Here is a 72,089-nt window from a genome sequence, read left to right on the forward strand (position 1 = left end):
ACAAAGTCTCTATGTAGAGTCTTGGCTGTCCTTGATCCTTCTATATAGACAAGGCCAGGCTGAAACTCACAGATATCTTTCTACCTTAGCCTTCTGAGTATTGAGATTAAAGGTTATCTACAACACATGGAGACGATTTTACATTATAAAAGTGTTTCTCAGTCATTTGTGTTTTATCTTTTGAGAAATTTCAATTTAGTTTTATACCCCATTTTTAAATTTGGTACCTTGTTTTCTTTCTTTTTTTATTATTAAGTTTTTTGAGAACATGTCTCTCTTTGTAGCCCTAGCTGTCCTAGAAATGTTCAGAAAGAGCAGACTGTCCTGGAACTCATAGAGATCAACCTGCCTTTTCTTCCCTAATGGTGGCATTAACGATGTATGTCCCCACAATTTGCTAGGCCAGATGTAGAGACAGATGTTAAGACAGAACACACACACCTATGTCTATTCACTCCTGATAGGGAACCCATGACAGAACAAAGTATGGTTATCACCAAAGTCCAATTGGGGCTTAGCATGGTGCTACATACCTTTAATCACAACTCTTGAAAAGAAGAGGCAGGAGGATCTCTGTGAGTTCAAACCCAAACTGGGCTACTGATCAAGTCCCAGTAAAGCCAGGAATACACAGAGAAACCCTATGTCCAGAAACAAAAGAAGAAAAAGAAGAAGAAGGAGGAGTAAGAGGAGGAGAATGAGGAGGAGGAGGAGGAGGAGGAGGAGGAGGAGGAGGAGGAGGAGAAGAAGAAGAAGAAGAAGAAGAAGAAGAAGAAGAAGAAGAAGAAGAAGAAGAAGAAGAAGAAGAGAAGAAGCAGAAGAAAGTAGTACAATTTGGTGAACTGTGAGATTTCTTGGATTCCTTATTGGTTGTTAGATAGATACTGGGTATGACAAACATACTCTAATGCAGGCCACATTTTCAGGTCAGGAGTTAATGGTTTAAATGGACTCCATTAGGTGTCTGTGTGTCTTACTCATTTTCCTTTTTATTTACTTATGTATTCATTTTTATCAAAGATAATAATCTTGATATTTGGTGAGTTTGATGTGGGTAATAGCTGTGGGAGGGGAAGGAATATGATTTCATATATCTTCACATCTATACATTGGTTGTTTGAGAAGGTCTTTCTGTGGAGCTCCAGCTCTCCTGGAAAGTGTAAATAGATTAGGCTAGCCAACTCACAAGAATCTGCCTGCCTCTGCCTCCCCATTCATGGGATGAAAGGTAGCTCCTATGCCAAGGTAATGGCACTTAATAAACTTTTATTTTCTAAAAAGTCAGTAATTATTTGTTTGATTCCATCAAGATGGCTCACCAGGTTAAGGCATTTGCTAAAAAGAGATTCCTGAAACTTGTCCACTGACCTCCCCATGTGATTCCAAAATCTTCGCACTACATAAAATGTAGTTTTTAAAAGTAATTTAAAGACTTAAAAAGAAATCTTCCTTGCCTGGGTATATTATTGAGTCTTAGGGTGCTGGCATAGGGGCAAGGATGGGGTTGGAAGGTCCATCTCAAGCCACCCCATACACTCTAACTCATCTGTCTCTTCTCATGACTTCCTCACAAAATTGAATCATATCCTGTTTTCTCTCCTCCTGCCTTTCTTTGTCTTCAAAAGAAGTGAGATTGAATCAAGGTCCTGTTCATAGTAAAAATGGAAAAAGGCTCACTCAGATAAATTTCTAATGTTCAGCCCATTTATTCAGATGAAAAGTTTTGGTCACATATCCCAGGTGTACTTCAAAGTCACTCTGTAGCCCATGCTGTCCTTGAACTGGCACTTCTGATACAACTTCACAAGTAGCTAGCATTATAGGTCTAGGACCCCAGATTTGCTCTTAGCCTTTGATAACATTAAGGGTGTGTATATTTTTTTCTGATTTGAAAATCTTGAGACTCATTTTGTCTGTTTTTTAAAGATTTATTTAGTTATGTTTGCAGTGTTCTGTCTGCATGTATGCCTGCAGGCCTGAAGAGGGCACTGAAGAGGGCACTAGATCTCATTACCGATGGTTGTGAGACACCATGTAATTGCTGGAAATTTAATTTTGGACCTTTGGAAGAGCAGCCAGTTTTCTTGACCTCTGAGCCATCTCTCCAGCCCAAATCTTAGTTTTTAATTATGTGTGTGTGTGTGTGTGTGTGTGTGTGTGTGTGTGTGTATAAAATACATAGTATATACATAATTATATTTATGTATAATTGTATATCTTTTTGTGTGTAGTTTTGCACATTTGATTTTAACACGTGAAATTTACCAATGTAATGTACATTATATTTGACACTAAAGGTGTTCATGTGTTGATATAGAGTTTTTTTATCATTATTGAATTAATGTACAAAATATAAAGTGTATTGATTTAACATATTTGGGCCAAAGGACACCATGAATGAGTTAACTGAAAAGCCTTGTTTTTAGAACCTTGTCATTTTTTTTTTTGGTTAGTATGGCTATCTTATACTCAACTGCAACTTTTATTTATATATTTATTTTTTCCTTATTGAATTAATTTAATATTTTATTATTAAACTTGTACATTTCTTTCTATCATAGCATTTCTCCATCAAGGATTTTGGATTCTGCTATTTGGGACATGATATGACTTACACTGTTGGCTGATTTGGAGCTGGATAAAGATATTATTTCTGTATACTCAAGCTTTGCCCAGCATGGGGACAGATCAATTCCTGTTGCTTGCAGATCAAGATGAAAAATTCTCAGCTCCTTCTCCAGCACCATGTCTACCTGCGTGCCCCCATGATTGCCCACCATAATGATAATGGGTTAAAGCCTGAAACTCTAAATGCATTCCTTTATAAGAGTTGCTATGGCAATGGTGTCTTTTCCTAGCAATAGAAGCCATAACAAAGACAGAGGGTCTAAAGAAGTAATTTCAAGTGTGTAAATGCAAGTTCTAAAGGTCTGAGGATGTGAATGCTTAAGTTGTGAAGATTTAAGAAAATGATTTAAAGTGTGTTTAGGGTATTGAAAAATGAGAATTGTTGCATATTTTTTCTCTTTCTATGCTATTGTTAAACTAAGATTTTAAGAATAAGATTTTTTAACATTAATAGATGGAGTTCTGATAAACTGTTAATCTATGCCTGGTAAAGTACTGACTACTATCATCATAGTCACAAGCTCAAAATTTAAAATTCCCTTTGTTGTTTTCTAGGTATAGACTTAAAAGTGCTTCTCGTTGTGCTGAACACATCTCATTCTAAACTATATATATATCCATCCTTCTGTGCAGAGGAAAAAGTGTTCGTGCTTTTAACTCAAAACAATAGCTTTTGCTGACTCTAAGACATAAGACTACTCTACGTGTTTTACAGACAACTATTAACTGCTTTCTTTACAGTGAGAATTTCAGTACAGATTTTTTTTTTTTGGTTTTTTGAGACAGGGTTTCTCTGTGTAGCTTTGCGCCTCTCCTGGAACTCACTTGGTAGCCCAGGCTGGCCTCGAACTCACAGAGATCCGCCTGGCTCTGCCTCCCGAGTGCTGGGATTAAAGGCATGTGCCACCACAGCTTCAGTACAGATTTTAATCAGTAGCAATGCTAATACACCAAAAAACTTTTATTTCTTTTTGTAAACTTTGAAAAGTTGAGGAAGCTTCAATGAGTCATGACTTGACTCCACCTGTCACAGGTCAAACAGACTCCAGGTATGGACTCCTCTCAATCAACAGCTTAAGCTTCCCCACTTACCTACTGTCTATACTTAAATGTAGTCTCTCTCTCTCCCTCCTTCTCCCTCTCCCTCTCCCCCTCCTCTCTCTCTCTCTCTCTCTCTCTCTCTCTCTCTCTCTCTCTCTCTCTCTCTCTCTCTCTCCTTCTCCCTCTCTCTCTGCTACCCCTAGTCTTTAGACTACTTCCACATCCTAACTACCAGGAGCACAGGTCTGGAATTTTCAAGGGTATGCCCAATAAAAACATTTTCTACTAAGCTCCTTAACTTTACCTTATTTCTCTGGTCTATATCTGTCCAATTAGATTTCTAATCACTTAAAGACTGCAAACTGCTAGAAATCAGAATGAGCTAGTTCTAGACTGCTGAAAACCAATGTAAGCTAGATGCTTCTGTTGGAATTTACAGCTGGGCTTGAACCACAATTTTGAGACTGCTCCAAAGCTGCCTGCACTTTGCTAGTCCCAGATGGTCACACAGAACCTGGGAAACCTACACTCCTCACCTTCCTCCCAACCTTTGGTCAGCAGTTCAACCTGTCCAGGTCCTAATAATATCCTGATTTCAGCTAAGAAGCAGTTACAGAATAGATTACATTATCATCAACAAAAAGACTGATAAATCAGGCCCAAAAGAAACTCAGGACAAATGTCTAACTATGGTGCTTATTAGAATAATAAAGTGCATGCTAGCCTCTAAGAACTCTGGGCAAGTATTTGTTACAGAGTCCACTCAGGTATTTGGAATCCTGGCTCCTCTAAGCTCTTCTCATTCCAGGCTCCATGCTAAACTTCTTCCGATCATGGGCTTCCCCTCACCATCTTCTGATTCCTATATAACCCTGACATTTTGACTATGCACCTCTTGGCTCTCTTGGTCTTCTTGCTACTCTCTCTCTTGGCTCCTCTCTGTTGCTCCTCCTTTCTTTCTCCCTATCTCATGATCTGGCCTATTCTGCTGGCCGTGTTCAGTCTACTACTTTCTGTCCCTGCTCTGGACTCTTCCAGTTGCCCTTGGCTGTGTCATGTCTATCAGAAAACCTTCTCCTTTACCATAAAAGGAGAGAAAAATGCATTATTTTCCCATCGGCACATCCAGAATTAAATATAAATGTGTCTCTATGACACACAAGCAGAGGGGACCATGTGGGAACATAAAGCACTAACAGGAGCAAAAGGACAGGAATTGACAGTAGAGGAGAAATTCTGAGTAAATTACAATGATGTGCATTTTTGTATCAAAGTTTCCCAATGTAACCCATTACTTTATACACACACTAAAAAATTAACAAAACAAAGAATAAAAATTGAAATACTGAGCAGAAATGTAAGTTTATAAAAGTCTTATATCACAGGCTATCGGAATGAGGTTTAAAGGTCTTTATAAATACAGTTTATTTCCTTTGCCCCAGTGTCACAGAGCAAACATTTCTTAAAGTTTCTTGTAGCGTTTCTTTATGTTTAAAATATTAGAATGTGTATTTTTTCCTTTTTTCTTTTTTCAAGACAGGGTTTCTCTGTGTAGTTTTGCGCCTTTCCTGGAACTCACTTTGTAGACCAGGCTGGCCTCGAACTCACAGAGATCCGCCTGTCTGCCTCCCGAGTGCTGGGATTAAAGGCGTGCGCCACCACCGCCCGGCCTAGAATGGGTGTTTTAAGCTAGAATTCCATGAAGCATATTGGAGTTAGTGATAACCTATAACAAATTAGTCATAAAAGAAGCAAATATTTGATGACTCAAGACTCTAAATTTCAGGGCTAGAGACATGATTCAGAGGTAAAGAGCACTTTACTGCCCTTGTAGAGGACCTGAGTGCAGTTCCAAGACACAAAGCAGGAGGCGTATTGCACATGTAACTGCAACTCCTTGGGAACCAATGCATTCTTTTGTCCTCTGAAGGCACTGTACACAGAAATACAGAAACACACACACACACACACATACATACATACATACATACACACACACACACACAATATAATGAACACTACCACCACTACCACTGCTGCTACTAATAATATCTTATAAAATTAACTCCACATTTCAATAACAGGATTTATTCCGTGACTGAATCCAGGCATTCACATGTATAAGGACAGGAAAATAAACCCCTGTGTCCATATATGATTTAAAAGTGTTAAGAACTTATTCCCACGGAAAAAGCCCTGTAGGAAAACCGGCCATTTTCTCCTTGAATACTTTATCAAAGGCTTCAGCTTGGGCTACTGTAAAGTGATTCTTCCAGTCCCCAGTCGTGCCTGGAAAATGTTAAACAGACATATAGATGGGTTAATATTGATCTCAACACTGCTTTCAGTTCTTTCTTTCTTTTTTTTTTTGGTTTTTTCGAGACAGAGTTTCTCTGTGTAGCTTTGCGCCTTTTCCTGGAACTCACTTGGTAGCCCAGGCTGGCCTCGAACTCACAGAGATCCACCTGGCTCTGCCTCCCGAGTGCTGGGATTAAAGGCGTGCGCCACCACTACCCAGCTTTCAGTTCTTTCTTAACACACTCTTACCATCTACTTGTCAAGGACCACACAGTTATAAAGTGGAAGTACCAGTGACTTCCTGGAGAACACATCTTATGCCTTGAAGTAATATACATCAGACTTCTTCCTCTGTGGCAATAATGTCCCCCTCTTCTCCTCTCTGTCCATATCAACAGCTTTAACACTAGCTCTACCTTTTAGATGTTGAGATTATTCCTGCTTCTCACTACACCTGCTTCCATCACACTGTCCAACTCAACAGAGTTTCTTATCTCAGTTATCCAAACAGACTTCAATTCTTCTTTGTACCTTTTAGGCTTAACTTTTATAAAAGTTCTGCAAAGTATGCAAGCAACTTTTAAAACATCTTTTAATGTTAATTTTAATTATATGCGCGTATAGGTGCATATGAATGCAGGTACAAGTAGGAATTTGAGGCTTCAGATCCCCTTGAGCTGGAGATACACACTGTTGTGAGCTACATGCCAATCTTCTTGATGCTTTCATCAGATGCAGGAGACCCAGCAACTGCCAGCTGGAATATCCCAAGATTTTTGTTTCCAGTCAGTGTGGTGCTTGCTGATGTATGAAAATCAACATGATCTTCTTACCATAAATTTTTACCATATCTTGGTTCCTATCACTCCATTCTAGTATGTCTTTAGTTTTGACATTAGAGATGTCAAATTGTCCAACTATTCACATTGCATTGTGTTTTCCTTCACACTAGATTTCTTATGTCTTCCATGGAGTCACTTCTTGTTCTTTAGTTTCCTAATTCATGCCACTATGGACACATCTTCATATCTTCCCTCCATGTAGAACTCTGAAGGACACATTCATGTTGTTTTTTGTTTCATAGATGTGACACTTGGTTGAATTTCCTTTTTGTAAAGATGCCTGAAATATGTGTCTAATATATTTGAAAAGTTACCAAAGGCTTTTTTTTATCAAAGCATATCAGACATATAGAACTTACTTAGTATGGAATTGTTGAAAGCATTCATGAATGAGTAAGGATGGTATTAGCCTTGTTCCCACTTTGAAAATGAAGAAAAATTAGTCCTTGAGATGTTACCTAGCTTAATAGTGATGGGATGTGGATTTGAAGCAAAAAAGACTGAAAATATAAGTCATTTTCTTTATCATATTATATTCCTTATGTATCACACAAGTTAATATAAATTCCTAGCTGTATTATTAACAAAATATACAAAGTATTCATAATTAAATGGTGATTATTGATACACAATATTCAAAAATTATACTATTAATTGATATGACTATATGAGTATCATCTCTTAAGATGGGAACCTATAAGTATCCATTGCTACTGTCAGCTTCATTTCTGTATTCATTATTAGAAAATGTTTTGTTGTTTTTTCACACAATACTACTGGCTGCTGTAAAGACAGAATGGATGTCATGCTACCAGAATCTCAGCAAATTCAGTATGGCTGCTCACTGGAGTGAACCAGTCCAGAAGAGAGAAACATGTCTTTGCAGGTACACACATAAAGTTTAAGTCAAATTATGTCAAAATCTGGGGCACCATACAAGCATATATTTTTCTTCATTTGTTCTTTCTAAAAATCTACTCAAACTCTGTTGTGTCAGGGGACAGGATAACTCTAATTCTTGGTGGCTTAAGTCTTGTTGGAAAGAAACTTCCTCATAGTTATGAATGCTGCAGGTCTCACAAAATGTTGATGTCAAGTCTTCCATGCTTTTTTATTGGACTGCAGACAGTGGGCTTCTCTCTAGGTCTTCTTCCCTCTGTGTCTCATATTAATGTCTTCTCAGGACACCAGTGAAAATGATTAATGGCAGAGACACTCTGTTTAGGAAATAACCACTGTGAAGGAATAGGTCCAAATCCTTTAATGTTTATCAGAAGACATTTTCTCCCATAGGTCTTGATTGTGACAACGTCTTTTTAAAAGTTTTGTCAACTATACTGTGGGTGAATGGGAATGACCATGTCTCTGGTCTGCATTTCCTGCAGTATCTTAATAGGCAATCAAATGACAAAATGTTTTGTAGAAAATAATTGTTTGAAGCTCATAACGAGGTTATTCCCACCTAGAAAGATGATTGAGTCTCCCAGGTAAAGAGTAGCTCTTTAGAGTAGCTCTCTAGAGGCAGGAAAATGTATTTTTCTTATATCCCGAGAAGTGCAACTAAAGGACAGTGAAATTAGGTCTAGAAAATTCCTCCCATTTAAAGCCAGTATCACTTAACACAGCTTTTCATGCATTATGATTTAGGGAGTTAGTTATGTAGTAATAAGTAATGAAATTAATTTTAGAGTTAATCTTTGATCTGATCATAACCTCAAGATTAAAAAAATGGAACCAATCTGATGTATGAATTGAAAAGACCAATATTATCCTCTTGTTTCTTAATTCAAAATTGATTCCTATCATATCCAACTCAGAGTACTCTATAAAGAAGTAATGAATCAGGGTGGGATGAGTAATGAAGTTGATCTCTCCCTTTGACGTCCTGATTTCCAGTGGAACTCATGGCTTATAATGATTGTGAGTACAAGGAAATAATTCCCCAGAGTAAAAGTTATCTTTAAAAGCAAAAGAACCAGATATACAATCACTAGGATAATTAAATTATAAGTCACTTACAGAGTCAGAACAAGTTTTTTACAGAACTAATATATATGTATTCCTCCTAAGGTATATAATACATGAAAAATATTATGTTTTTATGAGACTTAAATCCTATTGTGGTCTCATCCTGGAAGAATCTACATGGAAAAGTGGAAATGACAGTTGGCCTCATAAAATCGTGTACTTAATTCCATTGCATCTGCTCCAGTGTGTTTCTGACAAAACTTTTGCATGTTAGTTTCCATAGCCTTTGCCTATTAAACAAGCCACTTCATTTCCTTTGGCATTTCATTAAACCTTTCATGTATGCATACTGTTTTACCTCTGCCAAATTCTGATTTATTATAAGAAATCCAAGAACGGGCAACTTCTCTTTTTACATGAAACCTTCAGTTGTAGTTCAGAGAATTCTGTCTCCACAGAATCTGGAGCACAGGAGTCTGAGGTTATCTGTCAATAGCTGTGGATTATCCGAGTGGCCTCAATCTTTAGTGTATAGATGATTATATTCTTGAGGAGACATGTATGTGTGCTCAAATCTGATTCCCAACTTCCTCTTGTGAGGATATCAACAGTATTGGATTAAATCCAATCTGCTAAGGACTTTAACTTATCTCTATGTATACTCGTGATGTCCTTATATTCTAGGACCTGATCCTTACACACTAGGTTGAAGGAAGACTGAAAGTTAAGGCTGAAGAATGTAAATATTGGGAAATAAATTTAAACTCATAACCCTTTGCTTCCTGTGTCTATACTCGTGTTCTTTTCTCATCCCCTAAGGCCTGACTTCTAACTCATTTCTTCTTCAACCCCAAGTCCTATCTCACCAATTCTTTGATAATTAAGTAAAGGTGACACATCAGGTGTGATTCATTCTGGCAAAGTTGCTCCTCAACTTTACATCTTTAAAACCATACCTGAAGTCTGCTTCCAGCATAGAGAATGGCACAGACATAGAGAAGTTGGATATTTCCATCCCAGGAGAGACAATTCACAACAAACTGAGTAGCTCTGAACCAGAGGCAATCCAAAATTAGGTTGGCGAGTACCATCAGGTTGCAACAGAGGAGAATAATTTGCTTAGCCTTTATGTGGGTCTACTCTCAGACTGCTAAGGTTCAGAAATCTTGACACGTTCAACATCTTTTCCAGTTATCAATGGAAGTGTTTCCTTTGACTATCAACCCAGATACATCTTTGGTCCCATGCACTGAATGTTTTCTTTAGAGTTGAGGTCTAAGATACAGGGAGTCTTACACAGCCTCATTACAACATGTCAACCTTTTTGATTTCTATTGAGGGTATTGGATTGATCATATGCAATCCCAAGATGATTTCCCAGAACAAATCAATGTTTTCAGAACTACTGAAACATTGGAATCATCACCATGGAATGATTCTTCTGTAAGGTCTGTGAAAAAATATAATGTGATAAGCAATGACTTCTGAAACATTGCCGACACTTTCTAAGAGGCTCGTTGGAAAGACAAGCGTTACACATGTTCTGACATATTTTAAAGCTCTAAAATTTCTTCACCTTTTCTCAAGAGAACCAAACCATTAGTAATCAAATCTTCTGTGATAAGACTAAAATTGGACATGTTGTTTTCTTTCATGGCTTCGAAGGAGCTGTACTTGAGGACCATATCCAGCTCATCTGGCTCTAATTTCTTTCCTAGGAAGTCACAGATCTTCATTATGGTGCTCTTTGTGTCCTAAAAGAAGATGAGACAAAAATAAGAGTGATAAACTGGAATCTTTCAGAGAACACATGCAGAGATGGGAACTATGGATGGCGGATGAAAAAAAGGGACATGAAGAAAGAAATTGCAACAAGAAATGAGAAAATACTGAAGAGGATTTAGAAAGAAACAGGCCATGTAGAGATGTTAGGAGTCCCACACAGCCTTTGAATATTGAGTGGGCTTTCAATGTGGCTGATCTATCATCTGAAAAGATAGAGGCTGGGATTTATTTTAGGGAGGAGAAGATATTAGAGACAGGGTCTCATATAACTGATGCTGTTCTCAAACTTATTTCATAGTGGATGAAGTCATTGAACATTTGATTCTCCTGCTTCCATCTCTGTAGTGTTTTGTTCAAAAGTGTGTGCCAACCCACCTACTAAATGCACTGCAATGCTTTTTCCTGAGAGAGGGTCTCACAATGGAGCCCTGACTTGTAGGATGGAAGTTGCTCTGGAGACCAGACTGACCTCAAGCTCAAAGAGGTCAGAGATCCACTTACCTGGCTTTAACTTCTAATTTTTGCCATTAAAGGTGTGCAAACCACCATACCCAACCTTCCCTGAGATGTTTAAAGAGACTTATAGAATTAATTCTAGACAGTGATAAATGGGAATGAAAGCAATGTGCATAAATAATTTGAGAACGGTTAATGTTTACACCATGTAATATTGTTTCCTGTGGGTAACTGAGAATAATATGGTTTTAAAACACTTTCATAAGAATGATCTCAGTAATTATTACTTGGGGTAGTTCTGGGAGATTTTATTTTGTTTTGATTTTTGAGCTCATACTGTAACTAAGATGGACATCATATTCACAGTCTTCCTGTTCAGATGCCTGTATTCTGGAATTACAACTGTGGACTGCCACAACTGGCTTAATCCAATGAGATAGTCATAAGAAGGCAGAATTTTGGAACACTGAAGACTTTTCTTTGAATTCTTGTCCTTGTCCTGAGCCTTAAAGATATTATTGGCTCAATAGTTTTATTATATATTTCACTACAAGTTGATATTTCATGGGAAGGTAAACAACCATGGCAATAAGTGAAAAGAATGTATTGAAAGGTTGGACAAGAGACTTTTGAGAAACTGCACTACCATGCAACAGAGACAGCTGTGTAAGGAAGCTTCCTGGGGAATATTGAATTTTATAATGAGAAAGTAAAATATTTTACAAAAGACAAAATAGTCTTTGGTGTTGCTACTTTCATGGCAACTTTCTGTTCCTGGATGATAAGGTTAAGAGATCAAATTTTTTTGAATGATCCAATTTTCTTGTTTTTGATGCTCCTTAATATTTTTTTATTAAAAATTAATTTTTTGTTACTCCTACCTATGGTGTTATAGTGTGTACACTAACAAAGCTTACCTGACGATCAGAGGACAGAGCCAGCCACTAGATCAGACATAGAGCTCAGGAAGTGGTGGCATACACCTTTAATACTAGCAGAGACCTGTCTGCATCTCCATGAGTTCAAGGCCACCCTGAACTACATGAGATTGACTCAGTCTAGGGGAGAAACAGAGCCAGATATTGGTGACACACACCTTAAATTCCAGCACTTGAAATCTCATGACTTTGCTTGGGAAACACACACACACATTTAATCCCAGTAAGTAATATGTCAGGACAAAGAAAGGTATATGGGGCTTGAGGAGACAATAACTAAAATCTTTTGGCTGAGGAAAGCTTTTCAGGCTGTGGAGTCCTAGCTATATGAGGTGGTTTGTTCCTTTGTCTCTCTGATCTTTCAGTATTTACCTGAATTTCTGGCTCCAGGTTTTATTAAAGACTTTTGAGAATTTGAGTAACATCTGGTATCCAACTTTTGGGGCATGAATTCAGGAAAAAGCCTCTGGCCTGTGGCTTTGCAGTTCCCTGCTCAGGCCTCAGCTGCACGTGGCCAGAGCCTCTACCCTGTGTGGGCTGGATTCCCTAATCCACTGGCTACATTTTTGTTGCAGCCTCTGCAGCAAACTCCACAGGTTTTGGGGCTCCAAAAGACACAGGAGCTAGCCACTTTGGAAGACTTCCCCCATGGAAACAGTTGGATCTTTTGTCCTTTCCTTGCTGGGTGGGTTATAGCGTTCTCTGGGCCCCCGCCCCAGGGGCCACACTGTCATCTGAATGTCCTTGTCAGCAGATTTGGTGAGTCAATTGGGATTTTTAAAGACGAATTACTTAATTGAAGTTTTTCTCACATGAAAAAATTAGAAGCATTTTACAATGGAGAGATTTTGGTCTCTGTTTGATAATACAACTGATAGTCTGAAAATGGACCAATTAAATGAAAGGGTAATTAATGCTGATGGGATTTACATAACATCAATTATAAATATTATTTTTGATCATTTCTGTTTTATCACTAATAAAGTTGGTTAATATGAGTGTCAAGATACGTTTTAGAAAAACTTATTAAAACAGATCACAGAAATATTCAGACCCAGACAAAAGAATTTAATGTAGAACCAAACTTAACATTGCATTATAAGGTTACAGAGAAACAGCCTAGGACTTTCATATAGCCAACCTTATTCTATGTAATAACCTTACAGGAACTACCCAGTGATAGATATACTCAAGGGTGTGTAAGAGCTGACTTGACTCCTCTGCAAATGTTAGGTTTGAGGAAATTCTTAGAAGCAACAGTCTCTTAGGCATCAATTCATCTTTCATGAAGCAGATGTTAAACTTGTGATCAACTTGTAATAAAATTATCCCCCAAGACTGGAGAGATTTGGTACAGCAGTTTAGAGGCTAGACTACAATTATAGTGGAGGGTGTGGTGGAAAGATGAGACTAAGACCATTAAACATTGAAGTAATTCTAGAGGTATGGAAATTTCCCAAGATCAACTTCTTGGAGAAGGAGATAATGCTGACATACAAAGACAAACTTTTTATGATGACCACACCCTGGCTTTATGCTGAATGGCAGTCTTGAATACTTGGGACAGAACGGAAGAAATAGGAAAGAAAATTGAGTCATTTACTAAGGTTATACAGGGCCCAAAAGAAACCTTCACTGATTTCTTAAAAAGACTGATTTCAGCAGGAAAAAGAATGATACCAAATTCAGAAGCTAGAGAGATAATAATTGAATCTCTGGCTTTTGAAAATGCTAATGCACAATACAAAATGGCAATTAGGCTGTTAAAGGCAAGATCAGCAAGCACTGTTGGAAGAATGGATCTGATATACAATATATATTAAATCTCATGATCATGATGATGCTTAGTAGGAGAGGTGATTTCCAGAGGTTTGAAGAAAAATAGTAATGTCAAATGTTTTAATTGTGGTAAACAAGGTCCCTTAAAATGAGACTGTAAACAGGGCATTCCTAGAAATAATGTTTTTTCAAGGAATAACCCCAACAGAACACCCCTCCCTTCTGGATTATGCAGAAAGTGTGGCAAAGACAGACATTGAACTAATGAATGTAGATCAACAAGGGACAGGCAAGGTAATCCCTTGCCTTTGCCATTATGAAACTCCCTGAGAGGTCTCTTGCAGGCCCCCATGTCAAATTCCATTGAATCCTTTCCTGTAATCCTGTAGTAAATTCCTTTCTAGAGCAATTAAAGAATCTAATGCTTATTGTAAAAATCCACACTGATTGGAGTGATAGAATAGCCATAGAAAAGAGAATAAAAATTACAGCTTTAGAAAACAAAACAAGCAGGGCGGTGGTGGCGCACGCCTTTAATCCCAGCACTCGGGAGGCAGAGGCAGGTGGATCTTTGTGAGTTCGAGGCCAGCCTGGGCTACCAAGTGAGTTCCAGGAAAGGCACAAAGCTACACAGAGAAACCCTGTCTCGAAAAACCAAAAAAAAAAAAAAAAAAGAAAACAAAACAAAAATTTAAGGAGAAACCATAAATCAAATTTGATAAACATTAGAAAACAGAAACTCCCCAAAGTTAGGATTAGGGCAGGGTTTTGTTTTTGTCTTTCAGAAGAATGAAGGCTAAGGAATCTGAAGAACACTGAACAAATGAGACATCTGAAGAAAAAGGATAAATCATCCAAAAAAAATTCTCAAGAAAAAGAGTAAATTGGCTTATTGGTATATCACATATCTAATAGGATAGAATTCCATTAGTCTTCCTAAATGTTTGTTGCTGCTGTTCTCTATAGATACATAACACTAGTGGTCTTCATGTAGTCACAGTTCAATTAAAAATCAAAGCTGGTTTTGGAATTGGTATGTACTTTTCTCCTTCTCTAAAGTCAAGCATGTTTGTTAAACAAAAATGTAAAATCTCTCTGTCATGTCAGAAGAGCCACCTGATATGGGACAGAAGAAAAACCAAAATTAAGGGACTGTTCTATTGCTATTAATCTCATGATCCTTTGGTTTTGTTTTGACTCTTTAAAATTTTTCTTAAAATATGAATTTTATATTAAAATTTATAAGATTAGTATATATATATATTAAATTTTTGTCATGATATTAATGGTCATATAAGTTAATAACTAATTCTATAAAAATGGCTTCATCTAGCTTCTTGTACATGATTTTGGGTTTTAGTCTCTATCAGTTTCCTGCAGTGGACCATGGCCATGACCAACAGCAACTTTGAAGTCTCTAAAAACATAATAGGGACCCACAATGATGTATCCATCAGGACATGGTAATGCCACCAAGCTGACAAACACCACCTAAAGATTGGCTTTGGACTGAAAACTGCTCCAGACAACATCAAGATGGCTAATTAAGATGATGCAGTCTCACAGACTACTCCAATCAGGATTTGACCATAATCCTAAATCTTCTTTATGTTCCCATAAGACTACCAGTGCTCTCAATCAGTAGGAAGAAGCCTAGAAAACAATGGCACTTTCCAAAAATATGGATTATGGATGTTTTTCTGTTTAGGGGTTGGTTAAAAATTGTGGTTGGTTATAGTCAATCTCTTTCTAAAAGAAGTAAACTGGATATGATATAGAAACATATTATATAGAAATTATAAGATATTGAATCTAGCAAGACAATTAGGGTGTTTGGCCATCCTATCACCAGAGTAGGTCAGTTTGGGCTGTCTCTTGACCATTGCCAGTAGTCTATTGTGGGGGTATCTTTGTGGATTTCTGTGGGCCTCTCTAGCACTTTGCTTCTTCCTTTTCTCATGTGGTCTTCATTTATCATGGTCTCTTATTCTTTGTTCTCCCTCTCTGTTCTTGATCCAGCTGGGATCTTCCGCTCCTCTAATTGTCATGCTAGAAACCCCATCCAATGACTGAGGGAACCGGATACAGAGATCCACCGCCAGGCCCCATGTGGAGCTCCAGGAGTCCAATTGGTGAGAAAGAGGAGGGTTTGTATGAGCGAGAACTGTTGAGACCAAGGTTGGATAAAGCACAGGGACAAATAGCCAAACGAGTGGAAACACATGAACTATAAACCAATAGCTGAGGAGCCCTCTGGATAAGTGAGACAGTTGATTAGCTTGAACTGTTTGGGAGGCATCCAGGCAGTGGGACCGGGTCCTGTACTCAGTGCATGAGTTAGCTGTTTGAAACCTGGGGCTTATACAGGGACACTTGGCTCAGCCTGGGAGGAGGGGACTGGAACTGCCTGGACTGAATCTACCAGGTTGAACTCAATCCTTAGGGCAGTCTTTACCCTGGAGGAGATGTGAATGGGAAGTGGGCTGGGGGGAAGGGGGGAGGGGAGAGAACAAGGGAATCTGTGGCTGATATGTAAAGTTAAATTAAATTACAAAATGTAAAAAAAGATATTGAATCTACTCTAAAAATTTTAAAAATGATAAGATAAAAGTGTAGATTATTGAATTTACTCTTAAAAAGAAAAAAAGAAGATATAGATTAGAGGTAGTTTACTGAATCCTCTCTAAAAAAGGGAGATATAGAAATAATAGGATAAATGGGTAGATAATTGAATCTACTTTTAAAAAGCAACTACTAGTTTTAAATATTTTACATTGGATTTGAATTTTGTATATTGTATACAAATTTTGTATATTAATACAAATTTGAGATTAATTTTGTTGGAACATACTGTATATACAATTCTAATCTTGTTCAAGATTTTGCATCTATACAATTCATTTAACAATGTAATTAACAATGTAATGCAAATTGCCAGTCCTTGAAATTTTTTATTACCAACCAATTATGATATACAATTTGCAAGTTAGTAGCTAGTCATCTATTACAATGGAACTTGTAGGTATGTTTTCACATCAAACAGAAATATATTTTAGATAGACAGGTCATCTTCTAACACTTCAGAGATCTCTAGAATATGACATTTGAAAAGTTTTAATAACATAGATGCTTTTGATGACTATGAGACATGTCTGCTCCTGACAGCACCAATGTACTTTAGAGAAGATGAGGGACATGGGAGAAACTCTTAAGGGGTTTACTTTCTTTGTAGCAAAAAGTTAGCCACTGGGCAAGAAAGTGCCCTTGCTTCAACTGCTGACATTATAATGTCCAAATGAAGAAGCATGGCACAAAAGAAAGTACAGTTGAACCTTGCCAGGACAAGGTAGGAAGGCCCTTTTGAAAATCCTGAGTTACAGATGAGTCTCTCAAATATGCTAGGCCTGTGTGCTGAAGATGGATGCCCCAATGTGGTGGGGAAACCTTGGGTGACTGTCCAGACAATCAGCTGTTTCTATCATTTCTTACATTTTTCAGATGTTTCATGCTTGTACTTCCTGCTAACTTTAGGTAATATTATTTCCTTCTTGGTTCTCTGAGGCAGTTTAAGACTAGATAGTTATAGTTTTTTGTTAACTAATTCAGAAATGAAACTCACTAAAGAGTTGTAAAGTATGTAAGTTTGAAAGACATCAAAAGATAGTATCTGCTTGGTAATACAAGTTAGGATAGGATGTGGCTTAGGTACAACATTTTGGACACACCAAAATAGGATAAATAATGAATATTTTCTCTGAATCTGTCAAATGTTAATGGACTGGACATTTTTAATGTAATTCTTGACTATATATATTGTATATACTTATTGTACATATTGTATTTACTTTTTCTTATATGAGTTATAATCATCTTCTATTATTTTAGACAAAAGTGGGAAATGTGATAGAATGTGCACCCTAATTAAACTCACCTGAGGATCAGAGGACAGAGCCAGCCTCTAGATCAGACATAGAGGTCAGGAAGTGGTAGCATAAACCTTTAATACTAGCACTCTGGAGGCAGAGATCTGTCAGCATCTCTGTGAGTTCAAGAGCACCCTGGACTACATGATATTGACTCAGTGTAGGGGAGAAAAAGAGCCAGATACTGGTGACACTGGTGGCACACACCTTTAATCCCAGCACCTAAGATCTCATGCCTTTGCTTGGGAAGCACACATTTCTTTAATCCCAATAAGTAATATGGCAACATGAAGAAAGTTATATAAGGCACACGGAGACAGGAACTAAAGGCTCTTTTTGGCTGAGGCTTTTTGGGTGAGGACTCAGAGGATTCCAGGATTGGCTGAGATGTTTGCTAGGTAAGATTGGCTGTGGCTTACTCTGCTTCTCTGATATCAGTTTTTACCCCAATATCTGGCTCAGAGTTTACTATTAATAAGACTGTTTAAGATTCCAACAATACCTGGCAGGGAAGAAGGTAGGCTGACTTCAGATTTTTACCTTTTCAGGTGCTCCTTCAGATCCAATTGCCCTGTTGCATCCCCAGTTATGCCACAGATAATCTACGGCATCTCTCATCATCTAGGTTTTCTAACCTCACTCCTCCAATTCATAATACTATCTGAACGTTCAACTCCAACATGCCCTCCTTGCAAATCCACAGACCACTGTGGCCAGGGAAGAGGTAAGCTAACTACAGCTCTTCACCCTCCTCATTCCTTTGAGTCCAATCTCCCTGTGTTGCCCCCAGCTCTGCAGCAAAACACCTGCCTTAGCCACCCAAATTTCTAATGGGTCTCCCAGATCCCTCCTAACATCCATACCACAATGAGTTGATTTGTCCCACACGTGAACTCCTTTAAGCATTCCCTAGGAACCAACAGACCAAGCTGAACATGGAAGCAGTTAGGCTAAATGCAAATCTTCACTTCTCCATTTGTTCCTCCAAGTCCAGTCTCCTAGTCTCATTTCAAACTCTGTGTAGAACACCTGCTGCAGTCCCCTCCCCTATATCCCCTGTCTCATATGGATAACACAGATTTTAACAAACAAAATTCCTTCTCCCTTCTCATTTCTTTGTCCTAACTCTTGAAATCCAGAAGACACTACCTAAGAACCAACTTGCCACTCTAACCAGGAGAGCAAGTAGGTTAGCTGCAGATCTTCGTCTCTCCTTCCATTCTTCCAAGTCCAATCTTCAGTCTCATTCAGACAAACCTTCTCCTGTGATGAACTGCACGCAGTTGTCCCATTCCCAGGTGACTAAGCAGCTCCTGTGGAATACTCTGTACTCTTCTCTTCTGTGGATCTGCTTATACTCCTCTCCTAGATGATCTCCATTCCTAAATGTCAGCTTTCTATATCTGGAAACATATTACCTGAAACCCCTAGTGGATACACTTATCAGGATCCCAGAAGAATTTCTTACTAGATAACACACAGCCACCACATTCTCCTAAGTACCAGACAGAGCAATAGAAAATAAGGAAAAAAGAATCAACCCAGCAAAGACAAGACCAGATATCAGCATGTGGAATTACAATTTTCCCAATCCCAGATGCATAGATGCCAGCCTAAAAGCACAGTCAATAGTAGGCAGGACAGTATGTCTTCACTAGAGCCCAGCACCATACTACAATAGGCCCTGAATATTCCAACATAATTGCAGAAGAAAAGGGCCCTAAAATAGCCTGTGTGGAGATGATAGAGGTCCTTAAAGAAAAAAAAGGGAATAAATCTCATGAAGAAATCTGTGAAAACACAAGCAGTGGAAGGAAATGAATATCATTCAAGACCTGAAAGTGGAAATCATGAAATCCCAAATTGAAGGAAATACAAAAGAAAAACTTAGGAACTCAGACAGGAACCTCATGAATAGAATACAAGGAAAGGATGAAAGAATCTCATGTATTGAAGACAACATAAAAGAGTTATATAAATTTGTCAGAGAAAATGTTAAATCTAAAAAAATCCTGTCACAAAACATTCAGGATATCTGGGACACTATGGAAATAATAAGATCAATAATAAGAATAGCGGAAGACGAAGAAAAGCCAGGTCAAAGGCACAGAAAATACCTTCAACACAATCATAGAAGAAAATTTCCCTAACCTAAAGAAGGACATGCTGTAGCTAGAGTTTTCCTGCCTGGCCCACAGTCAGGACAAATCTCTCTCACCTGCCAGTCCCACAACTGCTCAGACCCAACCAAGTAAAGACAGAGACTTATATTGGTTACAAACTGTATGGCCATGGCAAGCTTCTTGCTAAGTGTTCTTACAGCTTAAATTAATCCATTTCTATAAATCTATACCTTGCCACATGGATCGTGGCTTACCAGCATCTTCACATGCTGTTTGTCATCATGGCGGCTGGCAGTGTCTCTTACTCAGCCTTCCACTTCCCAGCGTTATTCTCCTCCTTGTCCCACCTATACTTCCTTCCGCCTGACTACTGGCCAATCAGTGTTTTATTTACCAACCAATCAGAGCAACACATTTGCCATACAGAACATCCCACAGCAAGATGCCTATCAAAGTAAAAGTTGCATACAGAACACCAAATAGCCTGAATCAGGAAAGAATGTCCCCTCAGCATGTAATAATTATAAAATTAAAAATTAAGATAAAAAATCTAAACTTAATAGGCAAATAATGGATGAATAGGTAAGTACTAGAATGTTAGGACCTACTGTGGATGGGGAAAGAAGAGAGACTTGAGGAGGGAATATGGGGAGACACAGCTAAAATTAATGGACATTTGATGGAACTAATATATATATTCATACATACATATGAAGACCATCTAAATAGTATAACCTAATAATGAGATAGATGGTGTCCCAAATGGACATCTCTTGACACCAAAAAAAAAAACCAAGACCTTTTACATCAGCATAAGAAATGCTACTATGAGCCCCCAGACTAGAGCAGCATGCATAGTGCCACACCACTCTGCACTAATCCTCTTCTTATAAGTTATGGCTTCCACTTTGGTGATTTTTGTCAGCTTTGAAAATATTAAGTCTCTGCTTGTGCCTTCTCTTGTGCTGTTTTCCTTCTAGTAGTTTTTCTTGTCCAACTTTGGGGTGATAATATTGTTTCATCATATTGCATTTTATTTTGTTATATTTTTTTAAAAATGAATGAATGAATGAATGAATGAATGAATGAAAACAGTCCATTAAGCTAAAGGTTAACAGTCCAACTTTCATTCCTTCTCCTGCTGGGAGAGGGAAAATCAGTTTTCTTCAAAGTAGTGACACTGGATATATCAACATAGTCTTCTTGTTCAGGAGGAGCTGAACAACATATAATAGACTCCACTGTATTTTTCATTTTGGTGGGGGGGGCTTTTATTTGGTTATAGTTCAGTGTTTTATTTTTTCTTTTTGTGTATTGTTTTATTTTGTCTTTCATGGATAATTTTGTTTGATTTGGATTTGGTTTATTTTTTTGGAAAGTATTTAAGGCTGGGTTCATAAGGAGGAGTAGAAAGTTTGAAAGAAATTGTGAGAGGGAAGAATATGATCAAAATATATTTAAATTGAAAAATTATTTTAAACATTAAAAAATTTAGTAAGAGAAATAAAAATGAAAACAAATAGTTACAACTATCAGTAACCTTCATCAACACAGACTCTACTTCTAAAAGGTAAACAGTGGTTGTAACACAGCTTCTTTTCCTCCTTAACTAATATTTTGGATTGTTTCAAGGATGGGCAAGTGTTTTCTCTGACAGACTGCATGCTCACTATAATTTTTTCTTGTTCAGTGTAAAGTGAAATTGATATCTTTATCTGTAATATGTAAATGATGGTTATCTTTCACTTATAATTTCCAAACTACTTAAACTTTTGAGTTGATGATCATATGAGCATATTTTTGTGCTTATATGCTTGGTGTCATTAGTATGTGTCTATCATTAGAGGGAGTATTCTTTAATTAAATGAAAATAAAATACATAAATATTATACATAAATACACTATTTTTCTTAATGGCCTATTGAAACATTGTCTCTTGCAGCCAAGGTTGATGTCAAACAGACCATACACACAAGGATGATCTAGAACCTTTGAAACTGTCTTCACCTATGTTTAGACACATGTGACACCCTGCCAAGATTTTTTTTTTGATTTTTAAAATAAGAGATATTTGAGACACATGTACAATACTTAAACATATTTATATCATGTAGTGGGTAGCCATTCCAGCTTTGATCTGGAAGTTCCAACCCCCATTGAAGCTTCAGCAACTGTCACGCCTACAAGGCGGGGCCAAGGGAGGCGCCTGGAGGCCTGAGATCTGGATGGGTGGTGCTCTCACTCGGTTCCAGGACCTTGGACAGTGAAGGTGGGCCAAGCAGAGCTCCAGAGAACACCTCTGGACTGCCATACACCTTCCCCAGACCCCGCGACCTACCTATCCCTTAACTTGTAAGTTACGTCATTAAATAAATCTCCTTTTAACTACGTGGAGTGGCCTTAATAATTTCGCCAATATCTGGCGCTCACGTGGGGCAAATTCCAAAGGCTTGGGTGGCTCCCACCCTCAGCCTCCTCCCCGGCTAGCGGGGTACCTAAACCTGCCTGCAAAGTTCCATATAACCAGGGAACGCCTACACGGTTCCATTCCCGAAAAAGGGAGCAGCTAGTCCAGTCCCAGTTCCCTAGCTTAGCCCCGAGACCAGCGAAAGAGGCACTCCCCCGCTTCCTGAGTGCAGGCGCTGGCTCTGGCTCCCGCCATCTTGACTCCAGCGAGTATCAGTTAGACAAGATCACCAGCAGGCCCTGCTTTGGAGCTGTACCAACGCCACCTGCTGGCTGAAAAGTGCTACTACACCCTCGAAAACCACGAAAGGTAAGCACATTGTTTCAAGTAAAAGTACTTGATAATTTTACACCTTAAAATTGATTAACAAATTTTGAGTAATTCTTGTAACATGGCCGACAACATTACCTCACAAGAATTTGAAAACCTTTTTGCCTGTATGATGAATGACATCTTCCTGGAAATATACGACCTTCCTAAGGCATATCTGGCCTGTACCATTTTGGCATTCATCGTAATAATTCACACAGTGTTCAAACACTGGTTTAATAACAAGAACAAAGATGAGTCATTATTGGGACTGATACAGGATTTAAAAAATAGCAATGAAGGCTTACAGAAAAAGATTCTCTCTCTGGAATCTGCTTTAAGAGATAGCAATGAAAGCTTACAGAAAAAGGTTCTTTCTCTGGAATCTGCTAGCCAGGATTTACAGGCTTTCAAAGATAGCAATGAAGGCTTACAGAAAAAGATTCTCTCTCTAGAATCTGCTTTAAACGAGAGCAATGAAGGCTTACAGAAAAAGATTCTTTCTCTGGAATCTGCTAGCCAGGATTTACAGGCTTTCAAAGATAGCAATGAAAGCTTACAGAAAAAGGTTCTTTCTCTGGAATCTGCTGATCAGGATTTATAAAACAGACTTGTACCAAAAATTGATCTTATTGATAATAAATGTGAATATTTAATGAACAGAACACTAACTCTCCAGACACTATATAAGGAAGAAAGATTATCGTTAATTGATAAGATAAGGTCCATGGAATCATGTGTTTCTGAGGAACATAAAAACTTCTATGATTCCATGAGAAATCTGGAGTCCCTTGCCAGAGAGGAGGTTCACTCCATAGAACAGACGCTAGGTGCTCGTTTGCAGGCCTTAGAAGAAACTCTCAGTAAACATGACAAGGGACCTAATAAGCAGAAGGGCAAGACCATAGAGGTTGTAACATCTCCAAATGGCTCTCATACAATGGCTTATCCGTTATCATCCATAAGAAGCCAGCAGATGACACACACCCCGAGCCATATAATACATATACATTACAACCAGTTTCAACAAGGGACTTTAAAAATATAAAGGAAGCAGTAGTTACCAATGGGATACACTCCACATAAATAAATCTCCTTTTAACTATGTGGAGTGGCCTTAATAATTTCACCAATAATATCACTCTGTGGGAGCATTTGAATGAAATGGAACCTGCAATGACCTGACTAACGGGATGGACTATCAGTCTATTTAGACATAAGTCATTACTTAATGTTGAAACATTTTAGAATTCTCTACTAAGAGTTTTGAAATCTCTAGTGTATTGTAGCCTTCCATACAGAACTCTCTGCACTGCAGAGCACAGGACACAGTCCTCCCTGACAGGCTGCATCTTGTACATGCCTGGTCAGATGTGAGTATCACTAAGTGCTATTTATGTGATTTCAGTTCTTGTGCTCTCCCAGGAATCAAAGATGGATTTTCTGCCTTTGTTACTCTTTTTGCAGTGCAGGGGGGCATTGGCATACATTTGAGAACAACAGTGGAATGAAAGTGCTTTACTCAGTCCCCACTGACCAGTGGGCTATTAGGTGTATTAAATATGTTGCATAGACAGAATTAAAAAAAAACCTATAGCACAAGTGTAAACTACCCCACCCTTCCCGAGGGTGGGTAAGGTAAAGATGGGGGTGATGGATTAGGAGGCTGGAGAGAAAATTCCAGGTGCAGGTCTATTAAGGACATAGGTCATAATTTTACTTTCATTGACTTTCCATGAGCCTAAACCTGACATGGGGATCCTGAGAAATAAGAGGTGCTGCCAGGGTGAATTTATGAGAGGCTTTGTGATTGCTGTAGGAATGATGATTACCTTTTTTATGTCTTCATAGCTAAGTAGCAGGAAGTTGTCTCTTTCTCTCATGGATAGCCAGGCACAGGTGTGCTCAAACCATGATCCGTATGGCACTGTGTGACAGGAAGAGGAAAGCATTGATTATAAAGAAGGAAAGTGAGGTCTGCCTGATATTCTTCACTTTTCTGCAAATGGCAGACTGTTTTACTAAGAAAAATAAAACCAGTATTTACACTATTCAACATGACATTTGACACATACACACAGATAGTGAGCTAAGTAAATCATTTTCATTCATAAACCTATCCCCTCACAGCTTTACCCCTGATGCCACATGGAGACATCCTCCTGGTGGGCTGCAATGATGGAGGCATGTATTGGGGAAAAGCAATCATACCTATATAGTAAGCAAGAGAGGTGTTAGAATAGCTAGGCTTGGACTTTTTATTATCATGAAGTCTAAAGAACTTCTTAACCCTTTCTGATGGAGATCCCCTCACCCTGTCATCCACCTCTAAGCTACCAACACTTCTCAATAGTGACTCCTCAACACCCAAGTTTCCAAATCCCAGACAACTAGAGACCTTCCAGGCATAGCCCAGAAACTTTACCTCAATGCCTCTTTTACATTCCTGCGTCTACTGTGATGTGTGCTCTCAACAGTCACAGTGTCTTCACTGTTCTTTGTCTAAGGCTTTCTGTACATGTCTCAGCCTCCATTGCACACTTGGATTGTTCAACATTATCTGAAGAACTTACTGAATGAAGTCTGGAGAAAAGTAAAGATTTACACCATGGTCAGAGCAGAAGGATGCATGAATTCAAGGAATATAAGATTTGATTGAAAGCAGGGGGTAAATTATCTACAGAGAAATAGTAGAGAGAAAGGGAGTTGCACAACACATGACAGAATTTTTATTGAAAGTTGGGGTTAATGATCTATAGAGAGGTAATAGAGAGAAAGCACAATACATAACAGGTTTAAGACACTTAATATGATTAAAAACTGGGCTCAGGTCATGGCTCTGTAGAAAGCATTTACCTTGCATGTATGAGACCCGAGTTTGAATCCTCAGGTAGGACTCAAAGATGGTGATCCAATCTCTTTTTGTTACCCTAGTGCTCCTTCTATGACATGGGAGGTGGAGACAGGAGAATGCTCTGAAGCTTGGGACCAGCTATCTGACAAAAACAGTGATGGACAAGAAGAAAGAGACTCGGTCTCAAACCAGGTATAAATTAAGGCTCAACCCCTGATGTTGTTGTTTGTCTTCCACTCTCAAGCTCTGGCAGAAGAACAACCACATTCACACGTTTGTATCCACACCATCATAAACATACATACCTATGAACGTCAAAAGAAAAGTTAAAAACTAAGCTAAATGTGGTGGCATACATCTGCAATACTAAAACTCAGGAGGTAGAGACAAGAGAATACTAGAGGTTCAACGTCATTTTCCAGTACACAGATAATTTATGGTCAAGCTGGCATAAAACAGATCCTGTCTGAAAACAAAGAAAAAACCAAAACTCTGTTAGTTCAAGCACCAAAAATAAGCCAATGACATAAATATGGCTGATAATTAACAGAACAGTGGTTCTGACTTGGAAGTAATATTAAAGATATGTGTTTATTTGGAGGCAGGGTTTGCAGAGGGTATGTCAAGAAGGCTGCCTCAGTCTTGGCATGTAGTCAAGGATGGTCTTGAACTATTGATCCACTTGAATCCATCCCATGAACGTTGTGTTTGCAGGATTGCACCATACTAATCAGCCTAGATATTAATTATTGTGTTACATTTTAATTGATGTGTATCAAGTGATGAGACCTATTGGCTGTATCCAACAACAAACAACTACAAGATCTAAGTTTTAACAGGGAGAAATGTTCAGTCAGCAGACAAGTAAGTACCTGCCTCCTGGTGAAGTATGCTATGAAGACAAAGATTCAGTGACAGAGATGGGAAAAATAGTATTTTGTACCATGTTGGGAAGATTGATTCCCATCAATACAAAAACCTGTTTAGTTAAATCCAATAATGATATAAATCAAGGTTTTATGACATCATTAATAATCACATCAATGAACAGAGTGAGGTGAATAAGTCATCTGGTAGAGAGAGAGGTTGGGAAGAGGAGAGAAAATGGGAAAGTGAGAGATAGAAATATAGAGAATGAGAGAGATAGAGATAGAGATAGAGAGAGATAGAGAGAGAGAGAGAGAGAGAGAGAGAGAGAGAGAGAGAGAGAGAGAGAGAGAGAGAATGTTATATATGGTCAGTCAGGTACTATACAAGGCCCCAGAACATTGTAGTTAATGAAATCATTTTTAAAAGATTTATTTTTTATTTTTGTTTATGTTTGTGCATTTTCATAGGAGTGTGAGTCTATGTGTGTGTGTGCCCACTGAGATTTGAAGAGTGTCTGTTCCCCTGAAGCTAGAGTCATGGAAATTTTTGAGCCACTTAATGTGAGTGCTGGGAAACAAATGCCACTTCTCTAAAAAATCTTCAAGTACTTTTTACCACTGAGGTATCTATTCATCCCCTAATGACATATTTTTGAAGAGTAAGTTATAAAAACAACTTTATTGCACAAGAAAATGTAGAAATTAACACAAATAATCTATAAAAGAAATAAATTGTAAATGAAGTAAATAGAGATACAAATGGGAATGGTAGCATTATTAGATAAAAATGCATAAAAAAGGTGCTTATCGTATAAACCTGATGACCAAGATGTCTCTTTAATCCACATGTATCAGAAGTAGACAATTTATTGTACAACATTGTTCTCAAGTTCTCACAAATGTTCTTTGAGATGTGTGCACCCACACAGATATTTTGGAGACATCTACATCAGATCATAATAAATAAGATATTTTTAAAGGGAAAAAAAATACAGTGTGAAGGCAAGGTGGAGAATGTGTTGGTATTGTGTTCCCCAAAATATTGTGTACCCTAATAAACTTATCTGGGGTCAGAGAACAGAAAAGCCACTAGATACTTAGGATAGGCAGTGGTAGCACATGCCTTTAATCCTAGCATTCCAGAGGCAGAGATCCATCTGCTCAAGGATATAGCCAAGCATGGTGACTCACACCTTTAATCCCAGAAAGTGAGCCTTTAATCCCAGGGAGTGACAGCAGCAAGAGAAAGATATATAAGGTGTGAAGATCAGAAACTAAAAGCATTTGGCTGGTTAAGCATTTGGCTGGTTAAGCATTCAGGCTTTTGAGCTGCACAGTTCAGCTGAGAGCCATTTGGATATGAGGACACTGAGGCTTTCAGTCTGAGGAAACAAGACCAGCTGAGGATCCGGCGAGGTGAGTTAGCTGTGGCTTGTTCTGGTTCTCTGGTCTTCCAGTTCACCCCAATACCTGGCTCAGGTTTGATTTTATTAATAAGGCCTTTTAAGATTCATGCTACATGGAGGACTTGGGACAATCCAATAAGAACAAAGATTACATAATAAGAAGATAGGAGTGGAATATCTGTCACCAAGATATCTGTCACCCTATGCAAAGATGAAATCTAAGGTTCATATGTATAGAAATCATTTTTATGATCATTTCCTGTAGTTAGGAAAAGAGATGTTGTGTTTAGTAGCTTTTAGTGTTTATTTAACACAACCTATAACCACTTTGGAAGAGATTTTCAATGAGGAATCATCTAGATTACATTGGCTCTAAGCATATCTTTGAAAGGGTGTCCTGATAGTTCATTGATGATGTAGAACATTGTGGGCAGCATCATTCCCTATTCTTGGGAGTTCAAAAAGTATAAGGGAAGTGAAAGCTAGTTGCAGGCAAGAAAGCAAGAGTAAATATGTTGTCTGATTTTGACTGTGAATACAGTGTTTTAACTTCCTACCAAAACATCTTATCAATAATAAACTGCAACCTGGAGTTGTAAGCAAAACAAAACCTCTTCTCTTTAAGTTTTTTTTTTTTTTGGGAGAACAGACACAAATTCAGATACAGGCAGAATTTAGAACCCCACATAGACAAGACCTCTCAAAATATTATATTTAAACAAAGAAAATACATTGAAACTGGAAAGATAGAAACATGAAGTCAAATGTAAAGGAAGGTCTGCCAGAATAACAGATATTTAGCTGAGACTTTGAAAAACAGAAGAAACTGGAAAGCTGTATTTCAAGTTCTAAAAGACCACCAATGACAAATCAGACTACTGTACCCATCAAAGCTACTTGTTATAACTGAAGGAGATATAAAACTTTATATGCTAAAAACGTGCAAGATGAATTTATGACCACCAACACAGTTTTACAAAATATATTTAAAGGAGTCTTTTAGAGTTAAGAGAAAAATAGGTGTACCCTTAAGACTGCAACAAGCAAAAGGCCACTTGACCAGTCAACTTGACACAACCTAGAATTATCTGAGAAAGCCTCAGTTAAGATATTGTCCCCATCAGATTGGCATGTTACCAGGTGTTTGAGTTGTCTTCATTGATGATTAGTGTGTTCTGGCCCACTGCAAAGGTTGCTGGGCATGAGTTGTATGAGAAAGCTAACTGAGCATGAAACACTGATGAAGTTAACACTGATGATTAGTGAAATGGTTTCTGCTTCAGTTTCTTTTGGAGACACTGCCCTGGCTTCTCCCATAGATAGATTGCGACCTGAAAGTGTAAGCCAGATAAATACTTTCTTCCCCTACATTGATTCTAGCAATAAAGTTTTGTCACAGAAAATGTAAAGCAAACTAGAACGACAGGTAAACAAGTAATAAAATGAAAACAGCTTGAGCATGTTAGCAAAATCGTCAAAACTACAATAATCAATAGGCACGTTTCAGTAGTATCTTAATATTAATGGTGTCAATTCCTTAATCAAAAGACACAGGTTAGGAGATTAGAATTAAAAAGTAGGAAGTACTTTTTTGTTGTATTCCATCATAAAAGAGAGATGTAATCGTAGAAAAAAAGATGTTCTAGGCCAATGGAGCTTGAAAACAAGCAAACGTTGCTTGTGCAATCTGACAAAATAGACTTGAAATCAAATCTAATGAGAAATGATATCACTTCCTACTGATTATAGGAACAGTTCATGGAGAGAATTGTACAATTCCACACACAGGTACATCTAGTTCTACACAGAAAATACTACTAGATGTAAAGCCATAGGCTTTCACCAAGTGTCATAGTAGTTTCATTCCCAATAATTAACCCTTCATCCCAGTAGAAAGTAGACAGAATTAAATTAAATCAAAGGTAAATTGGCCTTAAAAGACCACTATAGAATATTCTAACCAAACACTATAGAATATAAATTGTTCTCAGCAGCCCTGGAACTATCATTAAAATAGATCATATATTATGACACAAAGAATGTCTGAGCAAATATGGGGAAATGGAGATATTTCCTTATATTCTACCCAAAACAATAAAATGAACACAAATAAATAAGAGAAACTCTAGAAGATAAACAAACCCATGGACATCAAACAACTCACAACACAATTATGAATGATTTCTTGAAGAAATCAAGAGTAAAAAGACTCCTACATAAAATGAAAATTAAAACCAACATCCGAAATGTTTGAGGTGCAATGTAAACAGTCCTAAAAGAGATGTTCAAAGGTCAATATACCTACATTAAGAAATCAAAGAGATGTTTAATAATTAAGTTAATTACGGTTCTGGAAAAAGAACAAGTTACACACCAAAATCAGGAGCTGGAAAGAAAGCACTGACATTAATGAAATTAGTGAAATGAAAACAGCTGAACAAGAAAACAAACCACAGAGTCAATGAATTAGATTTGGTTCCTCCACAATATAAACAATATTGACAAACTTTAGATAAACTAACCAAAAGGAAGAATGAATGCCAGAGCTAATTCAGTAAAACATGAAAATGGAGTCATTATGAGAAGCTTCAGTGAAATTCAGAAAATTATTAGTGTTTACCTTAAGAACATTCCACTAAACTAGAAAATCTAAAACATATAAATAAATTTCTACATAGATTAAAAATTACCAAAATTTAACTAAAATGACATTTTAAACAATATATCAAGTATAGGTGGGGACAAGGCTGAGCACTTAAAAACATTCACTGTTCTTGTAGAGAACCAGGATTCAATGTCTAGTACCTACATGACAACTCACAATGACTTCTTTTAGCCTCTTTGGGCACCAGACACATATGCAACAAACACACATACATGCAAGAAAAACATTTCTACACAAAATAAATTGAACCTTAAAAATAGGACTGGCCCTGTCCCTTGCCTGTCACCTCTGCGGTGGAGGACACCATAGCAAAGACCAGCACTGAATAATTCAGCTACCACCGAGGTCCAGATCTAGGGCTTTGAGTTGGTTCACCCCAACATTAACTCTATCTTTGACCTGGTGGAGAAGGTGAAAAGGGCCGGTCCTGCAGAACCCTAGCCACAGGAGATCCATGACTCTGAGCAATATTAGGATATCCAAGAGGTGTCTGGGTGAGGGTCCAGTATTGATGGTGTAACAGAAGCCAGAGACCATGAACCAGACCAACAGCTCATTGCAATGAACATTTGCAAGTAAAACTGTTTGGGAAAAGGGTATACTGCATGACACACCCCAGCACCCTAGGCCATTATGATGAACAAATAAGTAATGGTGAGGTGGGAAAAATGGAGTAGCAAAATGGTACAAGTATGTTGGAACTGGAGACACAACATGTTTGACTAGTATGAGAGAAGAATTCCTCTATTGATAGAGGAACATATCTTGCCTAGAGGGGCCAACAAGATGGTTTGATTTTTGGTTTATTTGTTTTTCCTTTCCTTTTTAACACACACACACACACACACACACACACACACACACACACACATATATAAAACATTCCAGCCATAGTTTCCCCTCTCTCTTCTCCTCCCAGGACCTTCCCCTAACCTCCCTCAAACTACTCCTTCTCCATTTCTGTTTAGGAAAAGGCAGGTCTCTAATGAGTATCAATAAATCATGTCCTTTGAAGTTGCAGTAAGACTAAGCAATCCCCCATGTATTAAAGCTGGACAAGTTGACCCAGTATGAGGGGTAGGGTCCCAAAAGCCAGTGAAAAGAGTTGGAGTCAGCCCCTTTTCCCACTGTTTGGTGTCCTACAAAAGCACCAAGCTACAAAGCTCTAACATATAAGCAGAGGGCCTAGGACAGTCCCATGTAGGCAACCTGGTTTGTTGGCAGTTCAGATGCTGTGAGCCCCTGTAAGTCCAGGTTGATTCTATGAGTTTTATTGTGGTGTCCTTGACTCCTGTGCCTCCTACAATCCCCATCTTCTGCAGGATACACTGTACTCCACTTGTGGAGTCCGCATCTGTTTCCATTAGTTGCTGATTAAAGCTTCTCTCATGACAGTTGGGTTAGGAACCAATCTGGTCACAGGAGTTGGCCAGTTCAGACAACATATCTGTTATTTCTAGGAGTCTAAGGAATCTTCCTGACAGATTCTTTGGGGATTCCCTTGTGCCAAGTTTTTACCTAACCCTGACATGCCAGTTGTCTCTTCCAGTTGTCTCTTTCAGTACTCTCCCCGTTTATCCTGCATCAAATTGATGATTCTTGTTCCCAGCCCCACCTGCCCTCAGATCACGCACAAATTCTCTTCTCTTTCCCTTCTACATGGATATCTTAGTGTAGCCCCCATGAATTCTCCTTGTTAACCAGTCTCTCAGGGTCGGTAGATCATAGTATTGCAGCTAATACTCACTTATGGGTGAGTACATTCCATGTTTGTCTTTCTCTGTCTGGCTTATATCACTCAGGATAATGTTCCATCTATTTACTTCCAAATTTCCTGGTGTCCTTGTTTTTAACAGCTGAGTAATACTCCGTTGTGTAAATTTGCCACATTTTCTTTTATCATTCCTTGGTTAAGAGATATCTAGGTTTCCATGTTCTGTCTATTACAAATAAAGTTGCTGTGAACATAGTTGAGCAAAGGTCCTTGTTGTATTATTGAGCATCCTTTGCGTATATGTCCAGGAGTGGTATAGTTGGGTCTTTGGGTAGGTTGATTCCTAGTTTTCTGAGAAACCTGCACACTGACTTTCAAAGAGGTTGTACAAGTTTGCATTCCTACCAGCAATGGAAGAGTGTTCCTCTTACTCTACCTCTTCTCCAGTATGAGCTATTATTTGGGCTTTTGTTCTTAGCCATTCTGACAGGTTTATATAGAATTGCAGAGTCATTTTAAATTGCTTTCCCTGTAGGCTAAGGATGGTGAACATTTGTTTATATGTTTCTTGGCCATTTTATTTTCCTTTGTTGAGAATTCACTGTTTAAATCTGTACACCATTTTTAAATTGGATTATTTAGCTTGTGGGTGTCTAGGTTTTTTAGTTCTTTTATATATTTTGAATATTAACCCCATATCAGATGCAGAATGGTGAAATTTTTTTTTTCAGTCTGTAGGCTGCAATTTTGTACCTATTGATAGTGTCCTTTGCTTTATAGAAGATTTTCAGTTTCATGAGGTCCCATTTATTAATTGTTGATCTTAGTGAATGTGCTATTGGTGTTCTTTTTAGGAAGTTGTTTCCTGTGCCTTTCAAAGCTATTCCCCATTTTTCTTCTATCAGATTCTGTGTATCTGGATTTACTTTGAGATCTTTCATTTACTTGGACTTGAGTTCTGTGCAAAGTGATAACTGTGGATTTATTTGCCTTCTTCTAAATCATGACATCCAGTTAGACCACCACTATTTGTTGAAGATGCTTTTTTACCATTGCATAATTTTTGATTCTCTGTTGAAGATCATATGTCTGTAGTTTTGTGGATTTATGTCTTGGTCTTTGGTTCAATTACACTGATCCCCCTTTCTGTTTTTATGCCAATACCATACAGTTTCTACTACCACAGATCTATAGTAGAGCTTGAAATCAGACGTGGTGATACCTATGCATGTTCTGTTATTGTACTGGATTGTTTTAACTGTCTTGTATCTTATGTTTTCTCATATGAAATTGAGCATTGTTCTTCAAGTTATGTGTGTTGGAACTTAGATTGGAATAATGTTAAATCTGTAGCTTGCTTTTGGTAAGATGACCATTTTTACTATATTTATCTTACATATCCATGAACATGGGAGATCTTTCCCACTTCTGATCTCTTACTCAGTAAAGAACAATACTCATACTTTCTTTCTTGTAAAAAAATTATTTTCATTTTTTGGGGAGGATAGAGGGGTGGAGAGCAGGTATGGAAGACCTGAAAAATGAGTGGGATTGGGGTGCATGATGATAAATTCTCATAGAAAAATAAAAATCATGTTATACAGATACTGAGGCCTGTAACAAGCAATGAATTTGCAGAAGTACTTAAAACAATGTCTAAATTAAAAAAAATCATGTTCAGATGAATTTTCTCAGACCTTCAGAGAACTTGACAAAAGCTTGTTGCTCTGCTCCATAAAAGAAAGAACATCACCAAAGTGCTTTTATAAAGTATCCACCTTGGTATGAAAAACAGTTAAATGGTCAACAAAAAAGAAAAGTAAAGACCAAGATACATGATGAACATACATAGAAAAACTTGTCAACAAGATACTCTCTAACCAAAATCAGGAATATATCAAAGAGTAGTTAAATTGCTCAACAGGAAAAGTTATTTGCTGTCAAACCTGATGACCTAAATCTACATGATAAAAAGAAAGAACACATTCTTGTAAGTTGTTCTTGGCCTTGACCTACACACTTGCTTTCACATGTACCCACACATCACATTTATGTACACACACACACACACACACACACACACACACACACACACACGCACACACAGATGCAAATTCATTCACCCTAATTCCAAATGTGTCAAGAATCTTAACAGAAGACCCCAAACTCTCAAACTGGCAGAAGAAAAATTAGGAAGTCCACTTTGAAATGGAATCACACCTATAGACTTTCTAAATAATACTCAGAAAATACAGCAAATAAGCAAGCTGGACTTTGGGAAATTAAGAGACTTCTATTAACCATAGGAAATCTTTAACCACGTGAAGACGCAGCTTAGAAAACCAAAGAAAATCTTTGCCAGCCACATGCTCCCAGACAAAGTATAACTAGTATATATGAAGAAAAAGCAAACAAAACAAAAACAAAAACTAACCCTCAACACTATGAAAAAATTTTTTGGAACAAACTTGGGCCATGCTGGGTGGTGGAGGCACACACCTTTAATCCCAGCACTCGGGAGACAGATCTCTATGAGTTTGAGGCCAGCCTGGTCTACAGAGCAAGATCCATGTCAGGCACCAAAAATACACAAAGAAACCCTGCCTCGAATCACACACGAACAAAGAAAACAAACAAAACCTGGGCCATGGAACTCAAGAGGGTTACCAAAAAAGAAAAAAATATGTCTTATGTGAATTTTTAAGTTATTCAATGTCATTAACGTCTGAGAAGTACAAATAATATTAGAGAAACCCCATCTCTTAAAAAATTAAAAAAAAATAAAGAAAAGTAAAGACAGAGATCAAATGACAACAAATATTTGAAGTGTAGGGCAAAGAGAAGAGAATCCAAATATAAAGGTTTGAGAAAGGGTAGATGCAGATAACGGATGAGAGTGTTGAAAAAGAATATCAGGCTATTGTGTTCTAGTTATAAATTTGTCATGGATTTTTGGTTTTGGTGTTGGAAAACTGAGTGCAATATAAGTGACATTGAAAGTGTAACACTTAATGTGAAGCTTCACAGTTTCTCTTTTGAATACCAATTCTAACTGCATATAAATTCACTAAGTTGTATAGACTTAGAGTCTCATTAATTTGGGTATATTTTCTTGTTTATTTACAAGTTTCTTTATAATAAAGGTTAGTTTTTTTTTAATTTTAAGAAATAAAATTTGGAGGAAAGAGAAACACTGTTGAGAGAGGAAAATGACACAACAATTATTAAAATCACTGTGGCATTTACTCAAAGCTGAAAAGAGAACTTTCCTATGACCCAGCTGTTTATTGTTAGGTATAGACTCAAACTTTTTAGGTATAATCTACTATATACATAGGTATGTGCAACTATACAGGTGTTTGAACATCTGTGTTCATTGCAGCTCCACTCACAATAGCTAGGAAACAGGTTCACCCTGCATGTCACGAACTGAAAAGTAGATAATGAAATTGTAATGTGTATACACAATTAAATTTCATTCAGTTACAAAGATGAAGTTATGGAATTCTCAGTAAAATAGGTGGAACAGGAAAATGTACTTAATGTGGTAATCCCAGCACAGATAGACAAACATTGTGTTCTATCATATGAGGATCCTAGCCAAATACTTAGTTTAACTTGAAGTGCATATAAAGGACAGGAAACTAGAAAGGGGCCATTAGAACAGGAACATGAAGAAATAGACCTTAAAGAGAGAGCAATTCCAGAAAACCTCTGGTATGAATATGAAGGTAGGGAATATGAGATTGAGTGGGTTAATATGAAGATGGGCTGAGAGGATGAGGGATAAAATTAACCAAACTCATCAGTTTGTAAGCTCATTAAAATATTAAAAAGTTTAAGTCAAGGAACAATACTGCTCCAGAATTCATAGGCTATTAAATGAAAACTCCATTGCTAGTGTTGGGATACCTCCCTAGGAGTGGTTGCCTAGAAAGGGCCTAAGGATTCAAATAAAAGCAATTGTCGCTGTTTTCAGTGACCCCTAAAACTAATTGCCAAGACCTATTTCTGAACACATCCTCATATTCTTGTCACAGTACATAAAGAAAGCAAGGTGGGAATGGGTTGAAATATGCCTTTCTGCTGAATAGCTTTCATAGTACCAGAAAGTATTGTGCAGTCTAATGGAGACCATCATCAACAGTCTTACACAGCTCTGGACTTGTGATCTATACCTCAATCAGCCTTACAAGATATGCCCACTAGTGCAATAAGGGAAATTGTGGTATCATAGTAACCAATCTTTTTCTGATTATGAAGAGTTCAAATTTGGTGCATTTGGTCGAATATCCATCTCAGAGAGGGAATAGATCCTACTGTTGAAGCTGTCACAGTTGTTTTGCTTCTTCAGTACTTACCCTAAATGAGATACTCTAGACTCCCATGTAGCCTTAAGAAACATGGAGGAAGATGGTATGGAAATGATGTAAAAGATTAAATATTGGGTAGAATGATGTAAAATATTGTCTTTTAGACATTACATGGCCATAGCACTCTTTAACTCATAGTAGCTGTGATTACTTCAAAAGACTGGGAAGACACTCATGAGTAATCACCCTTTTCCTAGGGCTTTCTGAACAGTTAAGTGTAGTTAGGGACAGGGCTAATGAGACCTCCTCCTTCCAGCATCAATAGGCAGTTAGTAGTTGCTGTTGGAGGGAGAGGTATTTTTTTAGTCTAGGACCTGATGATAAGGTACCCATGTTCCTATTGCTTTGGCTGACTTTTAGGAACCTATTCTTCATAGTAGGTTGCCTTGCTGCACTTTAATACAAGGGGAGGAGCATAGCCCTATGTCAATTTGATATGTCCTCAGCATGGGTATCAACAAAGCATGGCACAGGAAATGGAAGGAAAGGAGAGAGGGGAACTGCTCAGGTGTATAAAATATGAATTTTATGTGAATGAAAAAAATAATAAAAAAAGAAATTTAAACCTCTCAATGCCCACACTCGTAATTCTTACCGAAAGGTTGTACTCATAAATCTTCTGAAACAGTGCCATCAATGGGAAACAAGTGTTCAAATGTCATGGTAGGTAGGACATCTCTCATTCAACCACCACAAATTATAAAATCAACCTTAGTACTGGAAAAACTAGATACTCCAAATGTCGCTAAGATGGTGTGTCATGGGGCAAGCTGTGGCTATGCCCTGTTACGCAGTGGTGTATGAAAAGAGGAAGACTTCATAATTAGATTCAAAATGGTGATGAAACTTGGAGACACAAATTGGTTGAATATAGAGGGATAAGATGGAGCCACATGAAGACTAAAGAATATATTAAAGGCTAGGGATATAAGCAAATTAGATAACATAGATGATATTATGGGTGTGAGCCCCAGCATTAAAGAAACAGAATATGGTAGTAGTTGCTTGTAGTCCTAGAAATCAAGAGGTGGATGCAGGAGGAACAGAGCGTCAACATTGTCCCTGTCTATGTAGAGAGTTCAAGAGCAGCCTGAGCTATATCTCATCTTGTCTTTAAAAATGTCTCTGATCCTCTCTCAAGTCCTATATATAATAGGATACTCACCATTTCCTTTGAGGAACCATTCAAAATAAGTTCTCAGTGACTCTGGATTCTTAACAAGGTTTGTCTTACACCAGAAAAAATAACCAGACACAAGAATATCTCTGGGATTTCTGATGATGTAGATCACCTTAAATGGAAAAACATGCACATGAAGGTCAATATAGTCATTCCATACCTTTTAACTGGCACAATTTACATGAAATGTCAATCAAATCTCCATGAAGTTTCTAAAAGCATTTATTATTTTTATTTGGAAAAAATATTTATGTAAGTGCAAATGTATTGTCAGAATATCCTCTTGTACGTTTTTATTTCATTTACACACATGTAACAGCAAAATAACTCAGGTTAATAATGCTGCAAAAAACAAAATGACAACAATAACAAAAATCTAAGACTGATTCTATAGTTGTAAAGACCAATACCTTACAATGTGAAAGACCATCCACTACTGTGAATAACATCTTATATACACAGAGTGATGAGTACAGTGCTGAATCTATTTGCAATATGAAAAACTAATTGTTTTCCATAACAGTAACTACCAAATATAACTTTCAAAAGAATCATGGTGCAGAGCTCCGTGGTGCAGTGTGTCACTGAACCATGAAAACAAAGATCTTCAGTCAACTAAGAAATGTGATAGTAGGAGACGTAGGCTTCCTCTGGGAAAAGCATAACGATTGGTCATCCAATACCAATCTCAGCCCTGAAAACACACATACAAGTAACAGTGTATAGACTGAGCAGGTTTTATTTACATTTTGAGAAATATATAGATACATATAGAGCTGTAACAACAATTAATGAAACAAGAGACCATAAATTTGAAAGAGAAAGAAGGAAAGCTTGGAGGGAGGAAGAAGGGGAAATGATGTATGTAATATTATAATCTCAAAAATAAAAGAAATAATTTTAAAATAAATAATTTTAACAAATGAAAATTCACTTTGTACCAATGATCTTTGAAACATTATACTTGAATTTACCTCTTTAGGCTTCAATTTCTCCAGCCAAGAATTTGCCAAATCCGCATAACACACATGCATATAAGTGAATGATCACAATTTTTGTTGTGATATTTTCAAGAGATATAATAATTATATATTTGTTTTTGTAGTTTAATCGTAAAATACTTTAAAGTTCTATGGTGAAGAAACTTCCAGAAGACTTTCTTATGAACTAGAAACTATAATAGATCAGAAAGTGTATATCTCCGATCCCTTCTGGAGATCCTCTATCAGTAATGTGGATGAATCCTATGATTACTGATCTCAATGAACAGATAGACACAGCAAGACCCAGTGGGTACAGATGAGCCATAACTGCTGAACAATCTCCATAATTATAGCACTGACACCTGGTCAGGCTGCTTCCCCTATAAGCAGCTGTGTCTTGAGTGATTCACTCCCAGGGCATTAGCTATGTGTAGAATCAAGATTAACTAATTGACTTTGATGACCGCAAACATTATTATCCACTGTACATTTGAGTTTGAACCATGTTTGACCTGTATATAGTTTCTGAAAGCTCTATTTGGTATTTTACTTTCTTTCTTATATTTATTTAACAAGGAGCACTGTGTGGTGGTTGATATCCTGGTACTCTGATGTAGTCTGAGGAGGGGACACAATAGCATCACCTATGTGTGTGAATACCAGCTTCCCTTCCCCAACTTACACAATCAGAGTGCATTTCAGCAATATCTCTAGGGCCTGTCATATTAGAATAAGTTCAATGAGCATTTTGTAAAAGATTTCTCAACCACTGGACACTGACCTTGGCCTTGGAACTGAAGAAAGACTTGGGGAAAAGATGGAAGGGAAGGTGGGAGCTGATGAGGCTTGGTCCTTCCTTCTTCATTAATATTTTATATCCTTCTTCTGTCTCTAACCAGGGTGAACGATCCCAGACAGGCACAGATTGGACCCACTTGGGGTTCCCCTTGGTCTGAATCAAGCAGACCATCTCAATCACCCAGTTAGTTCCTGAAGAAGAAGGAAAAATGATGGTCACTATTTCAACAGTACTTGCAGAAAAGCCTCAAGTAGAATATACAACCATACAATTTACAGTGTAACTGTTTCCAAGCACAAAGACCTGTGGTGTTCACAATTTCTATATGGTGCAAATGTGCATCTAGTATATTCCCAATGCTTGACTTGTAAAAACTAAGATGATACTCAATAAACTCTACCTGAACATCACCTGCAGTCCTGGGCCATCATCATTCTACAGTCTGATACTGTGAATTTGACTATCTCAGATATTTCGCAGGGATGCAGTCATGGAATCTGTCCCTGAGCTTGGCTCCTGTCATTTAATAAAATGCTGTTGAGATGCATCCATGCTGCAGTGTGTGTATGTGTACTGCTTCTCTTCAATGTGAATAAATCCCCTTGTGTCTATTTAGCATATACAATTGTATTTGTGTCTACATGCTTGTTGTTCAATGAATATTTCTATGGCTTTTGTCTCTGAAATTACGTAAATCTTTTTCTTGCATTCCCTTGCCTGCCTTTGACTTTTCCAAGTTATTGCACTTTCAATGTCAGCAATGTAACAATTACCCAATGTTCAGTGCTTTTGCCACCCAGCAAACTCCCCTCCCCCAAAACCCATGATGACTGTTTTTGCTTCCATGAGTTTTGAGACTCTTTCCTCTACCTGGACAAGGTCCATGGTAATTCTTCTACCTGACATTGTCCTCTCTCCACTTATTCTTGCATTCATGTCTTTATATCTTGATGTTACTTCTTCTGTTTATTTTCATCATTCTCCCTTTTCTACCCTCTCTTCCACACAGAGACAGAACAGTGCCAGACTCTACTTTAGGATTCACTGACATTGCTCTCATGGCTTGACTGATCTTCTGCCCACACATATCTGGCTAGAGGTCTTTCTTTGAGTGAAAATGACTCACACACAGCTCTCCATGCTAACAAACATTTTATGTATCAGATATAAAGAGCACTCCACTCATTGCCCAAATCAATGAGAATCAAAAACCTAACCTTCATACACTTCAGGATCATTCTCACTCACAGTTCTTACCTGATTTTGGATAAGTCAGTATGACTGTGTCTTCATCTCTGATCACAAACTTATCACGAGCTTCTTGAAGTATTTCTTTTTCAAACCCTATAGCAGGGAAAGGTATTCCTTCAAACCAAAGGTAGTCTGACATGGCGAAAAGCTCTTAGATTTCCAGCTTTAGCCACCTGTTCAGCTTGTAGCAAATCTTGAGAGGTAGTATTTTATACTGCAGTCAAAAGAAATCATTAACATTCCAGAGTTCATTGTAAAACTAGCTACTGATAAGAAGAAATGCATATTGTAACAACCAGTCAAAGGTTGTTGGATTAAGCAATTGTGAACTCATTCAGAGATCATTCTGTAGCATTTGTAAGCCCGAGTTCATGATCCCAAACCAGAAGCTCAATAACAAGTACTAGGAGATTGAATTGGAGGTTCATTTAAAATGCTTTTTAATACAGTTCAGATTTCAAAATGGTTTCAAATGTGCAGGAAAGTTAGAGATCATACAAAATGATGCCACATGCAATTGTTTTGTAAAAAGTAGTGGTTGTTTTTGAGAAACTCGTAGTTTTAGTTATATATAGTTAGCTGTACTACATGATTCCTATCCTCCCTCTCCCACTCCAATACCTACCCATTTCCCATATTTATGATCTCTTCATATATGAGTACATGTACATATAACCTACTGAGTCGTTTTAGTTCTGTTTGTATGTGAATGAATCCTGAGTTAAGCACTTCTGATTGGGCAACCGATATGGGATTTCTCACCCTGAGGCTCCTGATTTTCCCTCTTTCAGCAGCCATTGGACTGATGTATTCCTCCACCTTGGGGTAAGACCATGTATAAGTTCCTCTGTCCTTATGTGTGTACCAACTGGTGCAATTATGCTGGTGCATTTGGCTAAATATGCTGTGGAGAGTTCATAGGCATATTTCCCTGTAATGGTCAATGGATATATCCTATTAATAGGGACCCTAAGACTCTGGGGTCTTTTCTGGTCACTCTTCTATGTTTTTTCCAAGCCTTAGCTTGAATGGATTCATTTCTGAGATATCATTTGGGGTTAGGCACCTTACAGTCAATTATGCATTTTGACCAGTTGTGGAACTTTGTGATAATATCCATATATTGTAAAAAGATGCTTCCTTGTTGAGGGGTGAGAACTATATCTATGTGTAAAAGATAGGTATTAAGAAAACAAATGGAAAGTATACTGGATTCTGAAACTGACAGCAACAGGTTCACCTCTTGCTTCTACGCACTTTCCAGGCCCAATTAATTATCTGTGTTTACAGTACAAGATATGGCTTCCCTCATAATAAGTGTGCCTTAAGTCCAATTAGCCCTTGCAACCTCCAAGATAAAAATTCCACTATTGCACCATCATGGAATCTTTGCCAGTTAATTTATTTTTGTTGTTCACTGATATCACTCCTGGATAAGCCCAGTTATTACTCTTCTGCTTTGGCAGGTTTTCACTTTATGAAAGCCACTCCTCAGGGAAGAAGTCAAGGTCAGTTTCAGTTCAGTTCCTCCAATCTCTCTGTCTGAAGTGTATTGTAACAAAATTGTATCTTCAAGTTCTGTACAAGCCAATTAAGGGCCATTATACTTGGTATTGTTTTGGAGGTTGCTTGAAGTACCCTGACCAACCATATGAGAGGAGGTTTCTCATGAATGGTACTGGGTTTTTTTCATATAGTCCATGGCACTTGGGGGAAGTATTATCATTATAAATTGCATAGCATCTTTAAAATACATGTTAATGCATGCATATTCTATATGACTTTAGATAAATATGAGATAATAAGCTTCCTCATGTCTCTCCAAACATTCTTAGTAGAATTTATCTCACCTTCCTCTTTATCACTCTGGATTTGGCTCTGTGACTACTTATTAGTTAAAGGCCCCCTCCATTTATTTTATTTCTCCCTTTGTAGCACCTGAATGCTATTCCAGTATGTAAAGTTACTTCCCAATCAGTCCTGTTTTCCCATCTTAGTTTTGCAGTTTCTCCAGGTTATAAATGCACATCTACAAATTCAAAGACAGAAAGCACAAAGAAGAGGGAACATTTAACATTAGTATTTCTGTGGCTGGGTTACCTCACTCAATATAATACTTTTTAGTTTCACACATTTACCCAAAAATTTTCATGAGTTCATTTTTCTCCATAGCTAAGTAGAATTCTATTGTATGTGTGTACGACATTTTCCTTAGTCATTCTTTTGTTGAAGGAGATTTAAGTGGTTTGTATTTCTTAGCTATTTTGAATAGAGAGGTAATGAACATGGCTAAGGAAGAATTTGTGGGTTAGGATATCAAGTTCTTTGGTTACATGCCAAGGAGTAGTGCGTCTGCCATGTAGAAAATTTTCCACATTGATTTCTAGAATGGCTCCCCTGATTTCCAGAGTTTGCAATCACACTAAGAGTGAATGAGGCTTCCCCTTCCCCCACACCTTCACCAGCACGTATTCTGGCCAGCAATTGTTGTTGGTTGTTTTCTTCCTAATAGCTATTCTCACTGAAGTAAAATGAAATCTCAAAGTAGTTTTAATTTTCATTTTCTTCATTTTAAAGATGTTGACCAATTTAAAAGATATTTCTTGGACATTTTAATTTCTTCTCTTGAGAAGTTTTGGGTCAGAGATATTGCCCATTTTTCAATATAGCCTAGTCTTTAAACACATCATCTCTTTCTCCTGACCCTTTTGTACTTTGCCGTGGCCTGCAGACAGTCAGCTGTGTAGCTGGGTAGAGGTATGCGGATTGTAGAGCCAATGAAGAAGACAGAAAAGAGTCGAGAGGTCTTCCAATCAATGCCAGAGCCCCAAATTTATTTCACAGCCAGCTTATATATGGTTTTGAAGGACAGAAGTAGAACAATGCACAGCACAGGCATTCAACCACTATCTGCCCTGTCCTTGAGTCAAGAAGCAGGCAGTTTCATTTTCTATCATGATGTACCTCCAGCTGGTATCAGCAGCCTGCATCTAGCTAGCTAGTGGGTTCCCTTCCATGGGCTAATCAGGACTTTTTCACAGTCGTTCAAGAGAACTCTGTGGACTAATAAGGACTTTCTCACAGCCCTTCAAGGAGACTCTGTGGGCTAATCACGACTTTCTCATAGCCTTGGAGCAAAGAAGCTTGAACTCTATTGACTTAGAATAGACTTCAGAATCATCTGGGAAACTGAGTCACTTGTAGGCTCCCACAATTCCTCCCTTTTTTTATTTTAAGACTCCTCTGAGTCTCTCAGATGACTGTGCTTATCTTAGGTGTTTTCTTACCACACTCCAATCTCACCCATCAAGGAAGCATACATTCCATCATTCATGTTCTGACTTATATTGAAAGGAGGCAAAGAAAACTTACCCATCTTTGGCTACCAACCTCTGGTTCGAGCCTGATGAATATGGGAATTTTACTCCATGGAGTTCCAAGCACAATCTCTGTAACAAGTTCAAAATCAGCTTGAAAATCATAGGCAAACAGATTATGTTTACTAAGACAAATGCTCTAATATACAACACTACTTAAGAGTGAAGTAAATGATGTCCCTGAAGGAATAGCCCTCTTGAATTGTTCTAGAACATCTTCAGCTGTTTCGACTGCATCAAAATCAAATTTAGCCTTTTTCATATCTATAATTTCTTGATGTAATTTAGCCAAATCCAGGGATTCATTAGAATCATACTGAATTCCTTTAAGATGTGTCTTAACTCTTTCCCATCCAATAGCACTTTCATTATACACAGAATATGTAACACAAATCCAATCCTAAATAGCATGAAATTTCAAATATACTCTAGTTTTCCAGCTTTGGAGCTCAACTCCTAGAAATTGTACCACATTCAGTTTATGTTGCATTTTCACTATATCTTGTAATGTCATAGAAACATTCATAGACCATTGATTAACAAACCCTGCTGTCTGAATGGATGGAGACAAAGTCACTGAAACAACAGCAGTAGTAGCAAGCATAGTGATAAGACCTGCAATTCCCTCTATAACTAATCGAGCAACATGCTTCTGTCTGCTTAAAGCTTTCTTGACTTATTCAATCCCTTGTAAGCCTTTATCATCAAATCATGGATCACTCATATATACTGGGAATATTACAAAAGAAGGCTGCTTTAACACTATTACATGAGTATGATTATCCATTTTAGAAATACAATTAGTCAAAGTACAATTAAGACATGATACAATAAACATAGAACTATTCATAGAAATATTTTCTTTACCAACTGAAAGAATGTAGGGAATGTTAACACAAGCTAAAACAGTTCCTTTCAAAGGACAAACAGGTTTCAAGTAACTGGAATTTCCTACCACTGTTCCCATGGCAGCAGCAAGTTTCCAAACATAAGTTTGTGGAGATCTAGTAGTGGAATACCAAATTCCAGCTGACAGTCCTTGGTCACAGGATTCTGCTGCAGAGACAGGATAAGAGTCACTGTAATTATAGACCAATCAGGAATATATTGCTGTGTCCCCATGATGCTTAAAGGAACAATGCCAGTACATTGTCTCCATAACATAGTTCAGCACTTTCTCTTGTTAAACCAGGTAATTTTCTAAAGCTTTTACTATTTTGATGATGCAAAGCATGTGATTGCTGAGCAAGCTCAACTGGAGATAAAGTGATCAACTGAGTAAATTTATCAGCTAAAGCAATACCTTCAGCCAATGGACCAGCAAGATTTGAATATGTTCTAATATGTGCCCCAAAATATGTCAGTTTTCTTAAATTAATTACATTCTGAATTTGTTGAAATAGCATTCTTATTTGATCATTAATAGTTTTAATATAAGAAACAGTTTCTATAACTTGAAGAGTTCTATAAATATATTGACTATCTGTACATAAATTAAATGAATTATCTTTCAGAACTTGAAAAACTAACAGCACAACTCAACAAGTTGAGCTGAATTAGGAGTAGTCTAAACTACATATCCTTTATCATAGTCACATAAGCTATTTTCCCATTAGAAGAACCATCAGTAAAAACCAAAGCAACATCTTTTACTGGAGTTTCATTACCACTTAGGAAAATAAAAGAATGCATCTGAGAAAACTCTAATAATTGATCAGCAGGATAATGATTAACAAATTGACCCGAAAACTTAGCAAAAGCAATTGCTCAAGAGTCATTATTTTGAAATAGTTGATTTGTTATTTAGTAGATGGAACAATTATTACATTTGGTTCCTTTCCAAAATACCTTCTAGAATCAAGCCTTTTCCATTTTCCAGTGGCTCATGCTTCTTGTGGTCATCATCTGACAAATCTCCTAAGATCCATAACCCTAAGCTGTTTCTCATGATCCCTTCATGTCTTTAAGACCATTATTATCTGGGAGACTCTTAAATTACAAAGTTTACCCGCTAGAGCAAGGTACATTCTTGCGTATAAAAGCATTGAGATGCAGCTTTAATAGATTATTAAATTAACATTGTTTTTTAAATACTGTCTTCTATACTACTTATTTTTATGACATGATTTACCATATAGAAATCCACCTCAATCCAAAATATTTGAGGCTTGTTGCCTCCTTATTCTAAAAGGAGATACGATGAATGGAGCACTCATTAGATCTCACAGAGGTATTCTTTAATCTTATTTAAAAATTGTTGCCAGCCACGTGGCTGCCCACTTCATGATGAGGTCAGCAGCCAAGATGCAGGAAGACCTTGTGGTTGCTGTTTAAAATTAAACAATGGTTAAATGTACACATACACAGAGTTGGATCCAACTTTCTTTCATGCCCATACAGAGTTACAAAGTTAAATCTAAATCACATACATGCATATATTTCCATTTTTTAACAAACATTTTGCAATAAAGTATCATCAGCTATTTCTAAAATGATGAAAACCAGAATTAACATAATATGGTTAAATCCTCAACATATCTTACAGTTTCCTTTCAAATTCAGCAGAGTTCACATCTCCTCTGGTCCTCTACTACTTACCATTTACCTTCAGGTCAGGCCCTCCCTGTGCTTGTTCTTCTGGATCAGCCTGACATAGAAAAATCCACCTTTCCTCTCTCCTTTCATTACTCCAGTTTTTTTTTTTTGCCTTCTCTTGCGTTTCAGACAACATGCAAATTTCCATTGAAGTCCCTTTTTTGTGGTTTCTATCCAGCAGTTTAGGACACTGCACAGGTATAGCATCTCAAACAGGAATACAGACATATAGATATGTATGCACATAAAATAAGAAAAAAACTTATACTCTTTATTTTTATGACATAAATTACCCTATAGAAATCCATGTCAACCCAAAATATTTGAGGCGTGTTGCCTTCTTAGTCTAAAAGGACCTGTATCAATGTTAAACATTTGAGATTAGCAGTGGTTTTTCTTATCTTTATCAATAATAATTTATAATCAATTCTCTTAAATGATAAGCATTTGTAATCCCTTGAACTCAAATGACCAAAATCCATGTACCTTTTTTTCCCCTGTGGAGGCAAAAGCATATTTTTTCCAAGCATAATATAGTTTTTACTTTAATTATATAGTCAAAGCTTTTGAAAGTATGCAGGCTTGTAATTCAACATTTTTCTCAAGCAGTATCAGGACAGAAAAGGGTTCAAGTGGGTTAAAGTTGGAAGTTGCTGGCCAGCAGAAGAGACTTGGATGTTATTACAGTGAAGAACTTGGCTTAGGAAGGAAAGCTGGCACAGAGTGTGCTTTTGGCTGTTCCTGAAAAAAATTGTTGACTCCTCTGACTAAAATTAACAGTTAACCCCAGATTCTCTTTTCAGCATTTGTTCACCTTGCCAATTGTAGACAGTAAACTCTCTGCCACTTCACCTGATAGGAGGGGAGCTACGGAGGGAGGTAGCCCTTGCCATGCTCTTCTCTCCTTCTCTTCCAGAAAAATGAGGAAGGTTAGTAGACAGAAACAAAAAACACTTTAACAGACAACAAAATACCTGTACTTCATCACTGAACCAATGGCTTTATTCATGGTTAGTGAGTCCTGCCTAACAGATGGCTTCTCTTGCAATGCACAAGCCACACCTGGCAGGAGTTACCTTCTTATCTCTGTTCAGTCAGGGGGACCCAGTCCCCTTAAACACATGGAACAGAACAGTAACATAGTAACAGTCAGAACACAGGCCAAGACAGAGAGGGCTGACATTTACATTTACCAGCTGCAAGGAACAGATCTGAAAGTGAGACATTGGGTGAATGGTTTGAGGTCATGACCTGCTTAATCTCTGCAGAGAAATCATTCATAGTCAGGAATGGAGGTGGAGCAAAATCCTGAGGTGTGAGAGAATCTTCATTATAATACTTAGCAGCCTCTTCCTCTATTTCTGCCTCATGGCCAAAATCTAACTGGTCATTATCATCAAATAGTTTTATAAAATTATCCACATAAAGTGGTCCCTCTGCCAGAGCACAATATATAATTTCAGTTTTACTTTGTTCAGGAAACACTTTGTGCCTTGCAGGATGGAGGTCTAACCTATCCCAAATGAGTGTGCAGTGACTGATAATATCTGATGGAAGATTTTTTGGACCATGATTATCATAATACTGCTGTACCTTAACTCCAATATGTTCTACAAATTCTAAAAATTTACACAGTTGTTTACATCCTACTTTAGTACCTCTAGTCTTTAAGATAACTTTAAGTAAATGTACAAACAGCTCTTTACTAATTCCTTGGGCCATACCTATTTTTCACACTCATTCAAAATAATTTTTTAACCGCATCTGCTTTTTTATTTATGCTTATCAGTTTTACTCTTGAGTCATACTTACCACAGCTTCTACTTTTTTTTGAGTGCCCTCCTTTTTTTTATCTTCTGTGGTGTCTGTCATGGAATCCTCTGTACCTGCCCCCTCACTGGGTGTCACTTGTCAGGGCCTTCCCACAGTTAGCTGGGTAGTTGGGTAGAGGTATGTGGATTGTATAGACAATGAAGAAGACAGAAAAAAGTTGAGAGGTCTTCCAGTCAATGCTAGCCAGCCTCGAGTTTATTTCACAGCTAGTTTATATACAGTTTTGAAGAACAGAAGTAGAACAATGCACAGCACATGCATTCAACCACTATCTGTCCCATCCCTGAGTCAAGGAGCAAGCAGTATTCATTTTCTATCTCAGTGTACCTCTTGCTGGCTTCAGCAGCCTGTGTCAAGCTAGATAGTATTTCCTTCCCATATGCTAATCAGGACTTTCTCACAGCCCTTCAAGGAGACTCTGTGAGCTTATAAGGACTTTCACACAGCCCTGAAGCAAGCAAGTTTGAACTCTATTGACTCAGAATAGTCTTCAGAATCAAACTGGAAAAGTGAGTCAGTTCTGGGCTCCCAGAGTACTTTTAAAATTTTAATTTCATATATTTTATTTAATTTTTCATATAATATATATGATCATAATTTTTTCCATACCTTGACACCTTACAGGTCCTACCATCTTTCCTACCCACTGAACACTATCCCCTTTTTCCAAAAAGAAAAGCACAAATAAAAATACAAACAAAAGCTCAAACGAAACCAAAATTAAATAAAATCCTCCTCTCCCTCAATAAATAAACATGGAGTTTGTTTTGTGTTTGTCAACTACACCTGGGTGTGAGGGCTATACTAGAATATGGTTGATGTCCCCAGTAACACTTCATTGTAGAAAACTGACTTTGCTTTCCCTAGAACGTATCAATCACATATAGCTTCTTGGTTAGGAGTGAGATCTTGTGTCCATCTGCCTTCCTCTGTGCTGGAGTTTTGTCTGGTTTGAACCTGTGCAAGTCTCATGCATGCTATTGGTCTCTATGAATTCATACATGTACAAACCCTCTTGAGTCTGGAATTATCTGTTTCTTTGAAGTAATCTAACAATTCTGGCTCCTAAAATCAATCTATCTTCTGTTCTTCATAGATTTCAGAATCATGGGTAGATGGGTTTTATGAAAACATTCTGTTTTGGAATGAGTTCTCCAAGTTTCTCACTGTCTATAAGTTGTCCATCTGTGAGTCTCTGTGTTAATCACCATCTACTACAAAAAATAGTTTTTCTGATGACAGTTGGGCAATGTGCTGATCTTTTGGCATAGCAATATATCATCAGGATTCATTTTGTTGTTATATTCATTTAGCAGAATCAATTTAAATCTGATTCTACATAAGTCATAGACTTATGGCAAAATCTGCTACTATTATTCTTGGCCTCATCAGTGTCAGTTATGGGTACCATCTGATGGAGTTGGATTTAATTCCAGATAAAAAGTTGTTGATTGCAGGGCGGTGGGGGTGCATGCCTTTAATGCCAGCACATGGGAGGCAGAGCCAGGGAGATCTCTGTGAGTTCGAGCCAGCCTGGCCTACCAAGTGAGTTCCAGGAAAGGCACAAAGCTACACAGAAAAACCCTGTCTTGAAAAACCAAAAAACAAACAAAAAACCCAGTGTTGATCACTCCCATAACATTTGTGCCATTATTGTACCACTATATCTAGCTACTGGCTGTTCAGCTTTTTGCTGGATCAATGAGGATGCTTAGGGAGGCAAAGTAAGACAAATGCAACTCATCTGTACATATTTAAACAAATGTATCATGGGTGAGACAGTTGATTGGCCTGATCTGTTTGGGAGGCATCCAGGCAGTGGCACCGGGTCCTGTGCTCATTGCATGAGTCGGCTGTTTGAAACCTGGGGCCTATGCAGGGTCCCTTGGCTCGGCCTGGGAGGAGGGGACTGGACCTACCTGGACTGAGTCCACCAGGTTGATCTCAGTCTGTGGGGAAGGCTTTGCCCTGGAGGAGATTGGAATGGGGGGCGGGCTGGGGAGAAGGTGAGGGGGGCGGGAGGGGGGAGAACAAGGGAATCTGTGGCTGATATGTAGAACTGAATTGTATTGCAAAATAAAAATTAAAAAAAACACACACACACACAAAATGTAACACACATTTTCATAGATAAACTAATATTCTGCAACAAAAAATGTAACACAATTTCACATAGTTAAAGTAATATTCCTCAACATATTTTGAATTCATATGATATACCAAATTGTGGTCATTTTAAAGAAAATGGGCCCCCAAAAGAAGTGATAATATTAGCAGGTGTGGCTTTGTTTGAGTATGTGTGTCCTTGTTGGAGGAAGTGTTTCACTGACAGTTGGGCTCTGAGGTCTCATATATGCTTAAGCCACTCCCAGTGACTCAGACCATTTCGTATTGCCTTTGGATCAATATAAGGACTCTTAGCTTCAGCACCATGTCTACCTGGATGTTGCCTTGTTTACCACCATGATAATAATTTCCTCAACTTCTGAAATGTAAGTGAGCTACCCCATTAAATGTATTCCTTTATAGAAGTTGCTGTAGTCATGGTGTCTCTTCAAAGCAATAGACACACTAAGACACAACTCTTGTTTGTGATGGGAAATAAGAGATTACACCTGTGAGATGTCAGGATTCCATAGACAGATTTCCATTTTGTAGAAAACCTTATTTCTTATTTATAAGTAGACCATAAAATGGGAAAGGCACAGTATGGCTCAGTGGTTAAGAACACTTGTTGCTCTTACAGAGGACCCAGGTCCCATTCTTGTCACCCATATATCACTCTCAACCACCTGTAACTGCAGTGCCAAGGAATGCAGTGATCTCTCCTGGCCACAACAGGCACAAGGAATTCATAAGGTGCACAGATATTCATGCAAGTGAAACACTCAAACATTAGAGTAAAACAAACTTAAAATATATCTTAAAAGAAATGCAATTAAAATTGTGACACAATTGCACTGTATATTTCTGTTGCTGGGTCCTAATGGCTCCCTCAGGGGAGGTGGTATGAAGGTGCATCATCAGTGACACAGACACGGGGAATCAGATGACAGGTAAACAGCAGACTCATTTATTTAATAAAGGAGAAGACTCCCATTATATACACACCCTCCTCCTAGCTCATAGGCGTCTATGTCCTAATCTGGTGACACTGCATTGGATGTGGAGAACAACGGGATGCTGAGATGAAGCCACCCACAAGCCAAGAAAAATGGACAAGCTGAATTCCAAAAACATCAACAATTTTCAGAATTTAAAATACTATCATGACAGGACACTAGTGGAATTCAGGTGTTTCTGATACATGGACTTCTCCCACAAGATGTGAGGTCGAGCTGTAGGCCTTGTGTACATCTTACTTCACCAATGAGTCTGTCAGATATGCTAAGCCTATAGACTGAAGATGATGCCCCAACATTGTGGAGAAACCTCCAGTGACTGTCCAGGCAGCTGGCTGTTTCTGTCAACTTACATTTTTTTGGAAGCTGCTTGCATGCACTTCCTGATTTTTTAGGTAATATTATTTCCTTCTTGGGTCTCTGAGGGAGTTGAAGATTAGATAGTTATAGTTTTCCTTGTTAAGAATTTCAGAAAAGAAACTCACTAAAGAAGTGTAAGTGTATAAATTTGAAAGACATTATAAGATAGCTCTGTTAGTAATATAACTTAGGATAGAAAGTAAATCAGGTACATATTGGATTTATCAAAATAGGATAGATAATGGAATATTTTCTCTGAGTTTGTCTAATGCAAATGGACTAGACATTGTTTAGGTATTTATTGCTTGTATATATTGTATATAGTTATTGTACTTATTGTATATAGTTTTTCTTATATTAGTTATAGCTTTCTTCCTCTTTTTTCTTTTATTAGAATAATAGGAGGAAGTGTGGTGATATTTTAATTTGTGCTGAAATGTGATTTTATTTGTATGTTAATAAATAAAGTTTGCCTGGAGATCAGAGGTCATTAGCGGAGAGCCAGGGATAGAAGTCAGCAGGTGATAGCCCAGGCCCTTAATCTGATCACATGGCAGGCAGAGTCTCTGTGTGGTCAAGGACAGAGCCAAGCATGGTGACCTTTGAGTCTTTAATCCCAGTACTAACCATAGAGACCAGGCAGTGACGAGGAAGTCATGTGGCTGGGCTTAGAGCCAGTGAGAAGGCAGAACAGGAAAGCAATAAAACTCAAGACACACAGGAAGAAGGGCTCTCTCTCAGGGGAAGGATGACGGTGAGTGGTAAACTAAAGGGAGTTGTGGGTCTTGCTCAGATCTCTTAGGCTTTAACTCTGTATTTGGCTCTGTGTTTCTTATTTAATAAGACCCTTTAGAATTTCATCTACAGTCATCCCTAACTGGCTGGTCACAATCAGAAGCTCTGACAGCAATCTGATGGCATTGCGTGGTCACCCCTCATTAGCTACTGCTTCTACCAAGTAAGAGCTAGTCAGTAATAAACCTGAGCTAACGGCCAAGCAGTTATAATTAATATAAGCCTCTGTGTGTTTACTTGGGGGATGCGAGTGGGAGAGATTTGCCCCTACTTCTGACAGGTCAGGACACAGAAAATCTTCCAACTACACCAAAGGCATCATATAAAATGAGAAAAAGCAAGGGCACACAAGTCTTCAGCTTTTAGAGTGGCAATGGAAGCAAGAAAGGGGAGTATATATGTTACCCATTTTTGGTTATTTTCTACTTGGTAGAAGCAGGCTGATCTGTGGCTGGGCATATGTTTCTTGCTTGGACCCATATTGATGTCATGGCACTCGGAGGAAAAACACATGCATACCCTCTCCAATGGGTATGCAGTGGGGCTTGTGGCTGCCATTGGAAGGAGATAAGATCTCTCCATCTCACCAAAGATATCTAGTACTTGTAGGCTGGGATGAGCACCTTGTCATCAGAACTGAGAAAGTTCAAAAGAAAAAGGACCTCTGTTAAGGCCACATGAGGATCTCTCCTAGCCTCTGGTGAAATAGTTCTTGCTAATAGCTCCTTAAGAACTCTGTTAGTCCTCTCCATAATGGCATGTCCATGCAAATTGTAAGGGATATCAGCTGTATAGGAACTCTTCCAGGACCCCAGAAAGTATTGAATTGTTGAGAGGCATAGGCAGGGCCATTGTCAGTATTAAGTGCCCAAGGTACCCCCGTAACTACTGTGGCTGATATAATAGCCTTGATAGCACTGTTGGCCTTAAAATATTAATAAGCTCAGTCTGGCACTCAGTCTGGCACTAGAACATTTGGAATGACCAATAGCTCACCCAGTTAAATGGAACCATGTTTAGGGATACCATATGTAACATCCCTGGAGCCAGGACAATGGATAAGAACACCATGTGTATTTATTGGAATCTGAAAAGGCCAGGGTGGCATGAGGGATGGGAGTGGAGTAGGGGACTGCATGGGCTTGTATCTTTATTGGAAGTGTGGGGAGTTCTGCTAAGACCTTGCTTTTTGGCAAAAGATTGTCACTAATTCCTGTGAATCCTACAACCATTTCCTGGAATGAGATGGAATCTGCCCAGAGGGACTCTGTATTGTTTAAAGAAAAGGAGAAGATAAGCTTATTTGGCTCTCTTCCATATGTTCTCCATGCCAGCATCTGTGCCTTAAGGCTGAGTTGGAAGGACTGGCTAAACTTAAAGGTGACCTTGCACAGGTCAGACTGTGATTGTTGTATCCATAGAATGCACCCAGATTTCCATAATACTCCCCAAATCCCCTGCAAGTCAAGGGACCAGTAAATGGCCAGTAAAGGTCTTTAGGGATCATGACTTTGCAGCATGAAGGTTGATAGAATGGCTAAAAAGTTTTTTGTTTTTTTTTTTTTTGGTTTTTCGAGACAGGGTTTCTCTGTGTAGCTTTGCGCCTTTCCTGGAACTCACTTGGTAGCCCAGGCTGGCCTCGAACTCACAGAGATCTGCCTGGCTCTGCTTCCTGAGTGCTGGGATTAAAGGCGTGCGCCACCACCGCCCGGCGGCTAAAAAGTTTTGTAGTAAATCTTTAGTTTCTTGGGTAAGACTAACCTTAGTGTAAGGACAGGTGAGACCTTCCAAACAACAGAAAGAAGTGTCTCATCTCTTAGTCAGGGATAGGCAAGAAAGGTTTAAGCCAATTAACTGTACCACATAATAGTTGTAATTCTGAGAGTGAGTACAATTCCTTTATTAGCAATGTAAAAGAAAGGAGGTGGACCTGCTTAGCAAAAGAAAATTCTGAAAAGGTAAAGGGGGTACCATTTGTGCCTTATCTGGAGCCACCATCAGATGTAATAATGCAAGATCTTCTCATACTCTCTTGGAAGACTTTTGTAGGTAGGCTGCATCTGGGTGTGCCTGGAGGAGATCATCCATATAATGGATAAAAAGAATATCCTTAGAAATATTGACCAAAGCTTAAGAAACATATATTGGCAAATATTGGGGCCATTCTTCATTCCTTGTGGCAAAACAGTTGGTATCCCTTAGCTGGTTTATGCATATTAGGTTCCCACACAGAATTGGCAAAATGATATTGATCTTATTTTGCCAGCGATTTGAAAAAAAAAGCAATCCTTAATATCTAAAACTAATATCTAATAAGATGGAGAAATAGCACTAGGGTGGGGGAGGCCTGGCTGTATAGATCCCATTTTTTTTTCTATTTGACCATTAACTACGCAAAGATCCTGCAGGAGACAGTAGCATACTGATCTCTTGGAGATAACAAATATGGGGGGGATTAGGTTTACTTGTAGATGGTTCTCTGTGCCCCACCTTTAGCTGTTCTGCAACTATTTACTTCAGGATTGACAGCTTGGGTTCAATTATAGGCCACTGTTCCACCCATACTTCTTGATCCAAGAACCATGTCAAAGAAATGAAGGTAGGGGACTTGATTGTGGTGGATCTTATGGGGACAGTGGCCCTTAGAATTGGGGGTGCAGATCGCATGCAGGGTCACAGACTGCAAGACCTGCCTCTTCATAAACTTTGATGTCATCAAAAAAGTCCTGTCATCTTTAGTTAGGAGATCATCCATATCCTCCAAAATATCTCTGCTCCGCAGGTTCTTAAGTACAGTGGAAATGATATGGTGAATGGCTCCCCTATTGTGATTAAGGTCCTTCCAATGGACCAAGAAAGGTGGTCATCTTAGAATTTATTGGCTCTGTCACCACTGATGGAGGGGGGATTAAACTTCTAGTGAGGGAAGTGAAGTACTTCTGTCTTGGTTAAAATGATGATGTTTGCACCCATGTCTACCAAGCCTTTCACAACTTGTCCATCAAGATAGATGGTCAGCATTGGAGAGTGTGGAGAAATGGGCATTGTCCAATAGACTTTTGGATTACCAGAGCTCTTACTGGCAGGGCTGAGGATTGCCCTGCCTGGGGTTTAAAGCGGCTCATGTTTTCGCATGCTGTGACCTACAATTCTTTGTCCAATGAAATCCCTTATTGCATCTGGAGCATCAGGTCCTAAGTTTTGGCCTGGGACAGTCATGCCACAAATTACCTGGTTTGCTGTATCCCTATCAAGTTCTATTTACCAGGGAATCTTCAGGGTTTCATTAGCACATTGCCTGTCATTGAGGAGAGCATCCAGGAAGGCAGTAAGAACAACAATGAGACAGGGGCTGGGGTCAAGATCTCTGGTGGCTTGCACCCATTTATGTATGATCTCATTTTACAGAGTTGCAAACGCATTATGGGTTTGGGCATTGAGCCCCTCCCAAGTCAGCTGTTTAATCAACGTATCTCTAGTGGGGCCTGCATGCACTCTGTGCTCTACTGCATCATTGACATGGGCCTGGGAGTTGGTGAACACCTCTCCTGGCTGTTGAATAAGATTATGAAAGTAAGCTGAAGTGTCCTGTGGGTACATGCCTTAAGAGCCTTGAAGGCCAGGTGTGGAGGCCCACAAAGGTTTTCTAGTGAGATCTGAGCTTGCTTTACTCAGCAGAGTTGCATTGTAGGGTTGCTTGACCATATGTATGGTTACCAGGTGATTGGAAATGGTTTGCCCTTGGTTGTGCTAGGGGGTGGTCTTTTGCTCAATCCCTTGGCATTCCTATAAATAACCCTATAGAAAAGACAGAAGGGGCCAGTGGATAAGGACTCAGGCCCTTGTGAGGTTAGTCTCTGTTTCTGTTTCTCTCCCTTCTATCCTTTTATCTTAATCTCTTATCCCTCTCTCCTCAAGAGAACTCTGGGTTAAAATGTAGAAGCTGGTCTCCCAGCTGGCCTAACACAGCCAGGTAAGAAATCTGTTGGTAATAGGCTCAATGGCCAATCTTTGCCAGATGGCTGGGATGGACAAAGGTACCTCATATAGTGAGCATGTCAAGGGTCACTGGAATGCTAATTAAGAGGTTCATTCATGCTTGAGCTTCTGTTTGATCACCTTAAGCTGATTTCCAGCTAAGAAACACAGTGGGCAACTGCACAGTTTTGAGCAAACTATACCATTCAAAATATGTCCATAGTTGCATTGACCATTGTGTGGGGACCCGTTCTAAATAAGGTGAGTCTAGGTGCTGCTTATTAACTACCTTTCAGATGAGAAAGAGTTCAGCTTTGGGGTGGGAATCCAGGGCTGAACAGAGGCATTTGGACCCAGGCTAACTGGATAAGCTTCTGCAGGCCTCCCCGTGTTGAATGGTGCTGGCTGTGCACAGTGAGTGTATACAATGAAGCAGGGCAGTGGCCAGTCTCCAAGGCAGGTGGTTCGTGGGGTAGATCGCCCCATGGACACCCCAGGGGTGTTGACACCCCTGGATGAAGTGGGTCTGAAGGGGAAATAGAGCATGGGGTCTTAATAGAAGCTGCATTTCCTTGACAGATTTCATGGGCCAGAACTGTCTGCATCCTCATCATCAAATGCCATAGTGAGGTCAGACATGGAACGGGAGGAGGTGATGAAGTTACACACCTTGTAGAGGAAGAAATCAGGCAAACAACAGTCAGAAGATGACAATCAACAGGGGTAAAAATTTGTACCAGACCCTTATGTCCTGTGCTTAGTGGGGAACTTCCATGGTTTTTTAGGCTTTGGCCATAAGCCCAACCAGTGTCTCCAGATGAGGGATGACATTTGGGAGCTGAGCCTTGATTCTACCTTCTGGGGGGCGGTCATTGCTTATGTGCAGATGCTGGGTATACTGAAACAGTAAAAAATTTGCCTTCCTAATGGGACAGGCAGACAAACATGACAGACAACACAAAAGAAGGAAAGAAACGGTGGTTCCAATGTTTACCTATAACACAAATTGCTAAATGGTCTTATTAATAGAAATCCCAGAGCCAGATCAGGATGAAAGCTGAAAGATCAGAGAAGCAGAGCAAGCCAGCCACAAGTTCTTACCTCTATGAAATTCTCATTCTAAATACAGTGAGTTCCTGTTTCGTCATGCCTTCTATAACTTTTTTCTGCTCTGCCATCCTACTTCCTGGGATTAAAGGCATGTGTGCTTCTCAAGTAAGTCATGAGATCTCTAGTGTTGGGATTAAAGGTCTGTGCCACCACACCTGGCTGTTCCCACTTTTTGTAGCCTTGAACTCACAGATATCTGGATGGATCTCAGTCTCCCTAGTGATAGGATTAAGGGTATGTACCATCATGGTCTGGCCTCTATGTCTAATCTAGTGCCTGGCTCTCTCCTCTAATCCCTGGATAGGTTTTATTGAGGTGCACAATATATCACCACTCTTACCTGCTGAAGGGACCAAAAGAACACAGCACTGAGGGGCCTTCTCACCTAAACACACCATCTTGGGCCACTGTCTAGCACCACAAGTGAAGAGAGGGAGATGATCAGAACTAAAGCAGCAAAGTGACAGTAACAGAAGTCCCATGTTCAGGTGCCAGATGTTCGTGGGTCCTAATGGTTTCTTCGAGGGAGGGAGTAAGAAGGCACCACATCAAAGACACAGACACTTTCACTGTCAGATGAAAGACAAACAGCAGATTGATTTATTTAATAATGACCAAAGACAATTAAGGAAATGTTCAACATCCTTAGCCATCAGGGAAATGCAAATCAAAACAACTCTGAGATACCATCTTACACCTGTCAGAATGGCTAAGATAAAAATACAGATGACAGCCTATGTTGGAGAAGATGTAGAGAAAGGGGAACGCTCCTCCACTGCTGGTTGGAATGCAGTCTTGTACAGCCACTCTGGAAATCATTATGGCGGTATCTCAGAAAACTGTGATTCCATCTACCTCAAAACCCAGCAATACCACTTCTGGGCATATACCCAAAAGTTGCTCAACCGCACCACAAGGTCATTTATTTGCTCAATCATGTTCATAGCAGCACTATTTGTAATAGTCAGAACCTAGATGCCCTTCAGGAGAAGAATAGATAAAGAAAATGTGGTATATTTATACAATGGAGTGTAGTGCAGTGGTAAAAACACAGTGTCATCATGAAATTTGTAGGCAAATGGATGGAACTAGAAAAAAAATCATCCTGAGGGAAGTAACCCAGACCCAGAAAGAAAAACACTATATATACTAACTCATAAGTGAACGTTAGAAGCAAAGCAAAGGATAACCAGGCTACAATCCAAAACCCAGAGAAGCTAGATAAAGACAAGGACACTAAGACGGACACACATGAATTGCCCCAGGAAGGAGAAAGGGTTAAGATATCTTGAGCAAATTGAGAGGGGGACGAGAGGAGGGGGGCAGGAGGGGAAGAGAGATGGAAACATGGGGGAGAGACAGGGTGGGAGAGCAACGAAAGTGATATCTTGACAGAGTGTACCATTAAGGGGATGGGGAGAAATTTGCTGCTAGGAAAAACCCCAGGAACTCACAAGAGTGTTCCCAGCTAATACTCACAGCAATGGTGGAGAGGGTACTTAAACTAGACTTCCCCAGCACTCAGATTAGTGTCTACCCTAATTGTCATCATATAACCTATATTCAGTGTCTGATGGAAGCAGATGCAGAGACCCATAGCTAGGCACTTGGCCAAGATCCTGGAGTTCAGCTGAAGAGAGGGAGGAAGGATTGATTATAAGAGCAAGGGGGGTCAGAATAATGAGGGGAAAACCATAGAAATAGCTAACCCAAGCTAATGGGAACCCATAGACTCTGAATTGACAGCTGGAGAGCCTGCATGGGACCGAACTAGGCCCTCTGAATGTGGGTGAAAATTTCAAGGCTTGATGTGTTTGTAGTTCCCCTGGCAATGGGACCAGGACTTACCCCAGCTACACAAACTGGCTTTTTAGGACCCATTCCCTAAGGTGCAATGCCTTACTCAGCCTTGATGCAGAATGGAGGGTCTAGGTCTGGCCCCAACATGGTATAACATCCTGTGTTGACTATTCAAGGGAGGCCTTACTCTCTATGAGGAGGGGATGGGGGTGGAATGGGTGCAGGTATGGGGAGCAGAAGAAGAAGAGGGAGGGGAAACAAAGGTTGGTATTTAAAAGGAAAGAAAATCTTTTTCTTATTTTAATAAATATATATATTAAAAAACAATAATAAAGAAGGCCTTATATGCCCTCTCAGCACACAGGCTATGTCCCAATCTGGTGACATTGCATGGTTATTCCTCATTAGCTGGGCATGATCAGGAACTCGGACAGCACCTGTTGCAAGGCCCTCAGGCAGACTCTAGTTTGGCTCATAAGGAAGTAAGTTACAGGCATCCCTAGGCAACGGATTTGAGCTAATTTTCTCGACCCTATTGGCCTGTCCTACTACAAATTTCCTGTGGTATTTAGTCATTTTCATAATATTGAATTTGCCCATCTGTGAAGAGAGCATTGTGGGGGTGGGGAGGCTCATCCCTGTTTGTGTTGTCCTTTTTAGGTGCTTTGGTGGTCTCTTAAATCTTTGCTGAAAATGACTTTCACTCTTTTTTAAGGATTAGTCCCAGTATATTTTACGCTATTGTGAACAGTACATTTTTGTATTTCACTCTCAACAGGTTTATTGGTTCGTTGTTGTTATTGGAAAGTGCTGCCCTGCAGACAAGAGTTATGAGGTCTAATTGTTTCTCAGAGGATCTTTGGGATCTGTGTCATGTGAGGGGGGCATCATCTGACTACTTTTCTACTCATATTCTATTTATATATTTCTCTTTTCTTTTAGTCAAGTCCTTGAGGAGTGTATACAATGAAGTACAATCAATGAGATATAAGTGTATGTACATATATTCACACATACACATGTAGTCATTCATATGTGTTTATAATGCGTATATGCATGTGCACATACTCTCACATGAAAAAAAATAATCAAGTATCGTTAAAACAAATTCCAAACTATAATCCTGGAACAAAACAATAAAATGGAGCAATTCAGTTTGTTGGAAGAATGGTCCTAGTACAAGGAAAGTCTGTGAATGAAATCACTGTGCAGCTGCTCAGGAGTTTCCCATCCCAGAGCCCACATCCAGGCCTTACAAGCCCTGATGACAGACAGTGCTCTTCTTTAATGTCTTAGCACAGAGTATTAAATCCATCCCATCTGTGTGGCCAGGACTTGTAATCCATGCAGTCTCTCAATACAAATTGCCCATGAGCATGCACTGAAACAGAATCTTTCCATCCTGCAGTTTTCACAGACTCATCAATCTGAAAAGACGGCAGGTTAATGCCCTAAATCCTGTCTTCCATCTCATCTCCCCCCAGCTAACTTTCTGGATAAGAGGAGGAACAGCAGCATGCAGCCATTTCACAGATCAGGTTATCTCCCCTCTGCCAGTACATTTCTGATGTCTGTGTTCCTCTTTATCATCACAAGCACTCTTCCCTCTTTCTCTGGGTGTCTGAGCTGAGGTCCTTTTTAAAGTACTCATTGTAGCTGGTGTCTGGCAGCATCAGTCTTATATTCCTCCAGGTCCTGTGGGCTGAGGAATTAACTCAGATTAAGCAACCTGCCTTAGTTTCACTTCCTGTGCTGTGATAATTCACACTGAGAAAAGGAACCTGAAGGAGGAAGAGATGGTTTGGCTCATAGTTCCAGGATACAGCCCATTGTTGTGGGGAAGTCAAGGCGAAGGACCTTGAAGAAGCTAGAAACATCAAAGCAGACACCCAGGTTACTATATAGTATACTATATAGTGAGGAATATAGTAGAGCCATTGTACCTCACATAACTCGAGATGATGTGTAGCTAGAGTTTTCCTGCCTGGCCCACAGTCAGGACAAATCTCTCTCACCTGCCAGTCCCACAGCCGCTCAGACCCAACCAAGTAAACACAGAGACCTATATTGGTTACAAACTGTATGGCCATGGCAGGCTTCTTGCTAACTCTTCTTACAGCTTAAATTAATCCACTTCTATAAATTTATACCTTGCCATGTGACTCGTGGCTTACCGGCATCTTCACATGCTGTTTGTCCTGGTGGCGGCTGGCAGTGACTCCTTCTGCCTTCCTGTTCTTTCTTTTCTCCTCTCTGTTAGTCCCGCCTATACTTCCTGCCTAGCCACTGGCCAATCAGTGTTTTATTTATTGACCAATCAGAGCAATACATTTGCCATACAGAACATCCCACAGCAGTGATGGCACAACTAGGTATTAAAATAATCTTTTGCAATAAGCAGTGATTGTTATCTGAGATTTATGAGGTTGCTTTTTGTGTAGGATCTTCAGACTGTTTGCATGAATTCAGTCACAAAATATTCATGGCAAACCAGGAATTCTTATAATGGCTGAGAATGGCTTGGGTAATGTGTTCCTTCTGACAGCTCGTAGGTCAGATCAAAGGCTATTATATGTGGAATTTGACTTGTTAAAAATACCTTTCGTGTAACAATTGATAAAATGTGTTTTCAAGGCTTCTCAGGGTTCTCATTCATAAGTGGATACTAGATATAAAGCAAAGAACAATCAGACTGCAACCCACAGAACCAGGGAGGCTACATAGCAGGAGGGGACACTAGGATGACTGTGGCTTATAATAAGTCTTGGTTTTACTCAGTTACTAGGCAAGCCTCAATGAAACATTTCACTATTAGGATAAGAATTTATACTGTATCAAGCTGATAACAGAAAAATAAATAAATAAATAAATAAATAAAAATGAAAAAATGTTTTTCAAGGTTGCTGAGAGTTCAGTCTACTGTGATTTTCCCTTTGCTCTCCCAAGGCTTCATTGCATCCTCATATGTTTTTTTTGGTCATCTTACATGAAACAGTTACTGACATTTGGTACCCAACCTGTGGTGCTCAAGGGAATAAGGGGTCCAGGTGCTCCAGGACTGTAGGTTAAGTACATTCACAGGTAACTGAGACTCCAAGATTGGGAAGGACATGAAAAATTTCCCATCTAAGAAGCAGCAATATGTGCAGTTGCTAAAATGCTTGACAAAAGGATGTGGAGTAAAAGTGGAAAAAAAAAACAAACAGCTTACTGAGCTTTTAGAACTAATTAAGTGGCTTTGTGTTGGTTTCAGGAAACTCTTCATGTTCAATTAGAATGATAGTGTCAATGTATTGAGAGCTTTTTGGAAAGCTTATTAAAGAAGTTATACTATGAGAGATTTGGTCTTTGTATAAATTAATTCCCAAAGCTTTGGAGTTGCTGCAGAGTGAAGAGTCAGAAAAGGCTCTGTAAGTAAGAAGGATATTATGGCTAGGAATTGTCAGTTAACAGAGGAGATTGTTATATCAGAGGAAAATAAAAACGTTGTTTTGGAGTAAGGTGTGGAGGCTCAGTTCACTGGGGATGAATCTCTTCTTCCTCCTTTAGATGAAACAGACTTCAATTAACTGAATTGGATTAATAAATGTAAATCTGTGAGAGATGTGCATGTTAATCTCTTACCACAGGGAAACCTGATAATGGGCCTAGTTCATCACCAGGGACCAAACAGTATGAGCCACTTATATCCTCTCAGCATTGGAATAAACTAAAAAACAAAGCAATCAGCAGAATGCAAGTTTATTACTGGATATTTAATGCATGCTACTTTAGGTAGTGCTGATTTATATTTGGCTGAAGGTAAATTGCTTACATTATCTCCACAAATTACTTGTTGTGAAACAACCACTGGGACAGTGGGGGATGACTTTTGGAAGGTGTAGATTAATACTTCAAAGATTTATAGTACACCCAGGAAATATAGATGAAGATTACAAAGGAGAAATTAAAATTATGGCTTATGTAAAAAGAACTATGCAAAAAATATCAAGTGATAGAATTGATGAATTATTATTACTTTCATATTTTAGAGGTAAAGCAGCTCCAATATGTAGGACAGGAGGGTTTAGAAGTATTGGAAAGAAGGTATTTTGTCGAAGAGTTATCAATGATGAGAGGCCAAAGTTGAAATGACAAGTAAATGGCATTGAGGAAATCACAGGCTATAAAGGTTGTCCAGCAGCAGGACAAAGCAGGAACTGGCTACCCAAATTTTGAGTAAGGCCACTGCCGGAATACCAAATACTCTACCTTTAGAATGGTTAACTAGTAAGCCTGTTTGGGTGGAGCAGGGACCTCTAACTAAAGAAACATTCAGGCCCTTGAGCAGCTAGTAAAGGATCAGTGAGATGCTAAACATATTGAGGAAACTACTAGTCTTGCAATTCTCCTGAATTTGTAACAAAACAGAAATCTGGGAAATGGAGAGTTTTAACTGATTTAAGATCTGAAAATAATGTGATTCGACCTTTGGGATCTTTATAGCCTGCAATTCCTTTACCTTCTTTATTACCTAAGGAGTGGCCTATTATAGGTATTGATTTCCATGATTTTTTCTTTACTCTCCCTTTACAAGAACACGGTAGAGATTTGCTTTTACAATACCTATGTATAATTATGATCAGCCTGGAAAGAGATATCAATGAAAAATCCTCACACAAGGAATTTAAACAGTCCAACTTTATGCCAATATTTTGTGCTTTAACCACTGGAATTGGTTCATAAACAATTTTATCAATCAATTAATTACCATTATATGGATGATATTTTTTAATAAGGAGATTATATTTTATTCTATTTTCTTTAAAAACATATATAGTAATCCTATAATATTTTTATAACAAGACAAGTAAATATTAATTCAAGAACAGTAAAGTGTTAGCATACTTAATCTCCTTATCTGTAATCACTGGGGAGGGCAGTAATTTCTTCTACATTTTATACTCTGATAACATACATATTTATGAGCTACATTGAAAGTGTTAGGTAAGGGGCACGAAGTTCCTCCAGAAGCCTAGTAGCTATTGGCAATTTCAGCTGTTGGTAGAGGAAAAGTCCTCAAAGAGCATAGTCCTTGAGAAGTGACTGTGATCTACTTGAAGGCCACATTTACAGGAATATTTAGGTAGCACAAATTGGCCCTGATGGGCGCAAAAAGGTCATAGAAGCCAGTTGGAAGGAAAGTGAGTATGAGTCTGGAAAGAACTTGGGGATTCTGGTGGATCTCGGGTGCTAGGCTTGTCCAGCCTGTACCTTTACCTACTGAACCACCTTACCAATACTTAAAATGGAGTCTTTTTTTCAATGAATAATGTATAGAATACATTTTCTTTGACAAGTTATTTTTTTCACCATTGTCCAAACAGCTTTATTATCAACCAATGAGAGTAACACATATTCATAGCATACAGAAGGATGTATCACAACATTTCCCCTTTTCTGTCTAATCAAAAAGGAAAGTTTTTAAATTTAACATAGTAAAATTACATATAACAGAAGAGTTATCAAGCAAGAATTACAGTTTCAATACTTAGTCTATTTGTATTTAATAAAATTAGTGAAAAATGTTAAATTATCTATCTTATTTTGGTGAGTCTAAAGTTTTATATCTAATTTACCTTTTATCACAACTAAGGAAAACTATACTTATAACTATGTAGTCTTCAACTCCATCAAAGACTCCAGAAGGATGTAATGTTACCTAATGACAGGGACATCAGGCTGCCTCAACAGTCAACCAAAATTTCTCTGTAGTATTGGGGCATCCATCTTTTACCTACAGGCCTAGCATGTCTGACAGCATTTTTTCAAAAGCAGGAAAGTTTGAAGGACTGTCCTACCTTGTCTTTGCAAAGTTTGGTAGTTGCTTTTCTTTCTGTCTTGCTAGTCCAGATTGGACAGTGTACTTACTGTCAGCAGTTGAGGCAAGGAAAGTTTCTTTTCTATTAGGCCAGTTTTGCCAAAAAGAAAATAAACTCCATGTGGAGTGTGCCCATCATCCTCTTGGGAGTAGATTGGTGCTGAAAGCCAGGGGCAGTCATGTCTCACTGTCATGAAAACCTTGGGTTATTAAAGTATGTTAAATGCTGTATTTTTGAGGGGGGAGGAAAGGGTTTATTTGGCTTACTCTTAAGCATTTGTGTTTGTCACTGAAGGAAGTCAGGATAGGAACTCAAATAGAACAGGATACCAGAGGCAGGAGCTGATGCACAGGCCATGGAGGGGAGCTGCTTACTGGCTTGCTTCCCATGGTTTACACAGCTCAACTTCTTATAGAACCCAGCGCACCACACACTATGGGCTGGACCCTCCTCCATTGTTCACTAAATGAGAAAATACCATACAGCAGAATCTCAACAAGCCATTTCCTCTACTGAGGCTCTTTCTTCTGATGACTCTAGCTTGTGTGAAGCTGACACACAAAAACAGCCAGTACCATTGACCACTTGTCAACTTGACACACAAACACATCACTATTAAGCCAAAACCCTTCCTTTGTTATTCATCCCCAAGATCTTAAATAACATTAAAAGTCCCACAGTCTTTACAAATGCAAACACATTAAAATTTTAGTCCCTTTAAAATAACCAATTTCTTAAAATCCAAAGTCTTTGAAAAGTCAGTCTCTCAACTAAGGCCTCCAGTAAAATGTGTTCTTACTTCAAGAGGGAAGAATTGGACACAGTCACAACTAAATCAAAGCAAAACAAAATTCCAATCATCCAATATCTGGGATCCACTCATGATCTTCTGGACTTCTCCAATGGGCTTGGGTCACTTCTCTGGCTATGCCTTCTGAAGCACACACGGTTTATTTTCTAGGCTGACTGGCGCCACTCTATTGCTGCTACTGTTCTTGGTGGTCTTCTCATGATCCTGGCATCTCTAAAACACTGGGGTCCTTTGCTGCAACTGTGTTCACCTAACCCATAGCCTTTTATAGGCTCTCTTCATGGTGCCAAGCCTCAACTTCTTTGCATGACCCTTTCAGTCCTGGGCCTTCAAATGCCACTGAGTGTGCACCTTCACCAATGGCCTTTACTGGCCTCTCACAGTGCCAAGCCCAGTTGCTCTTTATGACCCCTTCATGCCATGAAAACCAGTATTACCTGGGTGATGCTTGCACATTACCAAGTCCACTGCCGGTGGGAGGTATAACCTTGGCTGTCTCTGAAACAGAACTTCTGTGTGTTTTCAGGCAACACTTCCCAGAAGATTTCACCTCAGTGATGCTGGTCTCTTCTTAATCACTGCTAATTTCTTAGCTCCAGCCCACCAGCATCAAGTATGCCAGCAAAACAAAATTTTGCTTCAGTAGTTCTGGTATCTTGTTAATCACAGCTCATTCTTCAGCCCCAACTAACCAGAACTACATATCTTAATTCAAAACAATAAATGGCCTTGATAGAGTTTTTAAACTTCCCTCTGAAATTTTCTAAACCAGGCCTCCATCCTCTGCACTTCTCTCAATATTCTTTTTTTTCTTTTTCTTTTTTTAAAATTTAATATAATTTTACATATCAACCACAGATTCCCCTGTCCTCCATCCTCCTGCCCCCCTCACCCCAATACATTCCTCTTCCCCTCTACTTAAGGACAAGGACTTCCCTGGGGATTCAGCTCAGCCTGGTAGATTCAGCTGAGGCAGGTCCAGTCCCCTCCTCCCTTCACCCAAGCTGAGCAAAGTGTCCCAGCATAGGCCCCAGGCTCCAAAAAGCCAGATCATGCACTAAGGACAGGTTGCGGTCCCACTGCCTAGAGGACTCCCAAACAGTTCAAGATAATTGACTGTCTCACTTATCCAGAAGGCCTGATCCAGTTGGGGGCTCCTCAGCTATTGATTCATAGTTCATGTGTTTCCACTAGTTTGACTATTTGTCCCTGTACTTTTTCCAATCATGGTCTCAACATCTCTTTTTTTTTTTTTTTTTGAGACAGGGTTTCTCTGTGTAGCTTTGCGCCTTTCCTGGAACTCACTTGGTAGCCCAGGCTGGCCTCGAACTCACAGAGATCCGCCTGGCTCTGCCTCCCGAGTGCTGGGATTAAAGGCATGCGCCACCACCGCCCGGCTTCAACATCTCTTATTCATATAATCTCTCCTCTTTCTCACTGATTGGACTCCCAGAGTTTTGATTTCATTGTCAAAAATTATATGTTCATAGGTGTGCAGATTAATGTCAGGGTCTTCAATTCGATTCCATTGGTCCACATGTCGGTTTTTATGCCAGAACTAAATTGTTTTTATTACTGCAGCTCTATAGTAGAGTTTGAAGTCAGGGATCGTGGTGCTTCCAGAGGTTGTTTTATTGTACAGGATTCTTTTGGCTATCCTGGGTTTTTTTTATTTTTCCACATAAAGTTGAGTATTGTTCTTTCCAGGTCTGTGAAGAATTGTGTTGGTATTTTGGTGGGGATTGCATTGAATCTGTAGATTGCTTTTGTTAAGATTGCCATTTTCACTATGTTAATCTGGCCTATCCATGAGCATCCTTTCCATTCTCTGACATCTTCTTCAATTTCTTTTTTCATGAACTTAAAGTTCTTGTCATACAGGTCCTTCACTTGCTTAGTTAGTGTTACCCCAAGGTATTTTATATCATTTTTGGCTATTGTAAAGGGTGATGTATCTCTGATTTCCTTCTCAGCCTGTTTGTCAATTGTATATAGGAGGGTTACTGATTTTTTTTAGTCAATCTTGTATCCTGCTACATTGCTGAAGGTGTTTATAAGCTGCATGAGTTCTTTGGTCAAATTTTGGGGTCACTCATGTATACTATCACATCTGCAAATAGCGAAAGCTTGACTTCTTCCTTTCCAATTTGTATCCCCTTGATCTCCTTATGTTGTCTTATTGCTCTGGCTAGAACTTCAAGTACTATATTGAATAAGTGTGGGGAGAGCGAACAGCCTTACCTTGTTCCTGATTTTAGTGGAATTGCTTTGAGTTTCTCTCCATTTAATTTGATGTTGGCTGTTGGCTTCCTGTAAATTGCCTTTATTATGTTTAGGTATGTTCTCTGTATTCCTGATCGCTCCAAGACTTTTATCATGAAGGGGTGTTGGATTTTGTCAAATGCCTTTTCTGCATCTAGTGAGATGATCATGTGGTTTTTTTTTTGAGTTTGTTTATATGGTGTATTACATTGACGGACTTTCGTATGTTGAACCACCCTTGCATCCCTGGAATGAAGCCTACTTGATCATGGTGGATAATTGTACTGATATGTTCTTGGAGTCTGTTTGCCAGTATTTTATTGAGTATTTTTGCATCAGTGTTCATGAGGGAGATCGGTCTGTAGTTCTCTTTCTTTGTTGTATCCTTGTTTGGTTTAGGAATCAGGGTAATTGTAGCCTCATAGAAGGAGTTTGGTAATGTTCCTTCTGTTTCTATTGTGTGGAACAATTTAGAGAGTATTGGTATTAACTCTTCTTTGAAGATCTGGTAGAATTCTGCACTGAAACCATCTGGTCCTGGGCTTTTTTTGGTTGGGAGACTTCTAATGACTGTTTCTATTTCCTTAGGGGTTATTGGACTATTCAAGTAGTTTATCTGGTTTTGATTTAACTTAGGTATGTGGTACCTATCCAGAAAGTTATCCATTTCTTTTAGGTTTTCCAGTTTTGTGGAGTAGAGGTTTTTGAAGTATGACCTGGTGATTCTCTGGATTTCCTCAATGTCTGTTGTTATGTCCCCCTGTTGTTATGATTTTGTTGATTTGGATGCTCTCTCTCTGTCTTTTGGTTAGTTTGGATAAGGGCTTGTCTATCTTGTTGATTTTCTCAAAGAACCAACTCTTTGTTTCATTAATTTTTTGTATTGTTCTCTTTGTTTCTATTTTATTGATTTCAGCTCTCACTTTGATAATTTCCTGCCATCTATTCTTCCTGGGAGACTTTGCTTCTTCTTGTTCTAGAACTTTCAGGTGTGCTGTTAAGTCACTAGTGTGAGATTTCTCCAACTTCTTTATGTGGGCATTTAGTGCTATGAATTTCCCTTTTATCACTGCTTTCATAGTGTTCCATAAGTTTGGGTATGTGGTGTATTCATTTTCGTTGATCTCTAGGAAGTCTTTAATTTCCTTCTTTATTTCTTCCTTAACCCATTGGTGATTCAGTTGAGTATTACTCAGTTTCCATGAGATTGTAGGTTTTCTGTAGTTTTTATTGTTGCTGAAATCCAACTTTAAACCATGATGATCTGATAGAACTCAGAGGGTTATTCCAATGTTTTTGTATCTGTTAAGATTTGCTTTGTGGCCAAGTATATGGTCAATTTTAGAGAAGATTCCATGGGGTGCTGAGAAGAAGGTATATTCTTTTTTGTTAGGATGGAATGTTCTGTAGATATCGATTAAGTCCATTTGAGTCATGACATCAGTTAAGTCCTTTATTTCTCTGTTAATTTTCAATTTGGGAGATCTGTCCAGTGGTGAAAGTGGGGTGTTAAAGTCTCTCACTACTAATGTGTGGGGTTTTATATGTGATTTAAGCTTTAGTAATGTTTCTTTTACATATGTGGGTGCCTTTTGTTTGCGGCATAAATGTTCAGAATTGAAACTTCATCTTGGTGGATCTTTCCTGTGATGAGTATGTAATGCCCTTCTTGATCTCTTTTGATTGATTTTAGTTTGAAGTCTATTTTGATGGATATTAGGATCCTACACCTGCTTGCTTCTTAAGGCCATTTGATTGGAAAGTCTTCTCCAAGCCTTTATTCTTAGATAGTATCTATCTTTGAATTTGAGGTGTGTTTCTTGTATGCAGCAGAAAGATGAGTCCTGCTTTCATATCCATTCTGTAAGCCTGTGTCTTTTTATAGGTGAATTAAGTCCATTGATATTACGGGATATTACTGACCAGTGATTATTCATTCCTGTTATTTTTTGGTGGTAGTATGTGTGTACTTCTCTTCTTTGGGATTTACTGCTGTGATGTTACCTATTGCCTGTGTTTTCGAGGGTGTATCTGACTTCCTTACGTTGGAATTTTCCTTCTAGTGTTTTCTGTAGGGCTATGTTTGTGGATAAGTATTGTTTAAATCTGGCTTTGTCTTTGAATGTCTTGTTCACTCCATCTATGATGATTGAAAGTTTTGCTGGGTATATTAATCTAGGCTGGTATCTATGGTCTCTTAGCATCTGCGTTACATCTGTCCAGGCCCTTCTGGCTTTCAAAGTCTCCATTGAGAAATTGGGTGTTATTCTGATGGGTTTGCCTTCATAAGTCACTTGGCCTTTTTCCTTTGCTGCTCTTAATATTCTTTCTTCATTCATGCTTATTTGTTTAATTATTATGTGGCGAGGGGACTTTTTTGGGGATCAGGTCTGTTTGATGTTCTATAGGCTTCTTGTATCTTCATAGGCATTTCCTCCTTTAAGTTGGGAATAATTTCTTCTATGATCTTGTTGAATATATTTTCTGTGCCTTTGAGTTGGTATTCTTCTCCTTCCTCTATCCCTATTATTCTTAGGTTTGGTCTTTTCATGGTGTCCCAGACTTCTTGGACATTTTGTGTTATAATTTTTTTGGCGTTGGTATTTTCTTTGATGAATCCATTTCCTCTATTGTATCCTCTACACCAGAGATCCTCTCTTCCATCTCTTGTATTCTGTTGGTTATGCTTACATATATGTTTCTGTTTGTTTACTCAGATTTTCCAGTATTCTTTCAGTTTCTTTCTTCTTCATTGTTTCTATTTCCCTTTTCAGGTCTTAGACTGTTTCCCTCACCTGTTTCATTGCTTTTTCATGGTTTTCTCTAAGGGATTTATTATTTTCTTCTGCTTTAATTGTCTTTTCCTCTAGCTTTTTTTTTTATAGAGTTCTTCCCATTTTTTGTTTGACTTTTCATTTTCTTTATTGATTTCCTCCACTTTTTTTGTTTATCTTTTCTTCAATTTCATTTTTGATTTTTTTCTTTAAAGCCTCTAGCATCTTCATGATGCTTTTCTCAAGCTTGCTTTCTTCTGCTTCTTTCACTTTCTGATGTTCACGTCTTGCTGTTGGAGGAGGGCTAGGATCTGGTGATGCTGTATTGCTCTTTACGTTGTTGTATGTATTTCTGCCTTGATGTCTGCCCATCTCCTTGTGGATTCATTCTTGGCCTTATCAGGGCTCTTGGTCCAGTCAGAGCTGACAGATTTGGCATTTAAGGAAGCCTCTCTTGGTCCAATGAGAGGTGGCAGATTCTACTTCTCAGAAAGCCACTCTTGGTCTAATCAGGGCTGGCAGATTCCCTGTCTCCTGAGTTTACTCTTGGTCCAATGATGGCTCTTTGTCCAATGAGAGCTCTATCTTTCTCTGGGTGAGATGGGAGCTGTGTGGGCTAGATGGGAGCTCTCTGGGCCTATGAGAGCTCTCTGGGCCAGATGGGAACTCTCTGGGTCAGATGAGAGCTGTCTGGGCTGGATGGGAGCTCTGGGTCCAGATGGGAGCTGGGGGCTGGTCTCTAGGTCTCAGGAAGTGGCAG

General features: G+C 38.7%; 1 protein-coding gene across 2 annotated transcripts; it reads right to left on the reverse strand.

The window, feature by feature from the left end:
• Window positions 1–5,816: 5,816 nt before the first annotated feature.
• On the reverse strand, window positions 5,817–40,790 carry LOC131902565 (sulfotransferase 2A1-like). 2 transcript variants are annotated; one of them, XM_059253589.1, is made up of 6 exons: window positions 40,658–40,790; window positions 39,383–39,591; window positions 37,604–37,730; window positions 24,390–24,484; window positions 10,354–10,531; window positions 5,817–5,958 (listed from the first exon to the last, which is right to left on the reverse strand). In XM_059253589.1, exons 1-6 carry the CDS (start codon window positions 40,788–40,790, stop codon window positions 5,846–5,848), a joined length of 855 nt encoding a protein of 284 aa, XP_059109572.1. In that variant the 3' UTR covers window positions 5,817–5,845. The 2 variants fall into 2 exon arrangements, with proteins under 2 accessions (XP_059109572.1, XP_059109573.1); XM_059253590.1 differs by lacking the exons at window positions 10,354–10,531; window positions 24,390–24,484.
• Between the last annotated feature and the right edge of the window lie 31,299 nt (window positions 40,791–72,089).

This window comes from Peromyscus eremicus, chromosome 1, assembly GCF_949786415.1.
Source record: "Peromyscus eremicus chromosome 1, PerEre_H2_v1, whole genome shotgun sequence".
Taxonomy (NCBI): domain Eukaryota; kingdom Metazoa; phylum Chordata; class Mammalia; order Rodentia; family Cricetidae; genus Peromyscus; species Peromyscus eremicus.

Coding starts and splice junctions, on each gene's coding strand:
- LOC131902565 (XM_059253589.1), bottom strand. CDS start 40,790: ATGTCAGACTACCTTTGGTTTGAAGGAATACCTTTCCCTGCTATAGGG. Junction 39,592..40,657: donor ACTGACTTATCCAAAATCAG/GTAAGAACTGTG, acceptor CTTCTTCTTCAG/GAACTAACTGGGTGATTGAG. Junction 10,532..24,389: donor GCTATGAAGACATAAAAAAG/GTAATCATCATT, acceptor ATCTTCTTTTAG/GACACAAAGAGCACCATAAT.